General features: G+C 39.1%; 1 protein-coding gene, 1 non-coding gene and 1 pseudogene across 2 annotated transcripts; 1 reads left to right on the top strand and 2 right to left on the bottom strand.

The window, feature by feature from the left end:
* Positions 1–4,091: 4,091 nt before the first annotated feature.
* LOC132309454 (uncharacterized) lies at positions 4,092–19,363 on the bottom strand. Its single transcript, XM_059807762.1, has 5 exons — positions 19,188–19,363; positions 5,817–5,949; positions 5,038–5,717; positions 4,729–4,953; positions 4,092–4,455 (listed from the first exon to the last, which is right to left on the bottom strand). The coding sequence occupies exons 1-5, from the start codon at positions 19,361–19,363 to the stop codon at positions 4,092–4,094; spliced, it is 1,578 nt and encodes a 525-aa protein (XP_059663745.1).
* Positions 19,364–34,790: 15,427 nt separating this feature from the next.
* On the top strand, positions 34,791–34,897 carry LOC132310751 (small nucleolar RNA R71). The gene has a single exon (XR_009482696.1). It is a non-coding gene; the product is annotated as a small nucleolar RNA R71 (small nucleolar RNA).
* Positions 34,898–44,124: 9,227 nt separating this feature from the next.
* On the bottom strand, positions 44,125–44,222 carry LOC132310775 (small nucleolar RNA R71; annotated as a pseudogene).
* Between the last annotated feature and the right edge of the window lie 27,867 nt (positions 44,223–72,089).

Below are 72,089 nucleotides of genomic sequence, written 5' to 3'. Positions count from 1 at the left end.
AAATTTCCCACATGTACCATGAAGTGCAATGTCATGCCTATGCTACTCCCCGTTTCTGAAACAATTCCATTTCAACAACCAAACCATTAATGTAATTTGACCCAAGGCACCTCCAAGGCGTCAGATCCGGCCTAATTAAGTCAACTACATTCCTTTCTAGACTACACTAACATCACGGACCACTAGGCGCTTCCTAGGCGTCCGGTTTTCGCAACAGTTTTAGGAAATATTTTTCCCAAAACAATTTTATTTGTTCTAACAATTATTTTCCCCCTTTCTCTTTCCCAATGGATGCATGAATGCTTCATGCTTCAAATTATCAATTTAACTCTATGTTTTAACACATTTCTATTTACATCATCATCACAATTTAATGAAAATTTCTAAACATTCATTTCCTTTATTTATTTATTTATAACCATAACACCCATTTTTTTGTTGAAGACAATAAATAAATAAATAAATAATCATGGAACATACAACACATCGAACACTAAGCATGCTCATTTACCATAATGAAAATAGACATGCATATGAGCTCAAATAATACATGGAACCCAATTATCATTGTAATTACATATAACTACAACAACAAGCTAAGTAATTAAAATTTAGCATGCTTAAGATCAAATTTAAGGGGAAAAATTCACCACAGGCCAGGAAATTGTAGATTAGAACACCCCTACCTCAAATTGAAGAAAACCCCCAATTTAAGCCCAAGAACCCTAGAATTTTGAACTCCCTAGAGTACACCAAATGATGATTAACTCCTATCAAATTGACAGCCTCGACGAGCTCAACAACTTTGCTTCACAATGTTCTACCAAATTCCCAAAGGAAAAAGCAAGATCAAGGTTTGAAGTTGCAAAAAAAAAAAAAAAAAAATTGAAACTGCCGAGAGCAGACTGGTTGCAGTAAGAGAGAGAAAAAAAATAGTGGATTCGTATAATGGCCTTATGGCCCTTTTGTGTGTTTATAACATGGGTGGAGCCCACTTGCTTTATTTCTTTTAACATTAAATATATATATATATATATATATATATATATATATATATATATCTCATAAATATTACATTCTCCCCAATTTTAAAAGATTTCGTCCCCGAAATCAAACCATACCTGAGGAAGAAAACAACTCTAGATACTTGGAGCGAACCTCCTGTTTGAGCTCCCAAGTAGCCTCCTCAACTCCATGATGCCTCCAAAGAACCTTTACCAATGGTATCGTCTTTTTCCTCAACACCTTCTGTTGTGTGTCAAGGATCTGAATTGGTCCCTCCTCATAGGAAACAATCTCATCAATGTCCACATTAACCCAACTCAAAATGTGAGATGGATTAGGCTCGTACTTCCGTAACATCGATACATGGAAAACATTATGGACCCTGTCCATCTACGGTGGTAATAATAATCTGTAGGCAACCTCTCCTACACGGTCCAAGATCTCAAAAGGTCCAATGAATCGTGGCGACAACTTGCCACTCTTCCCGAACCTCATCAACTCCTTCTTTAGAGAAACTCGAAGAAAAACATGGTCTCCCACCTTAAAGGATAGTGGTCGTCTCCGCCTATCTGCATAGCTCTTCTGTCGGCTCTGAGCTGTAAGCAATCTCTGTCTTATCAGCTTAATCTTCTCGGTAGTCTCGAGTACAATGTCGGGTCCTAAGGCGGTTGTCTCGCCCACCTCAGTCCAACAGATAGGAGACTTATAAGATCTACCATACAACACCTCAAATGGAGCCATTTGAATACTTGCCTGATAATTGTTATTGTAGGCAAACTCAATAAGTGGAAGGTGATCCTCCCAACTACCACCCAAGTCAAGTACACAGGCCCGAAGCATATCCTCCAACATCTGGATGGTACGCTCCAACTGGCCATTCATCTGTGGATGGAATGTCGTAATAAGGTGCAACGCTGAGCCAAACGCTGCTTGAAGTCCTTCCCAGAACTTCGAGGTGAACTTGGCATCCCTATCTGAAACAATAATCACTGGAATTCCATGCAATCTTACAATCTCTTTCACATAAAGTACACCAAGCGCCTTTGCATCATCTGTTGCCTTAATAGGCAAGAAGTGAGCCGTCTTAGTCAATTTATCGATAACGACCCATATGGCTTTATTTCCCCTCCGTGACCTAGGAAGACCTGTCACAAAATCCATTACAATCTCCTCCCATTTCCACTGCGCTACCGGCAATGGCTGCAATAAACCAGCTGGTCTCTGGTGCTCGGCCTTCACCTGTTGACAGGTAAGGCACTTAGCTACAAACTATGCAACATCCTTCTTTATTCCATTCCACCAATACTGATGTCTCAGAGTGTGATACATTTTGGTACCACCCGGATGAATTGCAAAGCGGGAAGTGTGAAACTCCCATAAGACATCCTCACGACAAACTGTGGGAACAACCAACAAACCCCTAAACCGTAGACCTCCATCTGTATATAAGGTCCAATCCTTCACCGACTCGCCACTGGAAATCAGAGTGTAAATGGCATCCAAATCTGAATCCTGTCTTTGTGACTCAATCACCCGTCTAACAAGAGTGGGTTGAGCCATGAGACTAAACAAAAATGCTGACTCACTGCCATCATCATCATCATCAAAGCAATACAATCCCATTTCAGCTAAATCTTCCAGCATCTTCTATTTCTGAATGGCTAAACTAGCCAAAGTCCCACGAGATTTCCAGCTTAAAGCATCAGCTACCACATTTGCCTTACCCGGATGATACCGCAAATCAAAGTTGTAGTCTTCCAAAAACTCAACCCATTGGCTCTGTCTGTTCTTTAAGTCCTTTTGGGAGAAAACGTACTTGAGACTCTTGTGATCCGAGAACACCTCAAATCTCTCACCATACAAATAGTGTCTCCAACACTTCAAAGCAAATATGACTACCGCTAACTCTAAGTCATAAGTAGGGTAGTTAAGCTCGTGAGTCTTCAACTAGGAGACCCATAAGCCACTACTCTATCATCTTGCATCAGTACACAACCCAAACCATCTCGTGAGGCATCACAATAGATCACATAACCCAAGCCACGCTCAGGTATCACCAACACCGGAGCCATAGTCAACCTTGTTTTCAACTCTTGAAAGGATGACTCATAGGCCTCATTCCATGCAAACTTGATCCCTTTTCGGGTCAATCTGGTCATAGGAGCTGCCAAATGGGAAATGTCCTTCACAAATCTCTGAAAATAACCTGCTAGGCCAAGGATACTCCAGATCTCAAAGATATTCTTGGGTTGCTCCTAACTCAAAACTGCCTCTATCTTTGAAGGATCAATTGAAACCCCACCTTCTGAGACAACATGTCCCAAAAATTTCACCTCTTGTAGCCAAAACTCACACTTTTCATATTTGGCGTAAAAATGGTGCTCCCGCAGAATCTGCAACACTATACTCAAATAGACCTCATGTTCCTCCCGAGTCCGTGAATACATAAGAATATCATCTACAAAAATTACCACAAACTGATCCAAGTAATCGTAGAAGACATGGTTCATTAGATCCATGAATGCCGTTGGTGCATTAGTCAAGCCAAAGGGCATAACAAGAAACTTATAATGTCCATACCGCGTACGGAAGGCGGTCTTTGGAATATCCTCCTCTCTAACCCGCAACTGATAATAACCTGACCTCAAGTCAATCTTCAAAAAACAACTGACTCCCCTCAACTGATCAAACAAATCATCTATCCTTGGCAAAGGATACTTGTTCTTGATGGTGGCATGATTCAACTTCTGGTAATCAATGCACAATCTCAAAGAACCATATTTCTTCTTAGCGAACAAGACTGATGCACCCTACGGTGACACACTCGGTCGTATGAAGCCTTTCACTCTCAAATCGTCAAGTTGCTTTTTCAATTCTTCTAATTCAATCGGTGCCATACGATATGGTGCCATAGAGATTGGCGTGGTACCAGGCATAAAATCAATAGCAAATTTCACCTCTCGGTGTGGAGGTAACTCAGTCAAGTTATCCGGAAACACATCCAGAAAATTACGCACAACCGCTGGATAATCAACCCCATAAAACTCAACGTCATCATCAGCGAGAAGACTAGCCAAGAAGAATGTTTACCGATCCCGACCCCTAACACCATAAAATGAATGAGTGAGAGGATCGCACCGATCTCCCACAAAATAGAAACAATCCCTATCTGGGGTATACACTGAAACTTTGCTCCTGAAACAATCAATAACAGCTCTGAAGGATGATAACCAGTCCATCCTAAGAATGACATCAAATCTCGTCATCTCGAGAAGGATGAGATAGAACTTAAGAACACGTTCGGCAATTATGATGGAATAACTCTTACAAACTCTACCAAGAATGACTGAATCCCCAATAGATGTGTCAACATAGAGCAGTCTGTCTAACTGACTGACCTCCAAACCCAATGCCCATGCAAATGATGAAGAAATGAATGAATAAGAAGCACTGAAATCAAACAATACACATGCCTAAGAATGGGACATAAGAAATATACCCCTGACAACTGAAGGACTGGATGGTGGCTCAGCTGGACTAAGTGCAAACACGTAACCCTGGGTCCTCTGGCCCTGAGAACCGTCTGCCTGATAGCCAGACTGCTAAGTGGGTGCACTCAAAGAAGCTCCCCTACCAGGTCGAGAACACTGGGCTGACATAACTGGCTGAGACAACTGAGGTGGTGGTGGTGGTCGAAACCCTGACTGAATTATGGCAGATTACATCTGCCTCTGTTGTGAAACTCCACCTCTGCCCAAACCACTGGTCTGCTGTGGACAATCTTTCACCATATGGCCTTGTTGGCCACACTCGAAACATCCACCAGATGCCACTTGAATCTGAGTACACTGAGACTTGTGATACCCCAGCTGCCCATACTTAAAACAAATCATCTGAGCTACCTGTGTCTGAGTGCATTGGGACTTGTAATGTCCCAGCTGTCCACATCTAAAACAAGTAACATTCAGTGTAGAAGACCCCATGGACACTGAAGCTGTGGGGGCGGATCTGACTGGCTACTGTCCTCTGAACCCTGACTGCTCATGCTTCTGTTTCTTACTTGATTGACCCTCGGGGAAAGCACTTATACCCCTGTTGTGCTTGTAGGATTCCCTGATAGCCTTACTGTCCCTGCTTTCAGCCTCAACTACTAAGGCCTTTCGCACTGCTTTTGCATACTCTGTTGGTTCTGAGGCAGCTATAATTGGCATGATGGTGAGATTAAGACCATCAACAAACTTCTCTATCTTTCCTTCCTCATCATTAGCAATCCCCGGTGAAAACCTCAAAAGCAATGTAAACTTATTCTCATACTCTGTAACTATCATGCTTCCTTGCTTCAACCCATCAAAATCCTTCTTTAGTTCCCTCCGCTTAGGCACTGGAAAGTACTTCTCATAGTACAACTTCTTAAAAGTAGCATATATCATAGTATCCAGATTATGGGTGTGAGAAACGGTCTTCCACCAAATCTCAGCATCGCCCACAAAATTGTAAGTAGCCAATGTAATCTTCAACTGGTCCATTGCCAAATTTATGGCATTAATATGCTTCTCCACCCTATCCATGAAACTATCCGCAACAAGTGGATCTGGATCGCCCTTAAACAGAGTTGGCATCAACTTCACAAACTTAGCAATGTGGTAAAGAGTATCATCTAACTTATTTTTCTGTGGAGGTGGTGGTGGTGGTGGTGCCGGTGGTGGCACAAACTGTGACGACAACGCACCTGTCAGTCGATGCACATCAAAAATAGCCGCCAGAACGGCTAACCTCAACTACTCCCTATTTATCTGAAAAGGTGGGTCAACGGTCTCCCTCGCTTGTCCCTCTCTCAGTGGGACCAAATCACGCAATAAGATATCTTCCTCAACTTGCTCCTGATCCCTTTCCACAAGATTGGAGCTAGAACTTTCCCCGAGATCCCTTCGTAGTGGCATGATGCTATAAGAAAAAGGAAATGGATCAATAATGATGACACTAAAATACGCACGAGAACAGAATCCTCACATGAATAACTTGACAAAAATGGAAACACATAAACACATTCCTTGCTCCCAGAATACCCAACTAATGTGAAACATGATCATGCTAATAATATGCAACAATACTAAGCACTTAACACGTACTCATCTAAGTAATTAAATAATTAAGCGTGCCTTTCAAATAATTAAGCACCTTAACACATAAGCATATAAGCATACAATCACGTAAGCAATTAAGCAAGTAAGCAAATAAATCAACTCCCCATGCAATCCTAGGTAGGCCTCTACCCATCGTCCTAATGGTATTTGAACCATGGCTCTGATGCCAAATTTGTAACAACCCGAAAAGATACCAAACTAATAATAAAAATCTATAAAAATTTCGGCATGACCTCCGCAGAAAATGTCCCTCAACAACCTATTGAAATACAAAAATAAATGCAATAGCCTCACTGGGCCTTAAATCTAACTTATCCTGTCCCAATGCACAATTCAGATATTATACTATATTTCCAGAACGGTTATATACACACAAAAGTCCCGTTCCTCCATCTCATCCAAACAAGGAACACATCCATTACTTCAAGTTACAGTCCATAATTGTAGCTTAAATTTTAAAGTCCATAGCTTACAACATTATATCAACTAAACTAAAGTTTTACAAAATATTTAAGATTACAATTACAAAATATATATTAAAGTTCTAATACAAAAGATAACAAAAGATAGCAAAATAAAATATATCTCCAAGCTAGTCTAAACCAGTGGTGGATTGTCGTCCGCCACCTCTTTTCCGTGTCCTAAAAAATGTTTAAAAAAATGGGGTGAGCATAAGCTCAGTAGGAAGTGTCTAAGACACACTTCTTATATCCCCGTGAATCCCATACAAAGAATGGATAAAAAGGGACGGGGTCATACCATGGGGAAAACATATTCTCAATCACAACTACAAGCATAGTATAAATAACATCCAATCACAAATTTCCCACATATACCATGAAGTGCAATGTCATGCCTATGCCACTCCCCGTTTCTGAAATAATTCCGTTTCAACAACCAAACCGTTAATGTAATCCGACCCATGGCACCTCCAAGGCATCATGAAAGGATGGTTGGTTAACTATCTATGACCACAAGGCACCTCCAAGGCGTCGCATCTGGCCTAGTTAACTCAACTACATTATTTTCTAGACTACACTAACATCCTGAACCACTAGGCGCCTCCTAGGCGTCCGATTTTCGTAACACTTTTAGAAAATATTTTTCCCAAAACAATTTTATTTGTTCTAATAATTATTTTTCCCCCTTTCTCTTTCCCAATGGATGCATGAATGCTTCATGCTTCAAATCATCAATTTAACTATATGTTTTCACACATTTCCATTTACATCATCATCACAATTTAATGAAAATTTCTAAGCATTCATTTCCTTTATTTATTTATTTATAACCATAGCACCTATTTTTTTTCTTCAAGACAATAAATAAATAAATCAATAATCATAGAACATACAACACATCGAACACCAAGCATGCTCATTTACCGTAATGAAAATAGACATGCATATAAACTCAAATAATAAATGGAACACAATTATCATTGTAATTACATATAACTACAACAACAACAAGCTAAGTAATTAAAATTTAGCATGCTTAGGATCAAATTTAAAGGGAAAAAATCACCAAAGGCCAAGAAATTGTGGATTAGAACACCCCTACATCAAATTAATAAAAACCCCCAATTTGAGCCCAAGAACCTTAGAATTTTGAACTCCCTAGAGTACACCAAATGATGATTGGCTCCTATCAAATTGATGGCCTCAACGAGCTCAACAACTTTACTTCACAATGTTCTACCAAATTCCCAAAGGAAAAAGCAAGATCAAGGTTTGAAGTTGCAAAAAAAAAAAAAAAATTTGAAACTACTAAGAGCAGACTGGTTGCAGCAAGAGAGAGAGAAATAGTGGATTCGTATAATGGACTTATGGCCTTTTATGTGTTTATAACATGGGTGAGGCCCACTTGCTTTATTTCTTTTAACGTTAAATATATATATATATATATATATATATATATATATATATGATAAGTGCCGAATACTGTATATTCAAGCGCCCTAAATTGCATTAGTTAAGTCCGTTGTTTGTTTAATTCTGTAGATTATCTTCATTTGTGTGTTTTTAGGCATTTTCAGGTTTAATTGTAAAAAGGGAGCAAAAATAAGCCCTTGTGGATTTTTGATCAACAATGTGCTCAAAAGCTGAATTTCTGGCAGCAGTGAAGCCCGAACTTTGTTCACCATTTTGACCTAGAAACTCAAGAAATGAACTTCCATCATAACATGAAAGATTTATATCTCTGAATCAGCTTTCCAAATCTTCAAGCGGTTTGTCATTCGGAGTTCGGAGCAGAGAGTTATGATCTTCTTAACAGAGGTACGCAGAACTGCCTGGCAACACTGAAGTACTATCTTTCTCCCCATTTTCGACCAACCAGACTTGAGAATTGGGTCTTCATCAAAACATGAAGTTTTTAAAGCACTGAATCAGCTCTCTAACTCTTCAAACAGATCATCATTCGGAGTTCGGAGCACAAAGTTATAGCAGTTTTACCAAAGTAGGTCAGTGCTAAGCAAGAAGAGCATGTTGCACATTACACTAATTTAGAGTGCTCGAGACCACTCTTCGAGTGCTCAAAAATCAGGTAGATTGCACTCGAAAATGGCTCAATTTCAGCTACTTGCACATTGGTTTCCTCAATGCCATCTTCCTTCTTTATGAAGTGGTTGGAGGTGTTCCTTGGAGGAGAGAGAGCCTTGACTTGAGCTTGATAAGAGAGAGGAAGGACCACACAAAACATTATCATATATTCTACAAGATTAGAGGAGAGAGAAGAGAGCAAAAAAGGTGTGTTCTTCAAGCTCCAAGAAGGTTGCACAAAAATGGCCATGAAGATGGAACTTCTTCCTTCTTCTAGCTTAGCAATGGGTAACTAACTCTTTCTCTAGGGAGGTGATGAAGTCCCTCCCTTGTAAGCATGTCCTAGGGTAGTCTATATTGGGGGATTACAATGTATATTTATGGTCTTTTTCATAGCTAAGAGCACTTCATTTGGTGTAATGAATGTTTATATATGTGTGGATGATTTCTTCAAGCTCATTATCTTATGTTAGGTGATGTCTTGTATTAATCTTTTTGCTTGAGTTTACATGGTGAGAATGGAAACAAGGTTATGAAATGATTTGATGGCATGTTGATAGGTTACTTTGATAGACCATTGCTTAGGAAATACTTTAATGGTGTATGCTTAATTTCTAGCTCCATGTGCTTCATCATTTTGTCAAGAATTTGATAGTCTTTCATTTAAGTAAACGTGTATAAGCTACACCTTAGTTAGGTAGTCTAAACATGTTTACCCTTTTGATGGATTATACTTGTTTGAGACCTAATGTACCTCTTGATTACTTACATGGCAACTATGTGTTGCTATGTAGTTCTTGACCATCATATGTTGTTTTTCCCCTAATTTAGGTCTAATCTAGCATGTGTATAGGGATGGAGGTGGATTCACTTCCTTAGTCTTCTTTACTCGTCTTTCATCTCTTAAATTCTTGCAAGTTTTTCATTAATGCATATTTCAATTCATAGTATAAGTGACAAACAATCAACAACTCTTTATTACACCTCATCATCCTAAAAATGATTCTAGACATTTAGGTTGCTTTAGACTAGCGCAGTCCCAGTGGTTTGACTTACCCGACCAATAGCCCTATTTTACAATGACTCGTGCTATTACGAAGGTTGATGTATAGTTGATCAACCGATCAAATTTTTGGCGCCGTTGCCGGGGACTTGCATACGGTTTAGCGACCATAGTTCTAGGGTTAAATTTAGTTTGATTGTGAATACTTGTTTTGTGAATATTTCTTTTGTGGTTTAACCATCTTTGTGGTGTAAGTGAGATTCTAGAAACTCAAGGCTTGCTGAGGGAAAATTGAGAAAATTGTAAGTCTAGAGGACTTCCGGTAAGTTTTTCAAGGTTCTAGTCTTTCAAATTGTGAATATCTTGCATGTGTTTAACTTAGTGTTATTTAGCTTGTGAAGCCCTTGTCGAGGCTATTATTTTGTTTTAATTTTGTGTACAAGCATCGGTCCTTATCGTGGCCATTTATTTTTGTCTTGATAATTGAGGAGAAAGGGAACATCGCATGTAGAGTATTGATGATGAATTGTGTTGTTGAATATATGCTTTGTTGTTGATGTTTGGCCGTAGGTCACTCTCTCTACCCACACTTGACTCGCCTATTGATATAAATTCACTTGAAAGAACTCTTAGACGGAACCTTAGGGAACCCACTCTTACAAGGGATCTTGAAACTGAATTCAATACAATGGGGGATAACGTAGGAAATCCGGGGAATGAAAGGGTTGAAATTCCTAATGTAGAACCAATGACTCTTAGAGATCATTTCATCCCTACCACCTATGCTTCTCCTTCTTGCATAGTAATGCCAAACATCGATGCAGCTCAATATGAGATCAAATCAAGCACCATCCAAATGCTTCCATCATTTCATGGCTTTGATAATGAAGATCCATATAAGCATCTTGATGAGTTCCTTGAAATCTGTTTGACCATCCGGTTGAGAGGTTTTCCGGAAAATGCACTCCATCTCCATCTTTTCCCATTCTCCCTAAAGGATAGGGCAAAATATTGGTTGAACTCCCTTGCTCCCAATTCCATTACTTCTTGGGCTCAATTGCAACAAAAATTCCTTAAGAAGTATTATCCGGTGAGTAAAACCAACCAAATGAGGCGTTCCATTCTAAGCTTTTCTCAAGTCAATGGAGAACAACTCCATGAGACTTGGGAAAGGCTACAAGATCTTCTTCAGAAATGTCCTCATCATTTGATCCCAAAATGGCAATTAGTGCAAGCTTTCTATGCCGGCTTGACCGAAACCCATGGATTCATGGTTGATTCTTCTTGTGGTGGGATGTTTATGTCCAAGAATGCGGATGAGGCTTGGACCCTACTTGAGAATTTAAGCGAAAATTCACTTCAACATAATTCTTGTAGGGCTCCGACCTCAACCATTGCAAAGAACACCAATCCTTGTCAACCAAAATCAATAAGGGAGGAATCATCTCAAGTGGATGCCATCGCTCATAAATTCTACCAATTTATGGCACCACATCTTCCTCCTTCATTGTCTCAAAATTCGGCAAGTTCAGTTTGTGCTTCATGTACTAGTCCATTCCATCTCTCGGAAGATTGCCCCACACCGGAGCAATTTCCCAATCCCAACCAAGAGCAAGCTAATGCCATGTTCTCGCGGCCCGGGAACAATCCATATTCCAACACCTACAATCCGGGTTGGCGAGATCATCCGAATTTCTCGTGGCGGTAACAAGCCCCACAAAATTCCCAATTCCAAAACCAAGGGCGGCAAAATCAGCCCTCTTCTCAATATCAAGGTAGACCTTTCCAAGCCTCTTTAAGCTACCGTCCTCCTTACAATCCAAATGTCTCCAATCAACCTCTTGTGTGTCCAACTGACGAGATTGTAGCTGCAAACAAGCAAATGATGGAATCATTAAATAAGCAAATAATGGATGCCAACAAGCAACTCTTGACATCCTTGCAGCCTACTCTCCAAATAGTTCACTCTCATACTCAATCCATAGCTAATCTCAAAAATCAAGTGGGCCAAATAGCTAACTCGGTGAATCAATTGCTTCAAAAGGACAAGGGCAAGCTTCCCTCTCAACCTTTTGAAAATCCTAGAGGAATGCATGTGATTGATGAAACCCCTCCTCCGAGTGGGCCGACTCATGAATGATCGGTTGATCAACTATACATCAACCTTCGCAATAGCACGAATCATTGTAAAATAGGGCTATTGGTCGGGTAAGTCGAACCACTGGGACTGCGCTAGTCTTAAGGCAACCTAAGTATCTAGAGTTATTTAAGAATGATAAGGTGTAATAAGGAGTTGTTGATTGGTTTGTCACTAAGCTAGTAATTGAAGTGTGCATAAAACAAGAATGCTAGTAAATGTAAAGGAAGGAGATCTAGGTAGAGAGGGCTAGGGAAGTGAATCCACTACCTATCCATAAGCATGTTAATACATGAGTTACTTGGGGAATAATATATACATAAAACCATGAAATGCAACAACATAAAATTGCTACATTACCTTCAAGATTTTTTATGAAATCAATAGGAAAGAATAACTTATCAAAGTATTGCATGTTTTGGTTACCTAAACTAGGTTGCAACCTTAGACATACTCACTAAGCATAGAGTTATCAAGCCCTTAATCACATAGTAGAAGCACATGACATTAGGAATCAAGAATAATCTATCAAAAGAGAACCCTAAGCTATAGACTATCAAATTTCCCAAGCATCATGCCAATAAAAACATTTCCATAAACTCATCTTCATTGTCACTATGAAAATGGAAGCAAAATAATCATAAGAGGAGACAATCTTAAGACAAGATCTTAAACTCAAAATGATCATTAATAGACATTGAAGCTCTTCACATCAAATAAAGCTCTAGTTCATGGAAAGGTCATATATATACATTACATCCCCAAATGTAAATCAAAAACAAGACATGCTTACAAGAAGGAGTTTCATCACCTCCCTAGAAGGGAGTTAGTTACCCATTGATGCACTAGAGGAAGGAGGAAGCAAAGCCTTGACCTCCATTTTCGAGCTCCCCTCTTCTAGCTCCAAGAACACACCTTTCTTGCTCTCTTCTCTCTCCTCTAATCTTGTAAAATGAAGCTCTCTCCTATTGTGTGGCTTCCCTCTCTTATCTTCTAGAGATAAGGCTCTAGAAACCCCCACCAACCAACATCTCCAACCAACCATTAAAGAGGGAAATTAGAATTGAGGAACCCAAGATGCAAGTGGCTGAAAATGGGCCATTTCCGGATGCAATTCTGCCCTAAGTTCGAGCACTCGAAATAAGGGCTCGAGCACTCGAAATTGGAGCAGAATGCTCCAATCTTGCCTTGCTCCGCCCAGACCTACTTTGGTTAAACAGTCATAACTTTGCGCTCCGAACTCCGAATGATGAACCGTTTGAAGATTTAGAAAGCTAATTCAGAGCTCTAAATATTTCATGTTTTGGTGGAGATCCAATTCTCAAGGATGGTTGGTCGAAAATGAAGATCAAGGCAGAATTTCATTGCTGCCAGGCAGTTCTGCGCACCTCTGGTAACAAGGCCATAACTCTCTGCTCCGAGCTCCGAATGACAAACCGTTTGAAGATTTGGAAAGATGATTCAGAGCTCTAAATCTTTCATGTTATGAGGGAAGTCCAGTTCTCGAGTTTGGAAGGTCAAAATGGCAAGCAAAGTCCAGGTTCTACTGCTGCCAGAATTCAGCATTGGCACCTTTTGTTGCTCAAGATTCCACAAAGCCTTGATTTTGCTCCTTTTTTGGCAAATGGACCTGAAAATATATACATACGCACAAATGAAGATAATCTACTTAAATAATCAAACGATGGACTTAACTAATGCAATTTAGGGCGCTTGAATATACAATATTCGGCGCTTATCAATGAACAAGTTCAAGCTATCACCACCCTTCGGAGTGGTAGAGTGGTTGACAACAAGGTTGATGGAGACACAAGTGAGAAACACCCTCCTTTCAAAAATCCAAATCCAAGCTCTTCAAATCCAAATTCAAGCTCTTCTAATCCAAATTCTTGTCCAAATACCATTCACGGAAATCCCACACATGTCACCCCAAATGTGGAAACTACTTATGAGCCAAAAGCTCCATTTCCTCAACTTCAAGAGTCGACACATTTTGGGAACAAGAATTGTAAAATTCAAGACATGTGGGAAGTTTTTAAGCAAGTGAAGATTAACTTGCCCCTCTTGGATGCTATCAAGCAAATCCCTCCCTATGCAAAATTTCTCAAAGATTTGTGCACTCAAAAGCGCACTTCTAAAAATCATTTGCCAAAAAAAGTGAGGTTGACTGAAAATGTTAGTGCTATCATTCAGCACAGCACTCCTCCGAAGTATAAGGATCCGGGTGCCCCCACAATCTCTTACGTCATTGGTGACAGCAAAATCGAGAGGGCCCTCTTTGACTTAGGAGCTAGTGTGAATTTAATTCCATATTCAGTCTACCTACAACTTGGTTTGGGAGATCTTAAGCCGACTTCCGTGGTTTTGTAACTTGCCGATAGATCGGTCAAGCATCCACGAGGCATTCTTGAGGATGTTATCATCAAAGTGGACAAATTCTACTTCCCAGTAGACTTTGTGGTTCTTGATACGAAACCAGTCCATGACCCAAAAAAGCACATTCCCGTGATCCTTGGTAGGCCATTTTTAGCCACGACTAATGCATCAATTAATTGCCGAACCGGGGTGTTGGACATTGCTTTTGGAAACATGCAAGTCAAACTCCACATCTTTCATGCAACTCAACATCCCTCCAATTAGGATGATTGTTTTCTTGTGGATGTCATTGATGAAGTGGTCGAAGAATCTCTCCCCTTCATTCTAAGCAAAGATCCTCTTGAAACTTGCATGTCCCATTTTGAATTCTCAAACTTTGATGTTGATCAAGCCATTCAAGAAGTCAATTCCTTGCTTGATATTAATGCTATCATGGATGTACCTCCTTGGAAAATTCCAAAAGAACCACTTCCCCAACTTTCTACCACTCCTCCGGTCCCATCATTGTTATCTCCGCCATAACTTGAGCTGAAGCCATTCCCGGCCCATCTCAAGTATGTGTTCCTTGGTCCAAAGCAAACCCTTCCGATCATCGTTGCCTCGGACCTTCAAAAGACCAAGAGACCAACCTTTTAGCGGTGCTCCAAGAGCATAAAGAAGCTATTGGTTGGACAGTGGCAGATTTGAAAGGAATTGACCCGTCCATTTGTATGCACCGCATTCATATGGAGGATGACGCAAAGCCTACTAGAGAGGTCCAGCGCCGGTTAAATCCAAATATGAAGGAAGTGGTCATGAAAGAGGTGATCAAATTGCTAGATGCGGGAATCATCTACCCTATCTCTGATAGCAAGTGGGTGAGCCCCACACAAGTTGTGCCCAAGAAATCCGGTCTCACCGTTGTTGAAAATTCAACGGGTGAGCTCGTGCCACAACGGACTACCACCGGGTGGCGTGTGTGCATTGATTACCGGAAACTCAATTCGTCAACTATGAAGGATCATTTTCCACTTCCATTCATAGATCAAATCCTAGAAAGGTTAGCCGGCCAAAGCTTCTATTGTTTTCTTGATGGTTATTCCGGCTATAACCAAGTGGCAATCGCCCCCCAAGATCAAGAGAAAACAACATTCACATGTCCCTTTGGTACTTTTGCCTATCGACGCATGCCTTTTGGTCTATGCAATGCGCCGGCAATGTTCCAAAGGTGCATGAAGTCCATATTCTCCGATATGGTTGAAAAGTTCTTGAAAGTTTTCATGGATGATTTTTCCGTATTTGGCTCCTCCTTTGACTCGTGTCTCAAAAATTTATCTCTTGTGCTCTAAAGATGCAAAGAGACGAATCTTATTCTAAGTTGGGAGAAAAGCCACTTCATGGTCCAAGAAGGCATTATTTTAGGACATGTCATTTCTAAACGGGGAATCGAGGTAGACAAGGCAAAAGTTGAGTTGATCTTTAATCTTCCTCCTCCGAATTCCATCCGTCAAATTCGTTCTTTTCTTGGCCATGCCGGATTCTATCGTCGCTTCATTAAAGATTTTAGCAAAATCTCACGGCCCTTGTGTAATCTCTTAGCCAAGGATGTTCCGTTCAATTTTGATGACGCTTGCATGGAAGCTTTCATCAAACTTCGTACTCTCCTCTCATCGGCCCCAATCATGAAACCCCCTAATTGGTCTCTTTCCTTTGAGATCATATGTAATGCATCCGACTATGCATTAGGGACGGTTTTGGGCCAACGTGTGGATAAACTTCCGCATGTTATTTATTATGCTAGCAAAACTCTCTGCGATGCCCAATTGAACTACACCACCACTGAAAAAGAATTGCTAGCTGTGGTGTACGCCTTGGATAAATTTCGCTCTTATCTTCTTGGCTCCAAGGTCATCGTCTTTTCGGATCATGCCGCTCTTAGGCATTTGTTAGCGAAAAAAGAGACAAAACCCCGTTTAATTCGATGGATCCTCTTACTTTAAGAGTTTGACATTGAAATCCGGGACAAAAAAGGGACCGACAATGTTGTCGCCGATCATCTCTCTCGCTTACTTATTGAGAAATCTTCAGAATTCGCAGCCATCCGTGATTCCTTTCCGGATGAGCAACTTCTTCAAGTTTCACATTCTACTCTTCCATGGTTTGCGGATATTGTCAATTATTTTACGGTTGGCAAAATTCCAACTCATTGGTCCAAACAAGAGAGGGACCGGTTTTTCTCCCAAGTCAAGCATTTCTTTTGGGAAGATCCGGAACTATTCAAGTATTGCTCGGACCAAATCATCCGGCGATGCATTCCTGAAACCGAGGCCATAAGCATTCTAAATTTTTGCCGTACTCTTGCTTGTGGAGGCCATTTCAGTGCCAAAAAGATCGCTAACAAAGTTCTTCAAAGCGGATTCTTTTGGCCTACCTTGTTTCGGGATGCATACAATTTTTGTAAATCGTGTGAACGATGTCAAAAACTTGGATCCATGTCCCGAAGAGACATGATGCCCCTCACCTACATTTTAATTGTTGAAATTTTTAATGTGTGGGGGATTGACTTCATGGGACCATTTCCATCTTCTTATGGCTATGAGTACATCCTTGTAGCGGTTAATTATGTGTCTAAATGGGTTGAAGCCGAGGCTACCAAAACTGATGATCATAAAGTCGTGATCCATTTCATATAGTCTCACATCTTTAGTCGTTTTGGTACGCCCCGAGCAATCATTAGTGATGGCGGATCTCATTTCCGAAATCGTTATCTAAAATCCGTCCTTGCTAAGTATTCCGTCATTCATAAGGTTGCTACACCTTACCACCCTCAAACGAGTGGTCAAGTAGAGATTTCTAACTGGGAGATTAAGCACATTTTGGAAAAAACGGTTAGACCGGACCGCAAAGATTGGTCATTAAGGCTAAACGATGCGCTTTGGGCTTACCGGACAGCTTATAAGACATCCATTGGCATGTCACCATATCTACTTGTCTTTGGCAAAGCATGTCATCTCCCGGTAGAATTAGAGCACCGTGCTTATTGGGCCATAAAAAGGTTCAATTTTGATCTCAAACAAGCCGGCTCTAATCGTGCATTGCAATTAAATGAACTTGAGGAATTGCGTAATGACGCGTATGAAAGCGCAAAAATCTACAAGGCAAAGACTGAAGCTTTTCATGACAAACACATCGTCAAGAAGTCTTTTGCCCCGGACAAAAGGTTTGGCTTTTCAATTCCCGCTTGAAACTCTTTCCCGATAAACTCCGGTTAAGATGGGATGGTCTATACATTGTCACTACTGTCTTTCCTCATGGAGCAATCAAACTTCATGATCCTGCAAAAGGATCACACTTCAAGGTTGATGGCCAACGGCTTAAGCCTTGCATTGATGGCACAATCCCAACCCGAAAAGTTGAGGAAGTCCTCTTGACGGACCCAATTTATGAGGATTAGTTCCAACTCTAACTTCGTCTAGCTATCGACATTAAATTTAGCAAAGCAAGGGAAGAAATTCTTTCAATGTTCCAAGCTTCCCTACCTTCTCAAATTGCTCGTGCCTTGAAATTTTCTGGGAAATGGTTTCGAAAAGCCAAAAATTTGATTTTTCTGAAATGGTCTTAAGTTGTGTTCCACATTTTTAGACTGGCTTCTTAGACCTTCTCAACTCTAATTTTCATTCCCGGAAATTTCCATCGCTTTCGATCAATTTCATAGGATCTTTCGACATGGCACTCACATGCATAGCCTCTCATCTTCAATGCATTGTTGAAATGTTCTTAATCTCATCCATGCATTGAAGAAATGTTCCAAAGCTTGAAAATTTTCTCAAAATTTCCTATGCATTGGATTGGAATGAATTTGCAAAGTTTAAAATTTTTCTCCAGAAATTTCATTCATCCATGCTCTGTGTGATGTTGTAAAAGTTGGAAATTTTTCTATGCAATTTACATTCATGCATGCATCATTAAAGAAAAAAATTTCCATGAAAAATTTTCATTTTCCATGGCAAATTTCAATTTTCCATCCTTACATTCGAATGAAATGATGGCGCACAGTTTAAAATTTTGTTGCAATGCATGGTTAATGGAAGCATCATGGCCGCAAACTTTTAACCTCCAACGTTTTCATGCATGCATGCATGCATTCAATTTCCATCAAGGTCCATGAGTTCATGCATTCTTTGATGAGTTCATACATGCATGCCTTCAATCCATGCAATAACCATCCATCCTTGCAAGCTTCAATCCATGGATGGATGGTTCCATGCACTCATCTTCCATCCCTGCAAGCTCATCGATGGTTCTAGGGTTTCAAGATCAAGCTCAAGCACAACCTCTTTTAAACCACAACATTCTGAGCCTACTGACCCACTTTCGAGCACTCAAACTCCAATTTGGAGTGCTTGAGCTTCCTTGCATTTTTCCTCGAACTCTCTGGCTTCATTCCGAGCAATCTAAGCTCCAATTTGGAGTACTCGACCTTGCTTGAAGTCTTAACCCAAAGCAGCTGAGGCTACTGTCCCATCTTCGAGCACTCTACTTCCATGCTTAGAGTGCTCGACCACTTCCCTCTCATCCCAGCATGCAACCCCACACCCTGCATGCACCTTCAACTACCTCCAAACCTCTCTCTCTCGGCAACTTCAAGCTCCATCAACCATCTCTCTCTCACCCAACCAACCCACACTCCATGCAAATCATCATCTCTCGGCATTAACCTCACAAACCCGAGCCACACTCATACCCACTTCAACCCTCCCACGCATGAAACACCAAACCAACCCTCCAACCTTCTCTCTCTCTCGGCAACACAACAACAACCCAGTTCCTCAACCATGCATGCCCATGCATGCCTCCACAAACCAAACCAACCCCAACTTCTCTCTCTCACTCCCCTTGCGAGTGCTTGCACCACCTCACCACCTTGCACACACAGAACCTTGCACCCATGCATGCATCAACCTCAAATCACCCTTAACCCTATCAACCATCTCGGTTACCTCACCCACAAGCCAACCCAACCCATGCAAACAACCTCCTCTCGGCCACCTTCACTTCTCTCTCTCTCACTAGCCAACTCCAACACCAATCCACTCCTATACCGCATCAAACAAACCATCCCACCATGCATGCCAACCTTCCTAAACCACCTCCTCCACTCATCCCTTCCCACCATCCTTCTGAGCCTCTAACTCCATGCACAACACCCACTCAACCATCTCTCTTCTCGGCATCCACCCTCAACCCAAACCACCTCACCTCTCAGCCACTATGCAGACCTGCATGCATGCATGCAAGCCCCATGCATGCATGCACCTCCATCTTCACTCACTTCCCACCATCCAACACCATCTCTCTGCAACCCTCAACCAAACACCAAACCAAACCCTCTCTGCCAAATTCTAGAGCACTCGAAGCCAAGCTTCGAGTGCTCGCCATTGCCCAAGCCCTCCACCCAAGCCAACCGAGCCCACTGCCCCATTTTCGAGCACTCAAAGACACCCTTCGAGTGCTCGAACCAAGCCTCCCTCTCTCTTTTAAAACCAAACCACCTCTCTCACTCGAATCTCCTCCTTCTCTTTCTTTTAAACCCATAAACCCATCCCCACTCCAAGCCAACTCCCTCTCTCTCGGCTCATCACCTTCCCTAAACCAACCAACCAACCTCACCATCCTCTTCACCTCTAGGCAAATTCCACCCATCCCCACCACTTAATCCGATGGCCATAGGGCCTGTGGATCTCCATTGTTAGGTGAGTTTCTTCCTTCTCTTCCTCTTTCACATTTTTGGTATAAATGGAGGATGGGCTTGCATGTAATGGAGATTTGTGATTGTTTAGGAGTCGTTATTGCAATTGCAGGGCCAAAAATTTTTGGGTTTCATCCTCCATCCCACTCATTTTCACCTTCTCCTTTTTGTGGTGCACGCCAGGTGTTCGCTGAAAGTCCTCAACCAAGTCCACCTCTTTAAATGTCTCGTGTCGGTCCTTCTCGCCCTCCTAGACCCTCTGCGGGTGCCCATGCTGTCAATCGTGAGCGACCACGTGATGCTTGGGATTGCAAACAACTCAACTATGAGCTTTCTTTTCCGCTCACGGATGCCTTTGATATTCTACCCACAACTTCGTGGGTTGTAGCCGAATTGACTAACCAGCGTCTGCAGCACATTTGCGCGCCCCTTGCCAGGGTTGCCTACCCCCGTGTAGTGCGCCTTTTCTACCAGAATCTCCAATGCCCTGAAGAGCCACCCATTTCTCTCACTACATCCATTGATGGCACCACCTATGCTTTCACTATGACTGACATCATTCAGGTTTCTGGTTACCCCATTGAGTGCCCCGATGACATTGTCAATCATGAGAATCTCCCTTTATATGAGGAGCCGGATACATTAACTATGGAGCAGATTGTCGCTGCCATTTATCCGCAAAACCAATCATCTGGAACACCTTTGGTTCATTGACACTGTTTTCAAGCACAATGTCTGCCCTTTGGTGCATAGCACCGAGCGTAGGGGCCTCCTTTTGCAAGTCTTATATGCCATGGACCAAGGCCAATGGTTCTCCATCCCGGAGCTCATTTGGACCACATTTATGAAGTTTGGCATGACGCTCATAATGCACGGGTTCCGCAAGTTGAAAATCAGAAATTGCCTTTCCCATTTTTCATTACTCGGCTCTTTCAGCACAAGGGTTTCATTGTTCCTCCCCATAAACCAAAAGGCGAAAAGATTAAAATTTTTACCAAGCGCCGTTGGATCAATGTTCTTAGCCATTCTAGTACCCCTCAGCCTGCTACCCCCCTGTTCATCCAAGCTCCACCTCCTCCTCCTTCTGAGGATGCTTCCACAGCAGCAGCCGCTGCAAGGGTAGAGCCTCCGGTCGACTCTCAGCAGGACCAGGCTTTCATCCGGGCTAGCATTGCCGGTATTCATGAGCGGATGGATCATTTTGAGAATACTTTGTCCGCGTACACTCGGACTATGTGTGAGACTTCTTCACGTGCCGAAGAAGATCGTCGTCTTGCTGCTAAAGACCGCCGTGTCGCAGCTGAGGAATGTCGTTTAGCTTCCGCCGAATGGCGTAAGACTCAATCTCTCCTCCATTCCATCCTCGCCCGTTTACCCTCTGGCCCGTAGCTTGTTGCGAGTGTTGGACCTTATCTTTTTGTTTCATATGTACATATTTCTCTTGTATCTTTTGTTTTCCTTTTGAACTTTCAGAATTTGCTATGTATAGGTTGCTCTAGTAGACATGATCTATGTACAGCTCTTTTGTAATTATGTAAAAACTCTTTTTGAAATGTAAATTCTCTCTTTTCTGTTAACTTTATGTACATTATTTTTCTGTACTTATGCTTGTGCTATTAATGCTTTTTGTGGTTATTTCTTTTTGTTCTTCGTGATGCTCTCCAGGTTGCGCTGTCCAATTCAAGTTTGGGGGTTTTGTTTCACCATGCCGTTTCCTCCCCCTGGGTATTTTTGTTCCTTTTTATACTCTTTGTTATTTTTGTCTCTAACTTACATCCATGTCCCACATTGAGGACACTGTGTAGTTTAAGTTTGGGGTTGCATCAAAGCATTCTTGGCATAGTTTTGGTATCATTTTTTTTGTAAAGCAATGATAGTGTAACTTGGAACTTGTCAGAGATAAAGCATATGTTTAATACCTTGTGTATAGAAGCAATTGAGAAATTTTTTAAAATAAAAAAATTTGAATTTGAAGTGATCATGCAAATATAATGTAGTCTGTATAAATGCATCAATTAGATTCTTGCTGGATTTACACTCTTATAAGCTTCACAATACACAGATGCACATTGGAAACTTAACTGTGAGGCATGCAACTTGATCAACCTTGACCTTGGCCTAGTTAATCTGATTTGATGAACCTGATAGATGAATATCTTTGGCATGATTTAAGTTGAAAAAAAAAATTAAAAAAAAAAAAAATATGAGAAAGAAAGAAAATAATGACCAGTTGAAGTTCGTAGCCTTTCCAACTCGAGCTATTAAGCCCTATGGAGTGTCTCTACACTTAACACCCTAAAGCCGTCTGGTTTGGGAGTTGTTGGCCTAACGCTTGCTACATGGGTTGGTTAGAAAGCTTAAAGGACTTAAACATTGCACGGTCATTCAAAAAATGTGTGTAATAAACATGGTTTGTTGGAATTCGTAGCCTTTCCAACTTGAGCTATTAAGCCCTAGGAGTGTCTTTACACTTAGCACCCTAAAGCCATCTGGTTTGCGAGTTGTTGGCCTAACGCTCGCTACATAGGTTGGTTAGAAAGCTTAAAGGATTTCAACACTGTACAACCATTTTTTGTTTCACTTTTCAGTCATAATAAATTCTTAACAGGCAACAAAAGTTGTCTAGAAAATAAAATCATGCCTTAGGGACTTCATGTAAAGGGGAATTCATTGATTTGAAAACTTGTGCCTTGGAATTGGAAAAGAAAGTAAAGGCCGCATGTTGATAATTCAATTCACTTTCACTGGAGTTTGAGTTATTTCCATTTAAGAGATGACAATTGAATTATTTATATGGACTATGATGTTGATACATGCATGTTGAAATGTGTTTAGTATCAATGCTTCATATATGCAAGGTAGTCTTCCCAATGACCCCATCTCCAGCTCTTTTTCTGTTTCAAGTTATTTTTGAGCTATGTATATATCTCATTTTACCATGGATTATATTTTTGTAGTAGCATGCCCATGGTTGTCTTTTCATTAAGTTTTTCATTATAGTATTGCTAAGGGACTAGCAAAATGTAAGTTTGGGGGTGTGAAAAGCGCCAAATACTGTATATTCAAGCGCCCTAAATTGCATTAGTTAAGTCCGTTGTTTGTTTAATTCTATAGATTATCTTCATTTGTGTGTTTTTATGCATTTTCAGGTTTAATTGCAAAAAGGGAGCAAAAATAAGCCCTTGTGGATTTTTGATCAACAATGTGCTCAAAAGCTGAATTTCTGGCAGCAGTGAAGCCCGAACTTTGTTCGCCATTTTGACCTAGAAAACTTAAGAACTGGACTTCCATAATAACATGAAAGATTTAGAACTCTGAATCAGCTTTCCAAATCTTCAAGCAGTTCATCATTCGGAGTTCGGAGGAGAGAGTTATGATCTTCTTAACAGAGGTGCGCAGAACTGCCTGGCAGCACTGAAGTACTGCTTTTCTCCCCATTTTCGACCAACCAGACTTGAGAATTGGGTCTTCATCAAAACATGAAGTTTTTAAAACACTGAATCAGGTCTCCAAATCTTCAAATAGATCATCATTCGGAGTTCGGGGCACAAAGTTATAGCAGTTTTACCAAAGTAGGTCAGTGCTGAGCAAGAAGAGCATGTTGCACATTACACTAATTTAGAGTGCTCGAGACCACTCTTCGAGTGCTCGAAAATCAGGTAGATTACACTCGGAAATGGCTCAATTTCAGCCACTTGCACATTGGTTTCCTCAATGCCATCTTCCTTCTTTATGAAGTGGTTGGAGGTGTTCCTTGGAGGAGAGAGAGCCTTGACTTGAGCTTGATATGAGAGAGGAAGGACCACACAAAACATTATCATATATTCTACAGGATTAGAGGAGAGAGAAGAGAGCAAAAGAGGTGTGTTCTTCAAGCTCCAAGAAGGTTGCATGAAAATGGCCATGAAGATGGAGCTTCTTCCTTCTTCTAGCTTAGCAATGGGTAACTAACTCTTTCTCTAGGGAGGTGATGAAGTCCCTCCCTTGTAAGTATGTCCTAGGGTAGTCTATATTGGGGGATTGCAATGTATATTTATGGTCTTTTTCATAGCTAAGAGCACTTCATTTGGTGTAATGAATGTTTATATATGTATGGATGATTTCTTGAAGCTCATTATCTTATGTTAGGTGATGTCTTGTATTAATCTTTTTGCTTGAGTTTACATGGTGAGAATGGAAACAAGGTTATGAAATGATTTAATGGCATGTTGATAGGTGACTTTGATAGACCATTGTTTAGGAAATCCTTTGATGGTGTATGCTTAATTTCTAGCTCCATGTGCTTCATCATTTTGTTAAGAATTTGATAGTCTTTCATTTAAGTAAACGTGTATAAGCTACACCTTAGTTAGGTAGTCTAAACATGCTTACCCTTTTGATGGATTATACTTGTTTGAGACCTAATGTACCTCTTGATTACTTACATGGCAACTATGTGTTGCTATGTAGTTCTTGACCATCATATGTTGTTTTTCCCCTAATTTAGGTCTAATCTAGCATGTGTATAGGGATGGAGGCGGATTCACTTCCTTAGTCTTCTTTACTCGTCTTTCATCTCTTAAATTCTTTTAAGTTTTTCATTAATGCATATTTCAATTCATAGTATAAGTGACAAACAATCAACAACTCTTTATTACGCCTCATCATCCTAAGAATGATTCTAAACATTTAGGTTGCTTTAGACTAGCGCAGTCCCAGTGGTTCGACTTACCCGACCAATAGCCCTATTTCACAATGATTCATGCTATTGCGAAGGTTGATGTATAGTTGATCAACCGATCAATATATATCTCACAAATATTACATTCTCGATGCCCACATGTCTGTCCTCCTGATGTTCATTATCCTATCTTGGAGCGGAGGCCTTCTTACGCAGACATAGCCGTGGCATTGATTGGCCACTATGCAGATGGCGAGACTTTTGCCACCCGAACTTATCTGCCCGATGACCTTTGGTTCTACAATTCAATACTATTCTAAAATGTATTTATGGTGGGCCATAAGATCCTGAGGCATTCAGACATTCTGGTTACTTTATATGCATTCTATATACGCCACAGGGTATCTATGCTAGCACTCTATTGGAGTGTCATGATGAGATTGTATTCGACTTACATTAGCAAGGCCAAGCCTAGGCAGGCCACTTTCCTCCCATTTGGCCATCTTATCACTCAGATCCTCTGAGATCAGTGCTATCCCTTCCACCCAGATGAGTATCCAGAGACAGAAGCTTACTATTTTGGCAAGAAGGAGTGGAATAAGAGCTACAATGTTTTTATCAAGAGTTTGGTAGAAGACACTATTTTAGCAACTGAGGAGCTTGAGGAGGAGGAGATGGCAGCAACAGCAGCAACACCAGCAGCAGCAGAAGCGGATGATCCAGCAGTCGATCCGGCTGCCTTATATATAGATATAGACTTGGAGCAAGAGCCTCCGGCAGAGGAGTTACCGCATCACTCTCCAGCGGGGTCACCATTACATTTCCCGGAGCAGGCTCAGGATGTACCACAGTTTCATGATCCAAGTGCTACCTAAGGCTCTAACACCGACACCTGGCTTTGGAAAGCATATCCAGGCCTTGGAGGATGCAATTGTCTCTCTTCGGTCAGATGTGGCATCTCTCCGCTCCGATGTCTTGGCTGCGCTGTAGGGTATATCCAGAGATATTAGGGGATCGGGCCCCACTCACCCTGCCACATCTGCTTGATCTCTATTCCTCTATTTCATTATTCCATTATATCTGTAATACATTACTGCTCTTTTGATGCAGTTATATTATTTTTGCAGCCAGTCTGTCAGCCCTATTACCGTGATGTACCATATACTGTTTTTATTTTCCTATTTTATGCATGTTCTTTTGGATGTCATATTCTTCTATTGATATATCCATCTGTGATTAACTCCATTATCAGGTGCATCCCAGTGACTTCAGTGAGAGAGCACTACCCGAATTTTTTAGGACCACCCTTTTCCTCTCTCATTAGTTCATTTATTATTGTCCCATTTACACTTGTATGTCCACTGTGTACCATTATTATCCCCTTTGTTATCTGATCAGCTTTTCTCCAGTGCCAATTTTTTAGGACCACAGTTAATCCCAAGTTTGGGGGGGTTATACCACTGATGGAATGTGTTCGTGTCGTCGCCAAACCCAAAAAGTTTATGCAATGTGGCCAAGTTCTACATTTAGAAATTGCCACTACTACCTTTCACTAAAAAAATAGCTAGGGTAAGTAGGGATTATCCCAAAGGATTGAGGGTCATACTAGGTTGAGGAATCAAAATTAGGGTTAGTAGGTCAAGTGATCAAAGTAGTGGTTGGTTGGTTGAATTAAACTAGATGCAATTTAAATTAAAGTAAATAATAATGCAATAGAGAGAATAAAAGAGAGAGAGATCTTGGAGTTTAGAGATCACCACTAAGCATAGCTTTTCTACACCTTTAATTAATAATTAATGAGGGGAAGAACATGTATTGCAACAAAGTGTGTGTGTGTGGTTGTTCCAACAAGCATGGATAACAAATTAAGTATATATTGTCTAAACAACATGGTGAATAGCACAATATATCAAATTAGGCCATTAATCCTTTCTTTAAGCTCACAACCAAACACATTACAAGGTTAGAGATATATGTTACTTGCTTTCATAAGTATGGAACAACAATAAGCATGGATTGTCCTCCCATTTAACAACTACACTACAACTAAGCTAATGACATGAAATTAAACTAAGGGAGAGGTACAATCCATCAAGAAATGAGTATGAACCATCAAAAAAACCATAAGAACATGACATTAAGCACTATGTCTTGACAATCTCTAGATCTATAGCATCAATACACATAGACATGCATCAATAACACAAGAAATAGAGACAAACACAAGAACATCTATTCTAGCATACATAGATATATGGATAGAATGAAATGATCAATCGGAAACATTAAAGCATATAAATCATTGAATAAACTAGATCTATATATATAAAAGTATCAAGACATGAATCACAATACAAATCCCCTAAAAAATACATAAATTAAGAAGTAGAAAGCATGTTTGGGGCTAACTCTAACCCCAGGAGGATATCTAGCCACTCATGGATGATGTCCTCCAACCCTCAAGGGCAAGCCCCATGGAAGAAATCTATTCCTTGGTTGATGAAGAGTCTCCAATGGTGTCTCTAGCCTCCTCCTCTCCTTTGCTTCCTTACTAAGAGTTCTCTAAAAATCCTCCCTCTAGATGAATCTACAAGGTATGATATTATATATGTATAAAGTATTCCTTATCTTTATATAGGTAGGTCAAATGACACCCAAAATGAGCTGGGGTCATACAGTAAATATTCCCCAATGATTGCATAAAGGATAACTTTCTGTGAGCTGGAAATTTAACTTTTTCGCACTGGAGGAAATTCGATCGATCGAACCTTGGACTTGGACCAATCGAACATGGCTGAGATCTATCAAACTTAGGCTAGATTGATCCACGATGGCGGCGCCTTCTTGGATAAAAACAAATCTGAGGTATTTTGAAGATATTTTTAGGAAAAGGACAAAAGTGGTTGGTAGGGTGGTACAACTGGATAAGATCAATCATTTGGATAAAGATAAGATGGTTCGAAAGATCAGAGAAGGAAGTTGAATCGATAGAACTTTTGAGATCTTTGAATAGGGATAACATGGCTCAGATCCATCTTGAAGTGCTGAGGTCGATGAAAGTTGGATCGATCGAACTTTTCTTGAGATCGACCGAAGTTACTGAAATTCCACCCTTTGCTTTTTTTTGCTCTACTTTGCTCCTTTCTTTGACTCATCCCAGAATTGCTTCATATCTGCTGTAATTTGGCTGAGTTAGCTTATTTTAGGGATAAGTAATTAAAAATGGAAATAACACAAAATTAATACAAAACAGTAAAATAAGATAGATAAAGGTTCTAGAATACCTAAGCTTAAGGGGTTTAAATACGCACTTTTCAGCACTCATCACACCCCCAAACTTAAATATTGCTAGTCCTTAGCAATGAACTAAAAAGTAAAGGAATGAAATGAACAATTATACAACTATGAACTAGAAAGCAATAAATGGATAACGCCACTTTCGTAGGGAACACGATTACACTTAGCGTATGCAACAAGCCTTTTAAACCCCTAGGTTACCCCTTATGGACAAGTGAAGTCTTGTTAGGGTTTCCAGAAATGATACCCACAAACATTAAGCTCATTCTTTCAATAGAGGCACCAATATTGCAAACAATCATTAGGAGAAAACTTCCTCAAGTATACAATTTTTCAACCCTTTCCAAGCAATCTCCCAAAATCTCGACATCAAGTAAACAAGTATGGTCCTCCACACATTAAGAAAATGATCATGAAAATCAAAACAACTCTAGAATCCTTTTTGAGTGGACCGGCATCAAATATGTTGCTATCTTAGCCAACTAAAGAATTAATCACATCCTTACCCTCAAACTAGCACACAAATTTAGTACCGATCATCAAAACAAAGAGTGGACCTCTTATTGAAGCTTTATTGTTCTAGGTGCACTTATTCTTTTCACTCGATTATTTTTTTTATTTTTTATTTTTTTGAATCGGATTAAAGATGGAAGCATGGTGCAATGTGTTGATCTATTAAGCTTTCTAGCGATCCATCAGGTCGAGTGTTAGGTCAATAACTCCCAAACCAAACGGCTTTAGGGCATTAGGTGCTCAAACACCCCTACGGACTTACAAGCTTTAATCAACTAGGCTACAAATTAAGACAACCTCCATCTAATCATTTCACACTTCTCACCTTTTGGGAGAAGTCCTCACTTTTTATTGCTTTTGCAACATTTTTATTTATTATTTTTTATTTTAGTTCAATTATTAACCTAGAGTTGGGCCCTCCACATTTTGGTACGAGAAGTTCAGTGCTTGATTAGGCTAGAATTCGGCTACTTAGTGAAAAGGGATTGTTATCCACCTTTATCAAGAATGAAAACTTTCAATGCACTACTAGTCTAATTGGGATATAATCAATTCAATAATCAACAAAGTATGTACCCCACAAATGAATGCTAGTGTGCGTCTGTGCTGGTGTAGAATCTTAAAGTGAATCTCAAAATAATCACAAAATCAAGATGATGTGGACCACAAGTGTAAGCAAGATATCAATTTTTTGAAAATTTTACTCATAAATGGCATCCACAAGGCATACAAGGAGTATTGGACTCTTAAGTCAAGTAGTTTTTAAATTTTAAGTAGTATAGTCCTTAAAAGATCAAAATCATAGCTAGTCATGGACCAATCATAGAAAATCCCTCCAATACACAAGTCATGCTCAAAATTTTGAATTTAAAAACAAACACTGCAAAGCACCATTACCCTTGAACTTAAATGGCACAGTGTCCTCAATGTGCAAAGAGAACAAAATGAAAGAGTATACTAGTGCAATTAAGACAAATAATGGTTGGGATTGAAGTATCCAAAGTGGGTGGCATAGCCCCCCCAAACTTGGGATTAATTGTGGTCCTGAAATTTGGCACTCGGATAAACTCATCAATAATGAAAGGGATAATAACAGTGCAAAGTGGTCATGCAAATGTAAATGGGATAGCAATTGAAAATTAGAGAGAGGTAAAAGGTTGGTCCTGAAAATTTGGGCAGTACTCTCTCCCACTAAGGTCACTGAGATACACCTGATGGAGTCAAACAGATAGATATAAGAATATGAAAATAAGACATCCATAAGGAAAGCATATAGAAATTAAAAATAAATTATAGTACATCCAGTATCAAAGCCGACAGACAAGGCTGCAAAAATAATATAAAAGTATCAAAAGTATGCAGATATCATAGATATATGAGATGACAGGAGAAAAATGATAGAGAGATCAGGAAGAAGAGTTAGGACAAGCAGGTCACACTCTGCGGATGTCTCTGGATAGATCTCTGAATGTGGTCACGACATCAATACGAAGGGTAGCAATATCAGCTCTAATGGAGACAACATCTTCCCAGAGAGAGACCGTGTCGGCGCAAATGGATACTACAGCATCCTCCAAAGCCTGGAGTCGCTCTCCAAAATTGGGTGGCTGTGCTGTAGCCTTAGGTGTAGCTGGATTAGAAGAATGATAATCCTGAGCCTGCTCCTCATCATGAATAGGTGACCCAACTGGAGAGTGCTTCTCTGTGTCTTCGGCAGGCTGCTCCTAATCGATGTCCATATGTACGGCAGCGGGATCGACTAGTATATCATCCGCTACCGGGCCTGCTGCAACTGTTGCCTCGGCCTCAAGGTCCTCTGCCGCCTCTACTGCATTATCCTGTAATCTCGCAATAATAGCATTGTAGCTCTTATCCCAGTCCTTCTTCTTGAAAGAAGAGGATCCTCTCTCAGGGCACTCTTGTCGATGGAAAGGGTAGTGCTGGTCTAGCAAGATCTGGGTGATAAGGTGGCCAAATGGGAGAAACTTAGCCCTTTTGGGCCGTTCCTTCCTAATGTGATCATCATAGAACTTCCTCATCACGCTCTAGATGAGCGCAGGGATAGACAGCCAATGCCCTGTATAAAAAGCGTATTGAGCTATCAAGTAGTCGCCTCTCTGCTGAATCTTATGGCCGGCCATGAAGACGTTGCGGAACAAAACTGAGTCAAAGAACCATAAGTCATCTGGCAAATAGGTGCGGGTGGCGAAGGTCTCGCCATTGGCATAATGTCCTGTAAGGAAAACGGCTATATCTGCATATGAAGGCCGGTATAGCCTGGGATATGTCTCCTGTAGCTCTAGAGGGCAGTCATGTGGACAATGGCATGATCTGGATAATGTGTTCACAGTGATAAAAATCGGATGGCCATCAATGAAGGTCCTCAGCTCCGCCGTGTTACGTAGGGCAGGCCGAAGGTTCTGGAAAAACATCCGTACTAGCCTCGGGTACACCGGGTATGTGATAGGGGCGAGAATGGCTGCAAGGCCCTCTGTAGTATATCATCATATGCTGATCGGGTAAGTACCGATCGGGAAAAGAAGTCTGTGTCGAAGACTGACTCATGCGCCACTGGAAGGCGTGAGTATCTACGCAATGGATGGTTTAACTCCTGGTCTGGCTGAGCTGGCTGTGGTAGTGGAGGTGGTGGATGCTCAGCCTCAGCTGAGTGAGAAGGAGATGCGCCCGCATCAGAGTATAATTTGCTGTCAGAATAGGGAGACTGTATGGGCTCCGCTGGCTTCTCCTGTAGGAGGTCCTAGGCATGAGATAGACCTGCCTCGTCGTCTAAACTCGGCCTGCCCCTGCAGTGATAGTGTCCATGGGCTACAGTCTTAACCCTAGCCACGGCCTGTAAAATAATTGGAAACTTACAAATGAAGTCAATGCCGATATAAAGAATTAAAGCACAAAATAGAATCATGTATGTCAAGTAAGATAGATAAAATAGATAAATAACATGAATCTATGAAAGTGACAGGATGTGAACATACTAAGCAGTATAAGTGTAAAATGCATCTAATGTGGAAAATCACAGGCATTGGGCATGAATGAGATAGCATGGAATGTGTATATGCAATCTATGAAGTTTGATTGATCACAAAAAATGTGAGATCGATCTCACTAGATTGATCTGAGAAATAGGTTCGATCGATCGAACTGTGCGTAGAACATGAGCAATCACAGATCTGTAACATGGATGGCACGGGGCCTTCACGAATAAAGTCGTGGGCCCATCAACACAACATAGCATCAATCCTAATCACTTAATGAGGCCCATACTCCCAAAATTCAAAACAAATCTCAACCATATATACAATCATATATACACATATATACATATATAAACAAAAAGCTTTAAACTTTCAGATATTGCAATAAACATCATTAAAACATCATGGATCTGACATGGAAAACATGTATAAAGCAAATCGAAGCTTGAAATACAAGATGAGATTCAGATCTTACCCAAATCGAAAGATGAGATGAAGATCCGAGAGGGGAGAGAGAGATTTGGGATGAGATGAAGCTCGCCGGAGATGGGGAAGAGTGGGTGCAACGGCGATGAGAGGGATAGGGCTTTGAGAGGGTTAGATCGATCTTTGAAATCGATCTTCAAACACTCAGGTTCATTTTTTTAGAAACTTCCCTAAACCAGTTTGATCAATCGAATTGAAACCTCAGTTCAATCGAACTGAAATGATGTTTCCTCAAAAAAAAAATTTTTTTTTTTTTAGAAAATAAAAAAAAAAAAAAAACGACAATAAAAATATTTTTTTTTTTGAATTTTTGAAAATTAAGAAATTAAAACAAAGTCAAAGATAGTGAGATGAACAACAGAGATCGATCTGAACAAAATGTTCGATCGATCTAACAGAGAGCTGAAATATACAGGTTTTTGGGTTTAAAATTTTTCTAAGTGTTAGAACTCAAGATCGATCGAACTTGAAGTTTGGATCGATCTAAGTACTTATGATCGATCTGAGAATAAATTGAATCGATGGGATAGAGGGGTGATTTGGATGCAGGTTGAATGTAGGTCAAAAATTTTCTAAGTGTTAGATGCAGGTTGAAGTTCGATCGATCGAATACTCCTTGCAGATCGATCGAACTTATGTAAAATGCTTAATTTCAACATAAAAATACATGCAGTCCTAATCATAGTTCCTAGCAATGCATATGAACCAAAAACAAGAATCTAGACTTCGCAAGAAATGAAATTAAAGATAGAAATCAAACATCTTATAGTGCATCCGCTTCTCAATGGGGTGATAAGTGCTTGAACTCCACCCAACAAATGGTTCTTTAAGGAACTTGTTAGATTAAGCTCAAAAGATGTTTTTGGTCCTTCGTCAATGCAATCTTTGGGTTTCCACACCCTTTCAAAACAAGATTTTGAAACAACTTCCTTTGGTTTGAAGGTTGAAGATGGACTTTTTGAAACTTTGGTCTCACATAAAAACTCAATTCCTTCACTTTTAAGGTCATGACATTTCTCTATAACATTAATCTCTTCATGCTTGTCAAATGAGTTGGGGGTTGGATTAAAAATATTCAACTTTACCTTCATTTGGCCAAATGAGATCTTCATTATTCCCATCCTACAATTAATGTTGGCATTCGCGGTTGCCAAGAAAGGACGGCCAAGGATAACAGGAATTTGGCTATTAGGATTTAGGACCGGTTCCGTGTCAATAACAATGAAATCAATGGGAAAGAAGAATTTATCAATTTTAATCAAGACATTCTCAATGAAACCCCTAGGCTTTTTGATTGATCGGTCGGCAAGTTGCAAAACTACCGACGTCGGTTTTAAGTCCCCCAAGCCTAATTTGATGTATACTGAATATGGAAGAAGATTAACACTTGCTCCTAGGTTAAGAAGAGCTCGATTAATGATATGATCACCAATGATGCATGAAGTGGTAGGTGAATCGGGGTCCTTAAACTTTGGAAGAGTGTTATGCTGTAAAATTGAGCTCACTTGCTCGGTTAAGACCACTTTTCTAGGTGCTTAGCTTTTGTTCTTCCTCTTTTGGGTGCACAAGTCTTTCAAGAATTTTGCATAAGTCAGAATTTGCTTGATTGCATCCAAAAGTGGAAGATTGACTTTCACTTGCCTAAACACGTCCATGATTTCATTTACTTTGGCCTTTTGCTTGTCATTTGAAATGTATCTTTTTAAGGCATCCGGAAATGGAGCTTTTGGTTCAAAAACCTTTCTAGAATTTTTCTTTGAAGTCTCTTCAACACAAGAAGTTTTCAAATCATTTTGCAAATCTTTCTTTTCAAAATCACTTTTCATAAATTTCTCATTTATATAGTCATGCACATGCAATGAAGGAGGAATATGATATGAAATGGAACGGATGTCAACTTGTGGTTGCACCGATTCACCTCTTCATTGGACATACCCACTTGGTTGTCCACAATCTTTCCACTTCTCAAGGTAGTCACCGCATTGACATGCTCTATTATGTGACCTCCAATGAGGAATGAGTCTCCACAACACATTGTTGCTTTTGTGGGGCATTCAAAGGCATTTTTCCTTTCTCTCTTGCATTTAAAGTGCTAGCTATTTTCCCTACTTGGGTTTCTAGCTTTGCAATAGATTGAGAGTGAGAATGAAGTAATTGTGTGTTTGCATCTAAAGTGCCCAAAGCGGTCAAAACTTTTTCTTCAAAAGCGGGACTTTTAACATTTCTTTGGGAATATGATGGTTGATTAAGGAAATGAGAATTAGAGAATTGGTTTCCTTATGATTGGTATGATGATCTAAAACCTTGAGAACCTTGGCCTTGTAGTGGAGGTGGAATGTATTTCCCTTGAAAACTACCTTGGGAAGGGTTTGAGCCCTCCCCTTCGTTTTTCCAAGAGAAATTCAGGTGATTCCTCCAACTAGGATTGTAGTGATTGCTATAAGGATTGTTCCTTTGATTCACAAATGTTGCATGTACTTGTTCATGATACTCACTTTGCACATGTCCATAGGGATAGTTAGAAGTAGAATGTAAAACACTTGAACAAGTCATACATGTCTCATTAGATGCATGATGAGAATGGTTAGGGAAAGAAGAAACTTGATTCGCTGAGTTTTGGTTGATCAAAAATTAATCAAACCTTTAAGATAATGATTTCATTTCGGTGGCAATTTTATTGGAGTTGTCGACTTGATGTAAGCCAACACTCTTTTTACCATTAGAATTTCTACCATTCTTCAAAGATAAAGTACGATGTAAAGAATTTTCACCCATGCTCTCATAAAGACACCACACGTCATCCTTATGCCTATCAATGTAAGAGCCACCCATGGAAGCATCAACCATGCCCTTGTAATTTTTTGGTAAGCTCTTAAAGAAATATTGAACTAATTGCCAATTAGGTATGTCATGATGTGGACACTTCCTAACCAATTCATTAAAGTGTTCCCATGCCTCATGAAATGTTTCTCCATCCCCATGTGAAAATTCCCTAATTAAAGTTCTAATGGCATTGGTCTTAGAAACCGGATAGTACTTCTTCAAGAACTCTTGTTGCATTTCCGCCCAAGAAGTTATTGAAAAAGGCCTAAGATTGTTAAACCAATATTTTGCCTTGTCTTTAAGAGTGAATGGAAAAAGTTTAAGCCTTAAGACCTCTTTCGGCATGTTCGTGTATTTTACAGTGGAACATACTTCAAGAAACCCATCCAAATGCTTGTAAGGATCTTCACTTGGAAGTCAATGATAGTTAGGAAGCATTTGAATGGTTTATGGCTTGATTTCATAGTGTTGTGCTCTAAATGGTGGCAATTGAATGCATGTGGGTGCATTATATTCATTAGGCACATAGCGATCTCTTAAAGCAAGGGAAGGATTAGCAATTGGAAGTGCAACATGGGCACCTTGATTGCCTTGAATGATGGGAGGTGGTGGGGCATAGATTGGCCTTGGCATTGCCAATGGAACTTGGCATTGTTGTTGTGGTGGATGAACAAATGGCCTTGGCATGCCTAATGGAACTTGCATGTTATCATAATGCACATTGGGGTGGAGGATGCCTTGTTGGTCTATGTGACCAAAGTCCTTTACATAGTCCTCATTGTGTCCTTCCATTGATGAAATGGATTGACTAGAACTACCTCTTCCCCTAGGGTTTCAAACAATGGATTCAAGATAAAAATTTAAAGGGACAATAATAGGTCTCAATGATCTACGACTATGCATGCACAATGCAACACAACAAGCAATAACAACAAACACTTTACCTTCACAACAAATTAACAATCAACAACCATCCTCCACATACAATGTTCTCATACTCCCATGCTTTAGCAATAATATGCAAGAAAAGTAAATTGCCTCCACGTGGACCGACGATTTAATTAAGGGTTTGAGTAAGAGAAAGCTCATAAAGGTCCTTTAGCACTTCAACTCCAAAATTTTAGCTTTTAGCTTAGCAATTTTTAGCATTTTTCCTTGCTTACTTAGCTCTTTTGCATGGAATAGTCCTTTGCTCACCTTCTTAGCCCAATGTTCCTTGTCAAACAAGAACACACACAATAAGTAACAAAATTGAAAACAAAGTAAAGACACGATCAAAAGAGTACTAATTCCTAATTGATTCCACAAATACGACGTTGCCAATCAATCAATCCCCAGAAACGGCACCAAAAAATTGGTGGTTTGTGTTCGTGTCGTCGCTAAACCCAAAAAGTTTATGCAATGTGGCCAAATTTTACATTTAGAAATTGCCACTACTACCTTTCACTAAAAATATAGTTAGGGTGAGTAGCGATCGTCCTAAGGGATTGAGGGTCATACTAGGTTGAGGAATCAAAATTAGGGTTAGTAGATCGAGTGATCAAAGTAGTGGTTGGTTTGTTGAATTAAACTAGATGTAATTTAAATTAAAGTAAACAATAATGCAATAGAAAGAATAAAAGAAAGAGAGATCTTGGGGTTTAGAGATTACCACTAAGCATAGCTTTTCTACACCTTTAATGAATAATTAATGAGGGGAAGAACATGTATTGCAACAAAGTGTATGTGTGTGGTTGTTCTAACAAGCATGGATGACAAATTAAGCATATATTGCCTAAGCAACATGGTGAATAGCACAACATATCAAATTAAATCATTAATCCTTTCTTTAAGCTCACAACCAAACACATCACAGGGTTAGAGATATATATTACTTGCTTTCATAAGTATGGAACATCAACAACAAGCATGGATTGTCTTCCCATTTAACAACTACACTACAACTAAGCTAATAACATGAAATTAAACTAATTAAACTAAGGGAGAGTTACAATCTATCAAGAAATGAGTATGAACCATCAACTAAACCACAAGAACATGACATTAAGCACTATATCTTGACAATCTCTAGATCTATACTATCAATACACAAAGACATGTATCAATAACACAAGAAATAGAGACCAACACATGAACATCTATTCTAGCATACATAGACATATGGATAAAATGAAATGATCAATTGGAAGCATTAAACCACATAAATCATTGAATAAACAAGATCTATATATATAAAAGTGTTAAGACATGAATCACAATACAAATCCCCTCAAAAATACATAAATCAAGAAGTAGAAAGCATGCTTAGGGCTAACTCTAGCCCCAAGAGGATGTCTAGCCACTCATGGATGATATCCTCCAACCCTCAAGGGCAAGCCCCATGGAAGAAATCTACTCCTTGGTTGATGAAGAGTCTCCAATGGTGTCTCTGGCCTCCTCCTCTCCTTTGCTTCCTCACTAAGAGTTCTCTAACAATCCTCCCTCTAGATGAATCTACAAGGTATGATATCATATATGTAAAAAGTAATTCTTATCCTTATATAGGTAGGTCAAATGACACCCCAAATGAGCTGGGGTCGTACAGCAAATATTCCCCAATGATTGGATAAAGGATAACTTTTTGTGAGCTGGAAATTTACCTTTTTCGCATTGGAGGAAGTTCGATCGATCGAACCTTGGACTTGGATCGATCGAACATGGCTGAGATCTATCGAACTTAGGCTGGATCGATCCATGATGGTGGCACTTTTTTGGATAAAAACAAATCTGAGATATTTTGAAGATATTTTTGAGAAAAGGACAAAAGTGGTTGGTAGGGTGGTACAACTGGATAAGATCAATCATTTGGATAAGGATAAGATGGTTCGATCGATCAGAGAAGGAAGTTGGATCGATCAAACTTTTGAGATCTTTGAACAGGGATAAACATGGCTTAGATCCATCTTGAAGTGCTGAGATCGATGAAAGTTGGATCGATCGAACTATTCTTAAGATCGATCAAAGTTGTTGAAATTCCACCCTTTGCTTCCTTTTGTTCTACTTTGTTCCTTTCTTTGACTCATCCCATAATTGCTTCATTTATGATCTAATTTGGCTAAGTTAGCTTATTTTGGGGATAAGTACCTGAAAATGGAAATAACATGAAATCAATACAAAACGGTAAAATAAGATAGATAAAGGTTCTGGAATACCTAAGCTTAAGGGGTTTAAATACGCACTTTTCAGCGCTCATCAACCACCCACTTTGGATACTTCTGTCCCAGCCATTTCTTGCCATAGCCGCACTGGTATACTCTTTCCTTTGTTCTCTTTGCACATTAAGGACACTGTGCCATTTAAGTTTGGGGGTAATGGGTGTTGTTATAGTATTTGCTTTCAATTCAAAATTTTGAGCATGACTTGTGTATTTGAGGGATTTTTATGATTGGTCCATGACTAGTTATGATTTTGATCTTTTGAGGACTATATTCCTTAGAGTTTAAAAATTGCTTGACTTGAGAGTCCAATACTCCTTGTATCTTGTGGATGCCATTTAGGAGTAAATTTTTCAAAAGATTGATATCTTGCTTGCACTTGTGGTCCACATCATCCTGATTTTGTGATTGTTTTGAGATTCACTCTAGTATTCTACACTAGCACAAACGTACACTAGCATTCATTTGTGGGGTACATACTTTGTTGACTATTGAATTGGTTATATCCCAATTGGGCTAGTAGTGCATTGAAAACTTTCATATTGATAAAAGTGGATAACAAACCCTTTTCATTGAGTAGCCGGGATTCTAGACTCATTAAGCATTGAATTGCTCACTCCGAAAGGTGGAGAGCCCAAACTCTAAGTTAATAACTTGATATAAAAAAAAATTAAATTAAATTAAAAAAAAAAGGAAAGAAAAAGAAAAGTTGCAGAAGCTATAAAAAAGTGAGGACTTCTCACAAAAGGTGAGAAGTGGGAAATGATTAGAGGGAGGTTGTTTTGATTTGTAACCTAGTTAATTTGAGCTTGTAAGTCCTTAGGGGTGTTTGAACACCTAGTGCCCTAAAGCCGTCTAGTTTGGGAGTCATTGACCTAACGCCGGACCTCATGGATCACTAGAAAGCTTAATAAATCAACACGTTGCACTATACTTCCATCTTTGATCCTTAGGATTAGGAAAAAAAAAAATCAAGTGAAAAGAATAAGCGCACCTAGATAAATAAAGCTTTAATAAAAGGTCCACTCTTTGTCTTGATGATCGGTGCTAGATTTGTGTACTAGTTTGAGGGTAAGGATGTGATCATTTCTTTAGTTGGCTTAGATAACAACATATTTGATCCGGTCCACTCAAAAAGGATTCTAGAGTTGTTTGGATTTGCATGATCATTTTCTTGATGTGTGGAGAACCATACTTGTTTGCTTGATGTTGAAATTTTGGGAGATTGCTTGGAAATGTTTGAAAAATTGCATACTTGAGGTAGTTTTCTCCTAACGCTTGTTTGCAATATTGCTGTCTCTTTTGTAATAACGAGCTTAATGTTTGTGGGTATCATTTCTGGAAACCCTCACAAGACTTCACTCGTCCACTAGGGGTAACCTAGGGGTTTAAAAGACTTGTTGCATATGCTAAATGCAATCGTGTTCCCTACGAAGTGGCGTTTTCCATTTATTGCTTTCTAGTTCATAGTTGTATAGTTGTTCATTTCATTCATTTACCTTGTAGTTCATTGCTAAGGACTAGCAGCATTTAAGTTTAGGAGTGTGATGAGCCCTGAAAAGTGCGCATTTAAACCCCTTGAGCTTGAGCATTCTAGGACCTTTATCTATCTTATTTCCCCCTTTTAGACTAATTTCGTGTTATTGCCCTTTTCAGGTACTTATCCCAAAAATAAGTCAATTCAGCCAAATAAGAGCATTAAAGAAGTTAACTCAAGCTAAATGAAAGAAATGAGCAAAGTGGGAGCAAAATAAAGCAAAGTATGGAAATTCAGCATGTTCGATCGATCTCATCATTTCTTCAATCGATTGAAAGTTCATCGATCTAAACAATTCAAGATGGATCTAAGCCCTTATCCTTATCCAAAAGAATCCAACAAGTTCGATCAATCCAACATTTTCCAGATCAATTGAAATGATTTGATCTTATCTACACCTACCACCCACTTACCACTTTTGTCTTCTTCCCAAACATATTTAAGAAATTTGTCTTTATTCAAAAAGGCGCCGCCAAGGATAATCGATCTCTGCAGCATTCGATGGATTTCAGCCAAGCTTGATTGATCTCAACACAGTTCGATCTATCGAACTTTCTCAAGTCCGAAAAAAAATAGATTACAGCTCATTAAAAGTTGGCTCATGATGCAATCATTAGAGGGACCTTGGTGTACGAGCCCAGACCATTGGTGTGACATTTTGACCTACTATATAAGGATTGAGAGCTACTTTTGGAGCAGAGTTGTTATTCATAACTTGTATTTTCTTATCTTGGAAAGGAAGCTAGAGATTAGAGAGCTTTCACACATTTTGGGAGTTCTTCCATTCTTCCAGGGTTTCCGTCAAGAAGGAGGTCATTCCTACCATAGAGATAGCCTTTGAGGGTTGGATGACTACTTCAATGAGTGGCTAGACATCTACTTGGGGCTAGAGTAGCCCCTAAGTTTGCTTCTTAGACTTAGTTCTTTGTATATTTTTGGGAATTTATTTGTAACAATGTTTTGATCTTTGATTTATATATATATCTTGTGGTTTCTACTTGATGTGTATGGATTAATACTTTTAATTGATTATCTACTTCTAACCATATGTCAATGTATGCTAGAATGGATGATTCATGTGTTTTTATCTAGATTTAGTGGAATTTATGCATGTCTATGTGTATGGATGAAGTTAATCTAGAGATGGTCAAAACATAGAGCTTAATTGAACACTCTTGCAATTTATTTAATGGTTCACACTTGTTTCTTGATGGATTGTACAACAACTTTAGCTTACTTAGTTAAATTTCATGTCTTTAGTGCAGATATAGTGTAGTTGCTTTAAATTCACAAATAAGTGGACAATCTACTCTTGTTCCTTGGTGTTCTATACTTATGAATGTATTAGGCATATGTTTCTAGATAGTTGTGTGTGCATAAATTGTGGTTTCATTGAATGAATTTTGGTCTCATTTGATAGGTTGAGCTTTCTATTTGATTTGGCTTGACAATCTATGCTTATTTTCCATCCATGCCTTATTTCAATTAATGTCACACACACACACACACACAAGTTACAAGCCAATGTCCCCATTAATATACAATTGCTAGTAGCTAGTGAAGTCAAGCTTAGTGGTGAGCTCTAGTACCCTAAGTGCTCCTCTCTATATCTTTCTCTACTTTATTAATCATTGAATTTTGTTTACTTTAATTTGATTTACGTAATAGCTTAATCAATCAATCCAACCAATCTTTGAACACTCGACCTACTGATGAGTGCTGAAAAGTACGCATTTAAACTCGTTAAGCTTAGGTATTCTAGAACATTTATTTATCTTATTTTGCCACTTTAGATTGATTTTGTATTATTTTCATTTTCAGGTACTTATCCCCAAAATAAGCTAACTCAGCTAAATAAGAGCTTAATTGAAGTAATCTTGAGATGAATCAAAGAAAAGAGCAAAGTGGGAGCAAAAGGAAGCAAGTGGTGGAAATTCAGCAAGATTCGATCTATCTCAGAAAATATTCGATCGATCAAAAATTCATCGATCTCAGCATTTCAAGATGGATCCAAGGTCTTTTGCCCTTATCCAAAGATCTCACAAAGTTCGATCGATCCAACTTTCTTCCCATCGATTGAAAAGATTCCATCTTATCCACTTGTACCACCCTACCTACCACATTCGTCTTTTTTCCAAAAATATCTTCAAAATATCTCAGATTTGTTTTAATCCAAAAAGGCACTGCCATAGAGGATCAATTCAGCTTAAATTCGATAGATCTCAGCCATGTTCGATCGATCTCACCACAAGTTCGATCAATCAAACTTCCCAAATCCCGAGAAAATCCAATTTCCAGCTCATTAAAAGTTGTCTCATATCCAATCATTGGAAGGAATATTCGTGTACGAGCCCAACTCATTTGGGGTGACATTGTAACCTACCTATATAAGGAATATGAGCCACTTTTTGAAGATACACTTGAGAGTAGATTGAGACGCAATTTTTCATATTCTTAGGGAGGAAGAAAAGAAAGAAGGAGGCTAGATACACAAGCTTGGAGTTCTTCCATTAACCAAGAAGATGAGCAATCTCTACCATAGAGTTAGCCCTTGAGGGTTGGAGGACACCATCCATGAGTGGCTAGACATCCTCTTGGGGCTAGAGTTATCCCTAAGCATGCTTTCTACATCTTGATTTATGTATTTTTGAGGGGATTTGTATTGTGATACATGTTTTGACACTTATATATATAGAGATCTTGTTTATTCAATGATTTGTGTGTTTTAATGCTTCCAATTGATCATTTCATTCTATCCATATGTCTATGTATGCTAGAATAGATGTTCATGTGTTTATCTCTATTTCTTGTGTTATTGATGCATATCTATGTGTATTAATGCTATAGATCTAGAGATTGTCAAGACATAGTGCTTAATGGAATGTTCTTGTGGTTTATTTGATCGTTCATACTCATTTCTTGATGGATTGTGCCTCTCCCTTAATTTAATTAGTTTATTTTCTTGTCATTAGCTTAATTGTAGTGTAGTTGTAGTTTAGGTGTTAGCATATATCTCTAACCTTATTATGTGTTTGGATTGTGAGCTTAAAGAAAGGATTAATGGCTTAGTTTGATATATTGTGCTATCCACCATGTTGCTTAGACAATATATGCTTAATTTTTCATCCATGCTTGTTAAAACAACCACACACACATACACTATGTTTCAATACATGTATTCCCCCTTATTAATCATTCATTAAGGGTGTAGAAAAGCTATGCTTAGTGGTGATCTCTAAATCCTAAGATCTCTCTCTTATTTTCTCTCCATTATATTTAATTGCCTACTTTAGTTTAAATTGCATCTTAGTGTAATTCAACCACCACCCAATCTTTTGATCACTCGACCTACTAACCCTAATCTCGATTCCACAACCTAATATGACCCACCAATCCCTTAGGACGACCCTACTTGCCCTAACTATATTTTTAGTGAAAGGTAGCAGTGGCAATTTCAGAATGTAAAACTTGGCCACATTCATCATAGCTCTACACCATTATCTTTTGGTACACAAACTTTGGGTTTGGGACGGTACAACTGCAAGTTTTTGGCGCCATTGCCGATGGTTGATTGAAGGCAATGACGTATTTGTGCAATCAATTCAGAATGAGTACTCTTTTGATCATGCCTTTACTTTGTTTTCATTTTGGTCACTTATTGTGTTGGTTCTTATTTGACTAGGTGCATTGAAAAGAAGGTGAGCAAAAGAGCATTTCAAGCAAGGAGCTAAGCAAAAGCAAGGAAAAAGCTGAAATCTAAAAAATTTGCAAGGCTAAAATTGAAAATTGAATTGAAGTGCTAAAGGACCCTTTGTGAGCTCTTTCTTAACTCAATCTCTAGTTAAATCGTCGGCCCGCGTGGAGGCTTGTATTTCAATTCTTAGATAAATTGTGAGCCCACGTGGAGGCAATTTACTTTTCTTTGCATATTGTTGATAGCATAGGAGTATGGGATCAGTGCATGTAGAGGAAATTTGTTGATTATTGATTTGTTGCGAAGGTGAAGTGTTTGTTCATTACTTATTGCTTATTGTGTTTTGTTGTGCATGCATGGTCGCAGATCATTGAAACCACGTGGAATGACATAATGAAATCCATGTGGAGGACCTTGGTCACATAGACCAACAAGGTATCCTCCACCCCAATGTGCATCATGATAACATGCAAGTACGATTAGGCATGTCGAGGCCATTCCTTTACGCACCACAACAATAAGGCCAAGTTCCACTGGGAATGCCAAGACCAATCTATGCTCCACCACCTCTCATCATTCAAGGCAATCAAGGTGCCCATGTTGCACCTCCATTTGCTAACCCTCCCCTTGCTTTAGGAGATCACTATGTGCCTAATGAATACAATGCACCCGCATGCATTCAAATGCCACCATTTAGAGCACACCACTATGAGATCAAACCATAAACCATTCAAATGCTTCCTAACTATCATGGACTTCCAAGTGAAGAACCTTACAAGCATTTGGATGAGTTTCTTGAAGTATGTTCCACCGTGAGATACACGGATAAGCCGGAAAACGTCGTAAGGCTTAAACTTTTTCCATTCACCCTTAAATAGAAGGCAAAATATTGGTTTAGCAATCTTAGGCCTTTTTCAATAAATTTTTGGGTAGAAATGCAACAAGAGTTCTTGAAAAAGTACTATCTGGTTTCTAAGACCAATGCTATGAGAACCTCAATTCAAGAGTTTTCACACGGGGATGGGGAAACGTTCCATGAGGCATGGGAAAGATTCAATGAATTTCTTAGGAGTGTCCACATCATGACATGCCCAAATGGCAATTAGTTCAATATTTCTTTGAGAGCTTATCGGGCAATTATAATGGCATGGTCGATGCTTCCATGGGGGGCTCTTATATTGATAGGCATGAGGATGATGTGTGGCGTCTTTATAAGAGCATGAGTGAAAATTCCTTGCGTCAAACTTTATCTTCCAAGAATGGCAGGAATTCAAGTGGAAAGAAGAGTGTTGGCATACATCAACACTCTTCCTTGAAATAGCCGCCGAGATGAAATCCTTATCTCAAAGGTTTGATCAATTCTTGATCAACCAAAACTCGGCAAATCAAGTATCTTTCGTCCCTAACCATTCTCATCATGCATCCAATGAGACATGTATGACTTATTCAAGTGTTTTACATTATACTTCCAATTGTCCCCATGGACATGTACAAAATGAGCATCATGAACAAATCAATGCAGCTTTTGTTAATCAAGGGAACAATCCTTATGGCAATCATTATAATCCTAGTTGGAGGAATCACTTAAATTTCTCTTGGAGAAACCAATGGGAAAGCTCAAACCCTCCCAAAGGTGGTTTCCAAGGGAAATATGTTCCATCTCCAATGCAAAGTTAAGGTTCCCAAGGTTTTAGATCATCATTTCAATCACAAGGAAATCAATTTGCTAATTCTAGTTTTCCTAATCAACCATCATATTCTCAAGGAAATGCTAGGAGTCCTGCTTTTGAAGCGAAAGTTTTGACCGCTTTAGGCACTCTAGAGGCGAACACTCAATTGTTTCATTCTCATTCTCAATCCATTGCTAAGCTAGAAACCCAAATAGGGCAAATAGCTAGTACTTTAAATGCTAGAGAGAAAGGGAAAATACATTTGAATGGCCCACAAAAGCAACAAGGTGTTATGAAGACTCATTCCTCATCGGAAGGTCACACAATAGAGCATGTCAATGCGGTGACTACCTTAAGAAGTAGGAATATTATGGACAACCAAGTGGGTATGTCCAATGAAGAGAGTGAACCGGTGCAACCATAAGTTGACACTCGTCCATTTCATATCCTATTCCTTATTCATTACATATGCATGATCTTTCAATTGAGAATATCTTGAAAAGTGATTTTGAACAGAAAAATTTGCAACATGATTTCAAAACTTCTTGTGTTGAAGAGACTTCAAAGAAAATGTCTAAAAAGGTTTTTGAGCTAAGAGCTCCATTCCCGGATGCCTTAAAAGGATCCATTTCAATTGATAAGCAAAAGGCCAAAACAAATGAAATTATAGATGTGTTTAGGCAAGTGAAAGTCAATCTTCCACTTTTAGAGGCAATCAAGCAAATTCCGGCTTATGCCAAGTTTCTGAAAGACTTATGCACCCAAAAAAAGAAGAACAAAATCCAAACATGTAGGAAAGTGGTCTTAACCGAGCAAGTAAGCTCAATTTTATAGCATAACACTCTTCCGAAGTTTAAGGACCCCGGTTCACCTACCACTTTATGCATCATTGGAGATAATATCGTTAATCGGGCTCTTATTGACTTAGGAGCAAGTGTTAATCTTGCTCCATACTCGGTATATGTCAAATTAGGCTTAGGAGACTTGAAACCGACATCGGTGGTTTTGCAACTTACCAACTGATCCATCAAAAAGCCTAGGGGTATCATTGAGGACATATTGATTAAGATTGATAAATTTTTCTTCCCCATTGATTTCATTGTCATTGACTTGGAACCGGTCCCAAATCCTAAGAGCCAAATTCCCGTTATCCTTGGCCGTCCTTTTTTGGCAACCGTGAATGCCAACATTAATTGTAGGATAGGGATAATGAAGATCTCATTTGGCCACATGAAAATGAAGTTAAATATCTTCAATCCAACCCCCAATTTATTTGACAAGCATGAAGAAGTGAATGTTGTAGAGAAATATCATAACCTTGATTATGAAGTAATAGAGTCTTTGTGTGAAACCAAAATTTCAAAAAGTCCATCTTCAACCCTGAATTCTAAGAAAGTTGTTTCAAAATCTTGTTTTGAAAGGGCATGGAAGCCCAAAGATCATTGTAACTAAAGACCAAAAATTTCTTTTGAGCTTAATCCAACAAGTTCTCTAGGGAACCATTTGTTGGGTGGAGTTCAAAGCACTTATCACCCCATCAAGGAGGGAATGCACTACAAAAAGTTTGACCCGGGCTAAAAGAGCCCAACGTCTTGCTAGAGACGTTAAAGACTAGTACATTTCGTAGGGTGTTACAACCCTATTCCTCCCTCATTTCTATTTTAAATTTCATTTCTTGCGAAGTTTAAATATTTGCTTTAGGTTCATATACATTGCTAAGAACTGTGATTAGGATTGCATGCACTTTCATGTAGAAAATGAGCATTTTGCATAAGTTTGTTCGATCTCCAAGCAGGTTCGATCAATCGAACTCCATACCTGCATCCACCTACATCCAATCACCTCTCTGTCCCATCGTTCGAACTTGTTCCTAGATCGATCTTTAGTTCTTCGATCAATCCAACTTCATCTTGGATCGATCTGTAGTCTCAACACTTAGAAAATTTTTAAACTTGCATCCAACTTGCATCAAAAGGCTCTCTATCCCATCGATCAAACATGTCTGTAGGTTTTTACTTGTTCAATCGATCGGAGTCATTCTTCGATCAATCTTGGCGAGATCGATATCTGTTATTTGATTTACTGTTTTAAGTTTGTTTTGTTTTGAATTTTAAATTTAAAATAATAAATATTTTATTTTGTTTATTCAAAAAATAATAAAAAATAAATAAATATAATAAAAAATAATAAAAATAAATAAATAAATAAAATAAAATAAAAAATATTTTCAAAACAATTTGTCTTTTAGTGAGAGAGATCGATCACAGTTCGATCGATCTAAGATTTCAGTTCGATCGATTGAACTGGTAACAGAATGTTTTTAAAAATCAAATCTACGGTTGTTAGATCGATACCACAGATCGATCTAACACCCTCTCCTTCGTCCCTCACCGCTGCAACTTACTTCTCCATCTCCGGCGAACTCTCCGACGACTCTATCTCACCTCGAATCTCTCTCCCTCATCTAGGATCTCAAATCTCATCTTCATCTCATCTCATCTCTCAGTTTGAGGTAAGATCCGAAACCATCTCTTTGATTTCAAGCTCTAATTTCATGAATCCATGCTTTAAATGTTAGATCTAAGGTGTTTTGAAGATGAATCTTGCCATTGATGAAGCTTAAAGCTTTGTATATATGTGTATATATATGTATATATAGGTTTTGTATTTATTTGATTTTAATTTCGATTTTGGGGGTCACGAGGCATGGAAAGTGACCAAATATGTTGATTTATTGTGTAGTGGGGCCCACAAGCTTGTTTGTGAGGCCCCCGTGCCATCCACGTCACAGATCTGTGACTTTTCGAGTTTCACCTCACATTTCGATCGATCGAACTTTTTCTCCGATCGATCGAATTTGAATCGATCTCACTTATTCTCGATCGATCAAATTTGAATCGATCTCACATTTTTGTGATCGATCAAACTTCATAGATATGCATCACACATTTCACACAACATCTCTTATGTTTTATGCTATCGCATATATGCCCAATGCCTGTGTTTTCCACATTGGATGCATTCTATACTTATGCTGTCTAGCATGCTTCACATCATGTCTCTTATTCCTTATCAATTGCATAGATTCATGTTTCATATCTACTTTATCTATCCTATTTGACATACATGATTCTATAAATTATGCTTTAATTCTTTATACTGGCACTGACTTCCTTTTTGCAAGTTTTCCTTTTATTTTGCAGGCTATGGCTAGGGTCAAGACTGTTGCTCGCGGACATTATCACCGTAGGGCCAGGTGGAGATTGGACGACGAGGCAGGTCCATCTCACGCCCAGGACCCCATTTATGAGTCCGAGCCAGAGCCCTCTTATATTCAGGAGGAGCCAGCAGAGCCCACTCTACCTTAGTCTCCATCTGATAGGAGACTACAGTCTTCAGCAGAGGCATCTTCTCCATAGGCTGACACTAAGGCTGAGCACATACCATCTCCATCACCACCACCAGCTCAGCCAGCCCAGGCATTAGACCGGCCATTGCTGAGATATTCACGCCTTTGAGTGGCGCATGAGTCTGTCTTTGACATAGACTACTTCTCCCGGTCTGTCATTACTAGAGCCACATATGACGATATAGACCAGAGGGGCATTTTAGCCATACTAGCCCCTGTCACATACCCAGTGTACCCGAGGTTGGTCCGGATGTTCTTCCAGAACCTCCGACCAGCCCCGAGTAACCTGGCAGAGTTGCAAACTACCATTGACGGCCACCCTATCAGTATCACGGTGGACACTCTTTCCAGATCCTGTCGTTGTCTACACGACTGCCCTTCAGATCTCTAGGATACCTATCCTACTCTATGGAGGCCCACATATGCAGACATGGCCGTTGCACTCACAGGTCACTATGCCGGTGGTGAGACTTTCATTACCCAGACTTATCTGCCAAACGATCTGTGGTTCTTCTATTATTTTTATGGCCGGCCACAAGATATAGAGGTGCGACGACTATCTTACAGCTTTATACGCCTTCTATACAGGGCACTGGCTGTCCATTCCTGCGCTCATCTGGAGCGTTATAATGAAGCTGTATGTTGACCATATCAGCAAGGCCAAGCCCAAAAGGATACGCCTTCTATACAGGGCACTGGCTGTCCATTCCTACGCTCATCTGGAGCGTTATGATGAAGCTGTATGTTGACCATATCAGCAAGGCCAAGCCCAAAAGGGCTAAGTATCTCCCATTCGACCATCTCATCACACAAATTCTGAGAGACCAGCGCTATCCCTTCAAGCCACGGGAGCGTACTAAGTCCGGGCCTTGCATATTCCAGAAGAAGGATTGGGATAAGAGCTACAAGGCTCTTATCAAGAGTCTACAGGATGACACTATTGGGGCAGCTGGGGAGCTAGAGAGAGAGGAGTTGGAGCAAGCAGCGGCAGCGGTAGCAGCAGAGCAGGAGGCGGACGATGTACCAGTCGATCTGGCTGCCATGCATATGGATATTGACTTAGAGCAGCCTGTAGAGGATCCAGAGCATCACTCTCCAGTTGGGTCGCCCATTCATGATGAGGAACAGGCTCAGGATCATTATTCTAACACTCTAGCGGTGCCTGAGGCTCCAGCATAGACACCCGACTTTGGAGAGCGCATCCAGGCTTTGGAGGATGCCGTAGTCTCTATCCGAGTAGACACTGTCTCTATCCGAGCTGACATTACTTCACTCCATACAGATGTCATGGTTACGTTGCGAGACCTATCCAGGGACATACGTGGATCACGCCCTGCCCGTCTTTCCTCCTCCACTTGATCTTTCATTTCTTCTTATTCCTCTTATATATCTGCGATATCTGCATATTTTTGATACTGTTATATTATTTTTGCGGCCAATCTATTGGCCTTGATATCTCACTGGGTGTACTGTACTTTATTATATTTTTCTATTTTACTTATGATCTTTTGGATGTCATATTCTTCTATTGATATATCTATCTGTGACTGACTCCATCAGGTGTATCCCAGTGACTTCAGTGAGAGAGAATACTACCCAAAATTTTCAAGACCACCCTTATACCTCTCTCTATTTTCAGTTGGTTTCCCATTTACACTTGCATGCCCACTGTGCACTGTTATTATCCCTTTTGTTATCTGATGAGTTTTATACAAGTGTCAAATTTTTAGGACCACAGTTAATCCCAAGTTTGGGGGGGCTATGCCACCTACTTTGGATACTTATGTTCCAACTATTCTTTGTTATAGTTGCACTAGTATACTCTTTCCTTTTGTTCTCTTTGCACATTGAGGACACTGTGCCATTTAAGTTTGGGGGTAATAGTGTGATTTGCAGTGTTTGTTTTAAATTCAAAATTTTGAGCATGACTTGTGCATTTGAGGGATTTTCTATGATTGGTTCATAACTAGCTATGATTTTGATCTTTTGAGGACTATATTGCTTAAAATTTAAACATTACTTGACTTGAGAGTCCAATACTCCTTGTATGCCTTGTGGATGCCATTTAGGGGTAAATTTTTTGAAAGATTGATATCATGCCAACACTTGTGGTTCACATCATCCTGATTTTGTGATTGTTTTGAGATTCACTCTAGTATTCTACACAAGTACAGGCACACACTAGTATTCATTTGTGGGGTACATGCTTTGTCGATTATTGAATTGGTTATATCCTAATTGAGCTAGTAGTGCATTAAAAACTTTCATTCTTGAAAAAGGTGAATAACAAACCCTTTTCATTGAGTAGTCGGGATTCTAGCCTCATCAAGCACTGAACTTCTCGGGCCAAAAGGTGGAGGGCCCAAACTCTAGGTTAATAAATGAACTTGCCTGAAAAAAAAAAAAAAAAAAAAAAAAGTGAGGACTACCCCGAAAAAGATGAGAAGTGGGAAATGATTAGATGGAGGTTGTTTTGATTTGTAGCCTAGTTGATTTGAGCTTGTAAGTCCTTAGGGGTGTTTGAACACCTAATGCCCTAAAGCCGTCTGGTTTAGGAGTCATTGATCTAACGCTCGACCTCATGGATCGCTAGAAAGTTTAATAGATCAACACACTCCACCATGCTTCCATCTTTGATCCTATAAAAAATAATAATAATAATAATAAATAAATAAAAAAATTGAGTGAAAAGAATAAGCACACCTAGATCAATAAAGCTTTAATAAAAGGTCTAATCTTTGTCTTGATTATCGATACTAGATTTGTGTGCTAGTTTGAGAGTAAGGATGTGATCATTTCTTTAGTTGGCTAAGATAGCAACATACTTGATGCCGGTCCACTCAAAAAGGATTCTAGAGTTGTTTTGATTTTCATGATCATTTTCTTGATGTGTGGAGGACCATACTTGCTTGCTTGATGTTGAAATTTTGGGAGATTGCTTTTAAAGGGTTGAAAATTTGCATACTTGAGGTAGTTTTCTCCCAATGCTTGTTTGCAATATTGGTGCCTCTTTTGAAAGAATGAGCTTAATGTTTGTGGGTATCATTTCTAGAAACCCTCACGAGACTTCACTCGTCCACTAAGGGTAACTTAGGGGTTTCAAAGGCTTGTTACATATGCTAAATGTAATTGTGTTCCATACGAAAGTGGAATTATCCATTTATTACTTTCTAGTTCATAGTTCTATAGTTGTTCATTTCATTCCTTCACTTTCTAGTTCATTGCTAGGGACTAGCAATATTTAAGTTTGGGGGTGTGACGAGAGCTGAAAACTGCGCATTTAAACCCGTTAAGCTTAGGTATTCTAGAACCTTTATCTATCTTATTTTCCCGTTTTAGATTGATTTTGTATTATTTCTATTTTCAGGTACTTATCCCCAAAATAAGCTAACTCAGTTAAATAAGAGCATAATTGAAGCAATCTTGAGATAAATCAAAGAAATGACCAAAGTGGGAGCAAAAGGAAGCAAGTGGTGGAAATTCAGCAAGATTCGATCGATCCCAGAAAATATTCGATCGGTCAAAAATTCATCGATCTCAACATTTCAAGATGGATCCAAGCTCTTTTGTCTTTATCCAAAGATCCCACAAAGTTCGATCGATCCAACTTTCTTCCGATCGATCAAAAAGATTTTATCTTATACACTTGTGCCACCCTACCTACCACATTTGTCTTTTTCCCAAAAATATCTTCAAAATATCTCAGATTTATTTTTATCCAAAAAGGCGCCACCATAGAGGATCGATCCAGCTTAAATTCGATAGATTTCAGCCATATTCGATCGATCTCACCACAAGTTCGATCGGTCGAACTTCCAAAATCCCGAGAAAATCTAATTTCCAGCTCATTCAAAGTTGTCTCATATCCAATCATTGGAAGGAATATTCGTGTACGAGCCCAACTCATTTGGGGTGACATTTTAACCTACCTAAATAAGGAATATGAGCCACTTTTTGAGAAGATACACTTGAGAGCAGATAGAGACATAATTCTCCATATTCTTAAGAAGGAAGAAAAGAAAGAAAGAGGCTAGAGACATAAGCTTGGAGTTCTTCCATTAACCAAGAAGAGGAGCAATCTCTACCATGGAGTTAGCCCTTGAGGGTTGGAGGACACCATCCATGAGTGGCTAGACATCCTCTTGGGGCTAGAGTTAGCCCTAAGCATGCTTTCTACATCTTGATTTATGTATTTTTGAGGGGATTTGTATTGTGATGCATGTTTTGACACTTATATATATATAGATCTTGTTTATTCAATGATTTGTGTGTTTTAATGCTTCCAATTGATCATTTCATCCTATCCATATTTCTATGTATGCTAGAATAGATGTTCATCTGTTTATCTCTATTTCTTGTGTTATTGATACAAATCTATGTGTATTAATGCTATAGATCTAGAGATTGTCAAGACATAGTGCTTAATGGAATATTCTTGTGGTTTGTTTGATGGTTCATACTCATTTCTTGATGGATTATGCCTCTCCCTTAGTTTAATTAGTTTAATTTCATGCCATTAGCTTAATTGTAGTGTAGTTGTAGTTTAGGTGTTAAATGGGACGATAATCCATGCTTGTTGTTTGATGTTCTATACTTTTGAAAGCAAGTGGCATATATATCTAACCTTGTGATGTGTTTGGATTGTGAGCTTAAAGAAAGGATTAATGGCTTAGTTTGATATATTGTGCTATCCACCATGTTGCTTAGACAATATATACTTAATTTGTCATCCATGCTTATTAAAACAACCACACACACACACTATGTTTCAATACATGTTTTCCCCCTCATTAATCATTCATTAAGGGTGTAGAAAAGCTATGCTTAGTGGTGATCTCTAAATCCCAAGATCTCTCTCTTATTTTCTCTCCATTATATTTAATTGCCTACTTTAGTTTAAATTGCATCTCAGTGTAATTCAACCACCAACCAATCTTTTGATCACTCGACCTACTAACCCTAATCTCGATTCCACAACCTAATACGACCCACCAATCCCTTGGGATAATCCCTACTTGCCCTAACTATATTTTTAGTGAAAGGTAGTAGTGGCAATTTCTAAATGTAAAACTTGACCATATTCATCATAGCTCTACACCATTATCTTTGGTGCACAAACTTTGGGTTTGGGATGGCATAACACCACCTACTATCCCTATATATTGTTTCCATTGCAACGGTACCCACAATCCCTTGGGACGATCCCTACTCACCCTAGCTATATTTTTAGTTAGTGGTAGTAGTGACTTTTACAAACTTAAGACTTGGCCATATTACACACTCACACTCTTTGCACACTTTTAGACGTTGGTGTCACGGCAACACCATTAACTTTTATAGTTAATCCATTTCTTATTTCAGAATAGATAGGAGTTAGTATTTTGATCTAATCCATACCTAATATGCCTCCGTCCCATACCAGTGCATATAATCCACAATCAATCCAATTATTGATAAAATAGATAAAGTAGTTCATCAATTTAAAATTCAGAATAACATAATTTAATAGTTCATTAATTAAAATCCAGAATAACATCCATGTAATTGACAGAACAGAATTTAATAATTTATAAATTAAAATCCAGAATAAGCATAATAAAATCTAATAAGTATACGACCTTATTATGCATCCAATACAGATTTAAAAATCATATTCTAGTCATTTAAACTGCTAAAAGAAGACTAGACAATTAAATCATTTACATCCGTTAATAGCATGCAAAATTGTTTAAACTTGCATACTGTTAAACCCACTAACATATAGATGTTAATTATGCAATATGAGTTTTAATATATCATAAAATAAGGTTTAAAATCCTTAATAATAACCCAAAACAGTCCAGGAAGTCCAAAAATATCAAAACCTTACCCAAAACCACGTTCAGTACACCTTTAAGCATAAGAGCTTCCTCTCAAAAGTTGAGAGCCAGCTCTCAACCATTGGGAGCCGGCTCCCCTACCTTGGGAGCCAACTCTATGACTTAGGGAGCCAGCTTCAATCCATGGAGCCGGCTCTCTCTCTCACAGAGAGTCGTGGCCAAAAATCTTAGTCAACCAACTCCATTCCCTTGGAAGCCGGCTTTGTCCCTGCTTCCTGTCATCATCTTCGCCTCCAATGACGCTAAAAACATTCTGTAATGTCTTATTTAGGTTTTTGAAAGTCTGTTTATGTCCTAAAACTCTCCCAGAAACTTTTAAATCAAAGTATGCATCATTACAAGATTTAAAACAGGATATGAAACAATTTGTTCAACAATTACGTTTCAATTAATCAACACATAAAATATAGTTTAACATCTGAATTACATGCATACATGATCGGTTGGTCAATTAAACATCAATCTTCACAATAGCACGAATCATTGTAAAATAGGGCTATTGGTCGGGTAAGTCGAACCACTGGGACTGCGCTAGTCTAAGGCAACCTAAGTGTCTAGAGTCATTCTTAGGATGATGAAGGGGTATAGAGTGTTTGTTTGTCACTAAAGATAGGAATGTAAAGATGCATAAATTAAGAACTTGTAAGAATTTAAAAGAGATAAAATGTGGGTAAAAGAGACTAGGGAAGTAACTTCACCACCTACAATATAAACATGCTAGAATATGATTCATTCGAAGAAAAACAACATAAATATGTGGCTATGATAAGTAGTTACTCATGGTTACTACATTACCTTCAAAGGATTCATGGAATCAATAGGCAAGAACAATTTATCAAAGATTTTACATGCTCAATTACCTAAACTAAAGTGTAATTTAAGACATGTTCACTAAGCTAGAAATTGTCAAACCATCAATCACATGATAAGAGCACATGAAGCTAAGAATTAAGAATAAGCCATCAAAGGAAGAACCTAAGCTATGGCCTATCAAATCTCTCAACAACATGCCATTAAAACCATTCCAAAAATCTCATCTTCATTGTCACCATGAAAATGTAAACCATACAACCATGAAAACATACATTCTAAGACAAGAAAGTAGGTCCAACATGATCATTAAATCAAAATCAATTCATTACATCAAGTAAGAGTTCTAGATTATGGAATCACCACAAAAATACATTATTTTTCCCAAACTAGAATCAAAAGTAAAGCATGCTTACAATGAGGGGTTTCATTACCTCCCTAGAGGAGGAGTTAGTTACATATGGGAGCCTTAGAATGAAGAAGAACCATAGATCCTCCTTCCATTTTCGAGCTCCCCTTTCTTGCTCCAAGAACTCCCCTTCCTTTGCTCTATCCTCCTCCCCTATCTTCTCAAAATGAAGCTTAAGAGATAATGAGTGGCTTTGCTTCCCTTATCTAGATCACTTATCCACCCCAAAAGCTACCAACCAACATCTCCAACCACTTCATAAAGGAGGCAATCCAAAAGGGCTAAAATCTGAGCACAAGTGGGCTGAGTCATGTAGAATTCTGCCCTAATTTCAAGTGCTCAAAATAGGGCCTCGAGCACTCAAAAATTGGGCAGAATGCCCTATGCTTGGTTTGCTCCGCCCGGACCTACTTTAGTAAAACAACCATAACTTTGTGCTCCGAACTCCGAATGACAAACCGTTTGAGATTTCGAAAGATAATTCAGAGCTCTAAAAACTTTATGTTTTGGTGGAGACCCAATTCTCAGGTCTGGTTGGTCAAAATTGAAGAACAAGGCAGACTTTCATTGCTGCTAGGCAGTTCTGAGCACCTCTAATAAGAAATCATAACTCTCTGCTCTGAACTCCGAATGATGAACTGCTTGAAGATTTGGAAAGCTGATTTAGAGCTCTAAATCTTTCATGTTATGATGGAAGTCCAGTTCTCGATTTTGGTAGGTCAAAAATTGTGATCAAATCCGGATTTCACTGCTGCCAGAATTCAGCATTGCACCTTCCTATGTTCAAAACTCCACAAAGCATCATTTTTGCTTCCTTTTTGCAATTTAACTTGAAAATGTGCAAAAACATACAATTGGAGATAATCTATATAAAATACACAAATAAAGAACTTAACTAATGCAATTTAGGGCGCTTGAATATACAATATTCGGCGCTTATCACACCCCCAAACTTACATTTTGCTCTTCCCTTAGCAAAACCAAAATGCAAAACTCAATGGAATGACAAACATGGGACTGCTACTACAAAAATATCTACCATGGTAAAATAAAATAGATACATAGCTCAAATACAACTTCAAACAGACAAAAACTGGAGATGAGGTCATTGGGAAAACTACCTTGCATATATGAAGCATTGATACAAAAATTGGCTAAATACATTTCCACATACATGCATCAACATCAAAGTCTATATAAATAACTCAATTATCATCTCTTGAATGGAAATCAACTCTAGCTTCAGTGAAAGTGAATTAGATTCTCAACATGCGGCTTTTACTTTCTTTTCCAATTCCCAAGCACAAGTTTTCAAATCATTGAATTCCCCTTTAAATGAGGTCCCTAAGGCATGATTTTATTTACAAGACAACTTTTGTTGCTTGTTGACAATTTATTGCAACTCATAAGCGAAACATAGAATGGTTGTGCAATGCTGAAGTCCCTTAAGCTTTCTAACCAACCTATGTAGCAAGCGTTAGGCCAACAACTCCCAAACCAGATGGCTTTAGGGTGTTAAGTGTAGAGACACTCCAAAGGGCTTAATAGCTCAAGTTGGAAAGGCTACGAACTCTAGCAAACCATGTTTATTACAATTTTTTTGAATGACTGTGCAATGTTTAAGTCCTTTAAGCTTTCTAACCAACCTATGTAACAAGCGTTAGGCCAACAACTCCCAAACCAGACGGCTTTAGGGTGCTAAGTGTAGAGACACTCCTAGGGCTTAATAGCTCGAGTTGGAAAGGCTATGAACGTCAACCGGTCATTTTTTTCTTTCTTTCTCAGTTTTTTTTTTTTTTTTTTTTTTTTTGGACAACTTAAATCATGCCAAAGATATTCATCTATCAGGTTCATCAAATCAAATTAACTAGGCCAAGGTCAAGGTCAATCAAGTTGCATGCCTCACAGTTAGGTTTCCAATGTGCATCTGTGCATTGTGAAGCTTAAAAGAGTGTCAAATCTAGCGAGAATCTAATTGAGACATTTATATAGACTGATTTGAATCCACATGATCATTTCAACTCAAATTTTTCTTTATTTTCAAAAATGTCAATTGCTTCTATACACAAGGTATTAAACATATGCTTCATCCCCGACAAGTTCAAATCATACTATCATTGCTTAGCAAAAATGTGAAACCAAAAATGTCCTATTGCACCCCCAAACTTGAATGTCACATTGTCCTCAATGTGTGAAGACAAGTGAAACAAAATAAGAGCAAAGAAGGTAAAAGAATAATATTACCAAGTAGAGTGACGAATGCAAAAATATCCATCGATGTAAATGTGCAAACGCGTCCCCCAAACTTGGACCCGAAGACCTGCCAAAACAGCACTAATATACACAGGTAAAAGCATAGGTTTCGGAATGAAAACTAAAAGAAAATGAATAACACAAATATGAAGTCTAGTAAAAAACCAAACAAAACATAAATTAGCACACATTAGTCATAAGGTTACAATGGATCACAAAACAATGCCAAGAATGGGGCCATTTAGAGAGATGAAGCTGGTTCAGGCATTGTGTCGAACAGGTAGTGTGCATGACAAAAAGGAAGAGGGCCAAAGGTTGATTAGAGTGATGAAAACCCAAAAAAATTTTTAGACAAAATGCTCTCTAGCATAGAGCATAACAACAATCACACCTAAACTCCACAATTTCCATGCTCATACTCCTCAAAAGGATAACAACAACATAACAAAAAGAATAAAATAAAAAGGATGAGAAAGCATACCTTGAGAGAAGAATGGAGAGAAGGGAAAGATGGAATTAGGAAGGAGGATGGAGGTACATGCATGAGGTGGTGGGTTGATTGGTTCCGAGGGTGAAGGGTGGTTGGTTTGGGGTTGAGGATGGTGAAAGCCGAGAGGAGGGTTGTGGTGAATGCCGAGAGGAATTGTGTTGGGGAAGGTGATGGTTAGGGAGTGAATTTGCCGAGAGGGGGGTTGAGTGTGGGAAGGTGGTGGAGGAGTGTGCATGGTGGTTCATGCAGGAGGGTGAGAGGTGTTTGGTTGGTTTGAAGGTTTAAGAGGAGGATGGTGGAGGATGGAGATAATGCCGAGAGAGGGAAAAAAGAGTGAGGTGGGTTGGTTTTAAAAGAGAGGTGGCTTGGTTCGAGCACTCGAAGTGTGTCTTCGAGTGCTCTAAAATGGGGCAGTGGGCTCGGTTGGTTTGTTCTGTGAGGAGTGGGTGATTGCGAGCACTCAAAGTGTGTCTTCGAGTGCTCTAAAATAGGGCAGTGGGGTGAGAGGGGGGGTTGGCATGGAGTTGTAGGTTGTAGGGTGGCTTGGGGTTGGCATAGAGTGGGTTGTGAGATGCCGAGAGAGGGAAAGAAGAGTGAGGTGGGTTGGTTGGTGCATGGTTGGTGCGTGGTGAGGGGCATGCATGCATGGGGCTTGGGAGTTGGTGGTTTGCATGGTTTTTGGGTTGATGAGGTTGGGAGGAGGATGGTGAGGTAGGGTGGTGAAGTTTGTAGGAGGGGTGGTGAGATGCAGAGAGTTGGGGGCCGAGGGTGAGAGGGTGGTGGCTAGTTGAGTTCGAGCATGGTTTGTGAGGTGGTGGTTCGGGTGAGGGGTGGTTTGGTTGGTTCATGCATGAGAGGGAAGTGGGTTTGCCGAGAGGGGTTGTGTAGGTTGGTGTTAGAAGGTTGGGTGGTTGTGTTGGAGAAGGATGTGTTGGGGTTGAGAGGAGAGAAAAGGAAGGTGGTGTGTTGGGTTGATTGTCCATGGTGGGAAAGTGGCCGAGAGGTGGAGGGGTTGTGGTTTGCTTGGGTTGTTTTTAGCAGGTTGGTTGATTGAGTTGGTGGGTTGCTTGGGTGAGCAAGCTTGAGCACTCCAAATAAGAGCTTGGGGTGCTCGAGATTTTGGCAGAGGCATGCTATGGAATTGGTGAAGCTTCGAGCACTCGAAGCTTGGCCTTCGAGTGCTCGATTCTGAGGCAGTAGCTACGGAAGTTGGGCTGAAAATATGGAGCAATCCAAAAGGAATTTAAAGTGCTCTAAAATTAGGCAGTGGTGCATGCAAGATTGGTTCACAATTGGAGCACTCTAAAATGGAAGCTAGATTGCTCAAAATGAAGGCAGTGACTTCGGCAAGTTGGTGTAGTAATTTGGAGCAATCCAAATGGAAGGTAGAGTGCTCCAAAAATGGCTAGTGAGCTAGGGATTGATGGTGAAGACATTTGGAGCAATCCAAATGGAATTTAGGGTGCTCCAAAATTTGTAGTAGCTCATGGAATTTTGGTTAGATCATTCGAGCACTGGAATCTTGGCCCAGTGAGCATTTTGAATGGATGCAATTGCTGAAACAAATGTGTCAAACTTTGCAACATCTTGCTAATGCATGAATCAAATTGGCAAAATTTTCAAAATGCAACACATTTCCAATGCATGGATGAATGTAGGAAAATTTTTAAACCTTTGCAACATCACACAATGCATGAATTAAATTTCAGAAAATTTTTTAACACTTTGCAAATTCATTCCAATGTAACGCATGGATGGAAAATTTTGAAAACTTTTCAACTTCTTTCTAATGCATGGATAATTTTTAAACTTTTGAACTTCAATCCATTCTAATGCAAGGAGGGAAAATTTTCAAACTCTACACTTTATTGCAATGCATGGAAAATTTAGAAAAATTTTCAAACTGTGCAATTTTTTTTTTTCTTCAATGAGTGCATGGATGATTTCAAGAAGATTTCCCAACTTTTGCAACCTCACACAATGCATGGATGATTTTGAGAAAATTTTCAAGCTTTGGAACATCTCTTCAATGCATGGATGAGATTAAGAAAATTTCAACAATGCATTAAAAATGAGAGATTGCACATGAGTTGCATGCCAAATATCCTATGAAATTGCTCGAAAGCAATGGAAATTTCCGGGAATGAAAATTAGAGCTGAGAAGGTCTAAGAGGCCAGTCTAAAATTGCGAAACACAACTGAAGACCATTTCAGAAAAATCAAATTTTTGGCTTATCCAAACCATTTCCCAGAAAATTTCAAGGCACGAGTAATTTAAGAAGGTAGAGAAGCTTGGAACATCGAAAGAATTTATTCCCTTGCTTTGCTGAATTTAATGTCGATAGCTAGACGAAGTTAGAGTAGGTACTAATCCTCAAAAATATCGATAGCTAGACACACCGAGATCAGGTTAGTCCTCCTTACCCTATACCATGTCTCTCAAGAGATTCAAGCTTCCCCAAATAGGATAATTCTTTTAAAGGCGAAGGAGGAAGACCTTGAAGACAAAAGTGGAAAAGAGGTAGCGGAAAGACCTCAACCCACTCTTTATCCTCAATGAAGAACTTTGGATTATGGGGCTTATTTGGATTATGGGAAGATGGATTAGGTGAAGGTGCACCAAGCAACGACTTATGAAGGGTCATATTGAGCATGTGAATGCTCAACAAGTTATCCTTCAGACTTTCAACATCCTCCTCACACTTATCCGGCGGTTCGGGCTCAATAGCTTGAGATAACTCAGGAGAAGGAATGAGAGGAAGTGCAAGCTCCCAAGAGAGGGATACATTTGATGTTGCCCAAGGAAGAGAGAGAATAGGTGGATGAATATCAAACAAAGAATTTACCTCCAAAATAGAATTGTCAACATCAAAATCCTCATAATTGAAATGAGCTAAGCAAGCTTTTAGAGGATCCTCCATTAAAGGAGGTGCATCAAGCAAAGGATTATGTAGGGGTTGTTTTGGAGTAGGGTAGACAATCTCTACATCATTATTTTTCCCATTTTGAGCCACAATTGCTTCATTTTGATGTGGGGCAACAATTTGATCTTCAACCACCATTTCATCATTTTCACATGTAATAACCACTTGATCATTCTCATGATGAAAGTTACTAGGAGTAATCTCATCATTCATAGAATTTTCTTTTGGATTGGCCATAAATTCAAATAAAAATGTTTCCTCCTCTTCATGATTTTTAGCATTAATCCTTTGTTGAATTTGAGATATTTGGTCATCTATCATTGCACTAACTTGGGACTGGTGATATGGTACCACTTGATTGATAGACTCTACTGTGGATTGCATGCTAGCAAGGGAAGCCAATAGTTGATTGTTGGAGTCCATCATTTGCGTGTGCATAGACTCCATCATTTGTTTGTTAGCAACAATTAGCTCATCCAATGGAGACGGTGGAAAAGGAGAAGAGGGCTGGAAATAATGATCATTGGGTTGAAAATTGGCTTGAAAATGTTGCCCATGAGATTGTGGGGCTAAATTTTCCATGTCATGCCACAAGAAATTTTGGTGATCTCCCCTACTCGAGTCATAACCATTGAAGTATGGATCACTACCCGGTTCAGAGAAATTCTCATTTGGTTGCTCTAGCTAAAAGTCCGAGAATTGTCTTGTTGGAAGACATTCTCTTGTATGATGTGTATGACTAGAGCAAAAGGCACAAAACTCATGTGGTGTGTAAAATTGAGTTGAAGGAAAATTATTCCCCATTAAGGACTAATTCAGCCACTTGATTAGATACATTAAGGTGAATTCACACAAAATATATACAACACAATTAAACTACACAGCAACCCTTCACCAAAACATCCACATGCAATGATCCCTTTCTCCTCAATTATCAAGACAAAAATGTAAATGGGCATGACAATGACCGATGCTTGAACACGAAATATAAACAAGAAACAAGATAAGAGCCTCGACAAGGGCTTCACAACTAAATTAAACACATACACAATATTCACAATACGAAACTAGAAGTCAAGAGACTTACCTGGGGTCCTCTAGACTTATAATTTGCTAGCAATCCCACGGTGAGTTTCGAGTCCCTAGAATCTTACAACACGAAGATGATCAAAACAAACAAGGAATATTCACAAGACATAATATTAACAATCAAACTAAAATTAACCCTAGAACCTTGGTCGCTAAACTGTATGCAAGTCCCCGGCAACGGCGCCAAAAATTAATCGGTTAGTCAATTAAACATCAACCTTCGCAATAGCACGAATCATTGTAAAATAGGGCTATTGGTCGGGTAAGTCGAACCACTAGGACTGCGCTAGTCTAAGGCAACCTAAGTGTCTAGAGTCATTCTTAGGATGATGAAAGGGTATAGAGTGTTTGTTTGTCACTAAAGATAAGAATGTAAAGATGCATAAATTAAGAACTTGCAAGAATTTAAAAGAGATAAAATGTGGGTAAAAGAGACTAGGGAAGTAACTTCACCACCTACAATATAAACATGCTAGAATATGATTCATTCGGGGAAAAACAACATAAATATGAGGCTATGATAAGTAGTTACTCATGGTTATTACATTACCTTCACAGGATTCATGGAATCAATAGGCAAGAACAATTTATCAAAGATTTTACATACTCAATTACCTAAACTAAAGTGTAATTTAAGACATGTTCACTAAGCTAGAAATTGTCAAACCATCAATCACATGATAAGAGTACATGAAGCTAAGAATTAAGAATAAGCCATCAAAGGAAGAACCTAAGCTATGGCCTATCAAATCTCTCAACAACATGCCATTAAAACCATTCCAAAAATCTCATCTTCATTGTCACCATGAAAATGTAAACCATACAACCATGAAAACATACATTCTAAGACAATAAAGTAGGTCCAACATGATCATTAAATCAAAATCAATTTATTACATCAAGTAAGAGTTCTAGATTATGGAATCACCACAAAATACATTATTTTTCCCAAACTAGAATCAAAAGTAAAGCATGCTTACAATGAGGGGTTCCATTACCTCCCTACAGGAGGAGTTAGTTACACATGGGAGCCTTAGAATGAAGAAGAACCATGGATCCTCCTTCCATTTTTGAGCTCCACTTTCTTGCTCCAAGAACTCTCCTTCCTTTGCTCTATCCTCCTCCCCTATCTTCTCAAAATGAAGCTTAAGAGATAATGAGTGGCTTTGCTTCCCTTATCTAGATCACTTATCCACCCAAAAGCTATCAACCAACATCTCCAACCACTTCATAAAGGAGGCAATCCAAAAGGGCTAAAATCTGAGCACAAGTGGGCTGAGTCGTGTAGAATTCTGCCCTAATTTCGAGTGCTCGAAATAGGGCCTCGAGCACTCGAAAATTGGGCAGAATGCCCTATGCTTGGTTTGCTCCGCCCGGACCTACTTTAGTAAAACAGCCATAACTTTGTGCTCCGAACTCCGAATGACAAACCGTTTGAGATTTCGAAATATAATTTAGAACTCTAAAAACTTTATGTTTTGGTAGAGATCCAATTCTCAGGTCTGGTTGGTCAAAATTGAAGAACAAGGCAGACTTTCATTGCTGCCAGGCAGTTCTGAGCACCTCTAATAAGAAATCATAACTCTTTGGTCCGAACTCCGAATGATGAACCGCTTGAAGATTTGGAAAGCTGATTCAGAGCTCTAAATCTTTCATGTTATGATGGAAGTCCAGTTCTCGAGTTTGGTAGGTCAAAAATGGTGAGCAAATCCGGATTTCACTGCTGCCAGAATTCAGCATTGCACCTTCCTATGTTCAAAACTCCACAAAGCATCATTTTTGCTTCCTTTTTGCAATTTAGCCTGAAAATGTGCAAAAACATACAATTGGAGATAATCTATCTAAAATACACAAATAAAGAACTTAACTAATGCAATTTAGGGTGCTTGAATATACAATATTCGGCGCTTATCAATACATAATCAATTTTAATGTCCATTAAGTTCCTTGAGACTATCTAGGTTTGCACATAATACAGGTCAAAGAGAGAGAGCAAGAAATAGAACTTGCCTTCAATTTCAGTTTTGAAACCTTAAACCGTATTCTCTAGTAATTTCGGTGACCTTAGTTGCTTTCACCGACCTCAGTTGCTCCTGGTTCAACCCACAAGCAAGATTCAATCACCCCTCCTTGGTTCAGCCCTTGTCCCTAGCCAAACCTTAAATTTCCTCTCTCTGTTTTTCTCTCAAAACTCACTCTCTGTTCGTGAAACTGAATAGGGTTTTCTTAACCCTAGGTAGACCTATAATGACATATAAATAGGTAACACTAAAACCTAATTCTATTCACATGAGAAGCCAAAAAAGAAAAACAAAAAATAATAATAATAAAATATATAATAAATATATAAGTCGGCTATCTCAACCACGTGATTTCATAGTTATACATAAAACCCTAAAATTATATTAATTAGATTAACCATATATGCATATATAAGGTTATATATATATATATAACCTTCCATGGGTATTAACAGTACCCATTATCCTCCTATTCGAGTAGTCCATAAGACCCAAGTGAGTGGTCCATTACTATATCCAAATCTATCCTATTAATAAAAATAATAAAAATAAAAACATCTAAATCATTAACAAATAAAATTATAATAAATTCAAATCATTTAAGCACACAATACAAATAACACATAGAAAACTAAAATCAAGTACTATTTAAATCAATTAAAACACTAGATCAGTTGGTCAATTAAACATCAACCTTCGCAATAGCACGAACCATTGTAAAATAGGGCTATTGGACGGGTAAGTCGAACCACTGGGACTGCGCTAATCTATGGCAACCTAAGTGTCTAGAGTCATTTTAGAGTGATAAGGGGTGTTCATAGAGGGTTTGTTTTGTTTGTCACTAAACTACAAATTTAGAATGCATAAAACAATAAATTGAAGGAGATTAAAAGAGAAGATTTAGAGAAGAAAGTCTAGGGAAGTGAATCCACTCCAAACCTCTACACAAGCTAATTATATGATTGATTTGGGGAATTAATGTAGAAATGACCTTGATGAATAGCAATTCATGACTACTATAACATCTTCAAGAAATTCAATTAATTAAAAAGTAAGAATGACCTATCAAAGCTCCACATGCTTAAATTACCTAAACTATGGTGCAATCCTCAACATGCTCACTAAGCTAGAGATTGTCAAACAAGTAATCAATTGATGAGAGCACATGATAACAAGTCACAAGGTTAATCCATCAAAAGAAATTCTTAAGCAATGAATTAACAAGCTACTCAAAATCATGCCATTAAAACCATTCCATAGTCTTAGCTCCATTGTCATTATGAAACTACAAGCCATACAACCATGAGATTAAATCATCTAAGACAAGAGTATTTAATGCAACATGATCTTCAGAACATTAAAACATCCATTACATTATGTAACATGCTCTAGATTATGGAACTAGTCAAGTACACATTTCATTCCCCAAAATAAATCAAAAACTAGACATGCTTACAAGGAGGAGTTTCATCACCTCCTTAGAAGAGGGTTTAGTTACCCATGGTGGCCCTAGATGAAGGAAGAAGCTTGCCCTTTTCCTCCATTTCCGAGCTCCATTCCTTTTGCTCCAAGAACTCGCTTCTTGCTCCTCTTTCTCTCTCCAAAAATCTGATCCAAAAGTGAGATATGAGATTGTGTGGCTTTCCTCCCCTTATCTACCTCCAAACAAGGCTCTCTCTCCCCTCCAAAAACATCCCCAACCACTCCATAAAGAGGGAGATAAAAAAAAGGAAAATAAGGTGCAAGTGGCTGAATTCTGAAGGGCATTCTGCCCAAATTTCGAGTGCTCGAAATAGGGCCTCGAGCACTCGAAAATGGAGCAGATTGCTCCATGCTTGCCTTGCTTTGCCTGGACTTACTTTGGTAAAACAGCTATAACTTTGCGTTCCAAACTCTGAATGATGAACCGTTTGATGATTTGGAAAGCTATTTCAGAGCTCTAAAAACTTTATGTTTTGGTGGAGATCCAATTCTCAAGTCTGGCTGGTCGAAATTGAAGAGAAAGACAGAAATTCATTGCTGCCAGGCAGTTCTAAGCACCTCTGATAAGAAGATCATAACTCTCTGCTCCAAACTCCGAATGACAAACCGATTGAAGATTTGGAAAGCTGATTCAGAGCTCTAAATCTTTTATGTTATGATGGAAGTTCAGTTTTTGAGTTTACTAGGTCAAAAATGGCGACAAAAGTCAGGTTCCACTGTTGCCAAGCTTCAGCATTGAGCACTTTGCATTCAAAATTTCAACAAAAACATCTTTCTTGCTTCTTTTAAGCTAATGAACCTGAAAATAAACAAAAATGCACAAATGAAGATAATCTGCATAATAAAATCAAATAATGGACTTAACTAATGCAATTTAGGGCGCTTGAATATGTAATATTCGGTGCTTATCACACCCCCAAACTCACATTTTGCTAGTCCCTTAGCAAAACCAGAATGAAAAAATTGATGGAATGAAAAGCATGGGAATGCTAAAACAAAAATATCAACCATGGCAAAAATAAATATATACATAGCTCAAATACAACTTGAAACAGACAAAGAGCTGGAGACGGGGTCATTGGGAAAACTACCATGCATATATAAAGCATTAAAACAAAAATTGACAAAAACCATTTCAACATGCATGCATCAACATCATCGTCCATATAAATAACTCAATTGTCATCTCTTAAATGGAAATCAACTCTACTTCAGTGAAAGTGAATTGGATTCTCAACATGCGGCTTTTACTTTCTTTTCAAATTCCAAGGCACAAGTTTTCAAATCATTGAATTCCCCTTTAAATGAAGTCCCTAAGGCATGATTTTATTTACAAGACAACTTTTGTTTCCTGCTGACAATTTATTAAAGCTCAAAAATGGAACATAGAATGGTTGTGCAGTGCTGAAATCCATTAAGCTTTCTAACCAACCTATGTAGCAAGCGTTAGGCCAACAACTCCCAAACCAGATGGCTTTAGGGTGTTAAGTGTAGAAACACTCCATATGGCTTAATAGCTCAAGTTGGAAAGGCTACGAACTTCAACAAATCATGTTTATTACAATTTTTTTTTAAATGACCGTGCAATGTTTAAGTCCTTTAAGCTTTCTAACCAACCCATATAGCAAGCTAGGCCAACAACTCCCAAACCAGACGGCTTTAGGGTGCTAAGTGTAGAGACACTCCATAGGGCTTAATAGCTCGAGTTGGAAAGGTTACGAACTTCAACTGGTCATTATTTTCTATCTTTCTCAATTTATTTATTTATTTATTTATTTTTTTTTTTTAAGAATCATGCCAAAGATATTCATCCATTAGGTTCATTAAATCAGATTAACTAGGCCAAGATCAATGTCAATCAAGTTGCATGCCTCACAGTTAAGTTTCCAATGTGCATCTGTGCATTGTGAAGCTTATAAGAGTGTAAAGTCCAGCAAGAATCTAATTGAGACATTTATACAGACTAATTTGAATCCATATGATCATTTCAACTCAAATTTTTCTTTATTTTCAAAAATGTCAATAACTTCTATACACAAGGTATTAAACATATGCTTCATCCCCGACAAGTTCAAATCATACTATCATTGCTTAGCAAAAATGTGAACCAAAAATGTCCTATTGCACCCCCAAACTTGAAAGTCACATTGTCCTCAATGTGTGAAGACAAGGGAAACAAAATAAGAGCAAAGAAGGTAAAAGAACAATATTACCAAGTGGAGTGACGAATGCAAAAATATCCATCGATGTGAATGCGCAAACACGTCCCCTAAACTTGGACAGGAAGACTTGTCAAAACATAACTACTATACACAAGTAAAAGCATAGGCTTTTAAGAAAAATCAAAACAGAAATAAAAATAGTCACATGAATTATATGGCAAGATAAAAATCTAAACAAAACCCAAAAATTTATGTATTTATTTAGTATTAGTATTATTATGTATATATATATATATATATAGTAATATTATTATTATTATTATTTATATATATATATATATATAGTATTATGTTTTTTTTTTTATTATTATTTTTTAAAGACAGCATGTATGTGTGTGCCGAGGGGTTTGTTTGTGGGTGGCATGCTGCAATAAAGCATGCATGGTTTGCATGGCTGATGGAGGTTGGGTTGCATGGAGAGGTTGGTTGGTTTGTGGTTGATGGCCGAGAGAGTGAAGGGTGGGTTGGTTGAGTGTGGGCTGGTTTGGTGAGGATTTGTGGGCGGCTTGGTGGGGTTGGTTGTGGGTTGAGGAGAGCTCGGCATGGTGGGGAGGAGGAGGGTTGGGGTAGGTTGATGGTGGTTGAGAGGTGGTGGTTTGTGAGGTGGGTTGGTGGTGAGGTGAAGGTGATGTGGGTGTGTTGCCGAGAGGTGAAGAGGTGGCTACACGGTGGTTGTGGAATGCATGGGAGGAAGTTGGTTTCATGGTGCTGCATGGTGGAGAGGGAAGATGCTGAGAGAGAGAGGGAAGATGCCGAGAGAGAGAGGGTTGAGGCATGGAGTTGGAGGCCTCGGATTGATGGTGGTAAGAATTTTGAGCACTCGAAATGGGTTCTTCGAGTGTTTGAAAGACATGCAGTGAGTGAGGGAGGGAAGCTGCATGGTGGAGGGTGAAGATGGATGCGTGGTGGTTGCTGGGTTGCCGAGAGTGGGAGAGGTGCTGAGGTGAAGGGGTTGTGGGTTGGCTTGGTGGAAGGGATTTCGAGCACTCGAAATGGGATTTCGAATGCTCGATTTGAAGACAGAGAGTTCGGTATGTTGGGTTGCAGTGGGATAGCAGCTGCGAGCACTCGAAGCTTGGCCTTCGAGTGCTCGAATTGGAGACAGTGGTTGCGGGATGTTGGGTTGAAAATTTAGAGCACTCTAAATGGAAGCTAGAGTGCTCTATATGAAGGCAGTGATGCATGCAAAATTGGTGTGGCAATTTGGAGTAATCTGAATGGGATTTAGAGTGCTCCAAAAATGGGCAGTAGCTCATGGAATTTTGGTTAGATCATTCGAGCACTAGAATCTTGGCCCAGTGAGCATTTTGAATGGATGTAATTGCTGAAACAAATGTGTCAAACTTTGTAACATCTTGCTAATGCATGAATCAAATTGGAGAAATTTTCAAAATGCAACACATTTCCAATGCATGGCTGAATGTAGGAAAATTTTTAAACCTTTGTAACATCACACAATGCATGAATTAAATTTCAGAAATTTTTTTAAAACTTTGCAAATTCATTCTAATGTAATGCATGGATGGAAAATTTTGAAAACTTTTCAACTTCTTTCTAATGCATGGACAATGTTTAAACTTTTGAACTTCAATCCATTCTAATGCAAGGAGGGAAAATTGTCAAACTCTACACTTCATTGCAATGCATGGAAAATTTAGAAAATTTTTCAAATTGTGCAAAAAAAAAAAAAAATTTCAATGAGTGCATGGATGATTTCAAGAAGATTTCTCAACTTTTGCAACCTCAGACAATGCATGGATAATTTTGAGAAAATTTTTAAACCTTGGAACATCTCTTCAATGCATGGATGGGATTTGGTCTCTTCAAATGCATGGATGAATGTAGGAAATTTTTTTTTTTAAACCTTGCACTTCATCTCTAATGTATAGAAAATTTTGGGGAACCATGATCCAACAATGCATTGAAAATGAGAGGTTGTGCACATGAGTTGCATGCCAAAGATCCTATGAAATTGCTAGAAAGCGATAGAAATTTTCGGGAATGAAAATTAGAGCTTAGAAGGTCTAAGAGGCCGGTCTAAAATTGTGGAACATAACTGAAGACCATTTCAGAAAAATCAAATTTTTGGCTTTTCTAAACCATTTCCCAGAAAATTTCAAGGCACGAGCAATTTGAGAAGGTAGGGAAGCTTGGAACATCGAAAGAATTTCGTCCATTGCTTTGCTAAATTTAATGTCGATAGCTAGACGAACCAGGATCGAGATCCATTGGAGAGATGGATCCTTAACGCTCCGTATACAACTTGCCTCCTTCATATTGTCTCAAACTTGGATCAATGAATGGTGAGGGATATTGATCCTTCCGAAGAGAAACAAGTTTGGCCTTAGAGGATTTGAGCATCGCTTTCAATCTCACTTCTTTTATTTTCAAATTTAAGCAAAGGTGTTGCTTGTTCGAGATTATGGAGGCTCGTTGAATGTCATTGTCTTGACTAACAATGGGAGGATCATGACCTTTCATATTTGCAATCTCCAAGTCATATACCTCATTGTACTCAAATGGTTTATTCACAGGTTGAGTATCATGGACAATGATTCTAGATTGGGCCGGAATGATTGGAAGAATTTCCAGCAACTTGTCAACATTCTCCTTACCTTTGTCCGGTGGTTCACCCTCAAAATGTTGAGGTAACTCCGGTGAAGAAATGGAAGGAGATGGACATTCCCAAGATAGAGATGGGTTTGGTGCTACCTATAAAGGAGAGGAAAATGGTGATGGAATATCAAGTAAGGAGTTGACTTTCTGAATGGATTTTTCCTCACCAAAATCCTCAAAATCAGAGTGGACCAAGCAAGCTTGTAGGGGATCCTCAGTTGAAGGAGGTGGAATTGGATTTTCAATGAGTTCATCAGCAATAGTGATTGCAAAACACTCACTCTCATCCAGAGAATGATGCACAGCATTGAATATATTGAGCTTAACATTCATATTCCCAAAAGAGATATCCATCAATCCGATTCTACAGTTAATAGAAGCATTAGCTGTAGCTAGAAAAGGACGTCCGAGAATTATGGGAATGTGTTTTCTTGGGTCGTGGACTGGTTCCATATCAAGAACCCCGAAGTCTACCGGGAAGTAGAACCTATCCACCTTTATGATAACATCTTCAATGATTCCCCATGGTTGCTTAATAGATCTATCAGTAAGTTGCAATACTATCGGAGTTGGTTTAAGATCTCCCAAACCAAGTTGTAGGTAAACCGAATATGGAATCAAATTCACACTAGCTCCTAAGTCAAGGAGGGCCCTCTCGATTTTGTTGTCACCAATGACACAAGATATTGTGGGGGCACCTGGATCCTTATACTTCAGAGGAATGCTGTGCTGAATGATCGCACTAACATTTTCGGTTAACCTCACTCTCTTTGGTAAATGACTTCTGGAAGTGCTTTTTGAGTGCACAAATCCTTAAGGAATTTTGCATAGGGAGGAATTTGCTTGATAGCATCCAAGAGAGGAAGATTGATCTTTACTTGCCTAAAGACCTCCCACATGTCTTGAATTTTGCAATTCTTATTCCCAAAATTTGTCGACTCTTGAAGACGTTGAGGGAACGGAGCTTTTGGCTCATAAGTAGTTTCCACATTTGGGGTGACATGCGTGGGATTTTCGTGAATGGTATTTGGACAAGAAGAACTTGGATTTGGATTTTTCAAAGGAGGATTTTGTTCACTTTTGTCTCCATCAACCTTGTTGTCAACCACTTTACCACTCCGAAGGGTGGTGATAGCTTGAACATGCTCAAGACTCAGCCCACTCGGAAGAGGGGTTTCATCAATTGCATGTATCCCTCTAGGATTTTGAAATGGTTGAGCGGGAAGCTTACCCTTGTCTTTTTTAAGAAGTTGGTTCACTTGGTTAGCTATTTGTCCCATTTGATTTTCGAGCCTAGCTATGGATTGAGTATGGGAGTGAACCATTTGGAGAGTAGGTTGCAAGGATGTCAAGAGATGCTTGTTGGAATCCATGATTTGCTTGTTTAATGATTCCATCATTTGCACATTTAATGATTCCATCATTTACTCGTTTGCAGCCACTATCTCATCAATTGGATTCACAGGAGGTTGAGTGGAGACATTTGGATTGTATGGAGGTTGGTAGCTTGAAGAGGCTTGGAAAGGCCTACCTTGATATTGAGAAGAGGACTGATTTTGAGGCCCTTGATTTTGAAGTTGGGAATTTTGTGGGGCTTGTTGCCTTCACGAAAAATTCGGATGGTCCCTCCAACCTGGATTATATGTATTAGAATACGGGTTATGCCCGGGCCTTGAGAACAT

The sequence above is a fragment of the Cornus florida genome, unplaced genomic scaffold (genome assembly GCF_030987335.1).
Source record: "Cornus florida cultivar Cherokee Brave unplaced genomic scaffold, ASM3098733v1 CherokeeBrave_3.0.0_Hap2_Chr05, whole genome shotgun sequence".
In the NCBI taxonomy this organism is placed as follows: Eukaryota; Viridiplantae; Streptophyta; class Magnoliopsida; order Cornales; family Cornaceae; genus Cornus; species Cornus florida.
Note: the sequence above shows the minus strand (reverse complement) of the source record. Positions and strands in the feature narration are given on the sequence as shown.

What these genes read in the sequence shown, in the direction of transcription:
- LOC132309454 (XM_059807762.1), bottom strand. Translation starts at nt 19,363, where the DNA reads ATGGTGGGAAGGGATGAGTGGAGGAGGTGGTTTAGGAAGGTTGGCATG. An exon ending in TGGGTTGGCTTGTGGGTGAG is followed by an intron (nt 5,950 to 19,187) that starts GTAACCGAGATG and finishes TTTTTCTTATAG; the next exon opens with CATCATGCCACTACGAAGGG. An exon ending in AGGGACAAGCGAGGGAGACC is followed by an intron (nt 5,718 to 5,816) that starts GTTGACCCACCT and finishes TTGTCGTCACAG; the next exon opens with TTTGTGCCACCACCGGCACC.